The sequence below is a fragment of the Armigeres subalbatus genome, chromosome 1 (assembly GCF_024139115.2).
Source record: "Armigeres subalbatus isolate Guangzhou_Male chromosome 1, GZ_Asu_2, whole genome shotgun sequence".
In the NCBI taxonomy this organism is placed as follows: domain Eukaryota; kingdom Metazoa; phylum Arthropoda; class Insecta; order Diptera; family Culicidae; genus Armigeres; species Armigeres subalbatus.
In genome coordinates this window covers 188,036,374-188,108,462 of record NC_085139.1, presented here as the reverse complement: position 1 = coordinate 188,108,462, position 72,089 = coordinate 188,036,374, and the positions used below count along the sequence as shown (strand labels likewise).

At 41.1% G+C, this 72,089-nt stretch overlaps 2 protein-coding genes across 2 annotated transcripts in view; both read left to right on the top strand.

Annotated features, from left to right (window-relative positions):
- Positions 1 to 28,038: 28,038 nt before the first annotated feature.
- On the top strand, positions 28,039 to 51,208 carry LOC134206836 (uncharacterized). Its single transcript, XM_062682568.1, has 4 exons — positions 28,039 to 28,216; positions 28,273 to 28,843; positions 29,064 to 29,218; positions 50,549 to 51,208. Exons 1-4 carry the CDS (start codon positions 28,100 to 28,102, stop codon positions 51,206 to 51,208), a joined length of 1,503 nt encoding a protein of 500 aa, XP_062538552.1. The 5' UTR covers positions 28,039 to 28,099.
- Positions 51,209 to 64,624: 13,416 nt separating this feature from the next.
- The window catches only part of LOC134206835 (uncharacterized), a 50,993-nt gene continuing 43,528 nt past the window's right edge, over positions 64,625 to 72,089 (top strand). The window contains exons 1-4 of the mRNA XM_062682567.1: positions 64,625 to 64,870; positions 66,344 to 66,625; positions 66,738 to 66,972; positions 67,564 to 67,651. Of these exons, the coding sequence (XP_062538551.1) occupies positions 64,625 to 64,870; positions 66,344 to 66,625; positions 66,738 to 66,972; positions 67,564 to 67,651 (851 nt within the window). The remainder of the gene's footprint in view (positions 64,871 to 66,343; positions 66,626 to 66,737; positions 66,973 to 67,563; positions 67,652 to 72,089) is intronic.

Sequence of the window (72,089 nt, the reverse complement as noted above, 5' to 3'; positions counted from 1 at the left end):
GATTATCATTTAAAATAATATAAACCTAATTAATACCTATTTTATGTCAACAATGAAGTTCAATCGAATGTTTGGCATTGTTACCAATGCTTTTAATCGAATCGAACGATTCTTACTCTCCAGGGAGTTTTTATCAATTGGTAATTTGGATATGTGAACGCTTGAGAGTGTTGTTCATCCTCGATCATTTGAAAATTTTATTTTTATCTTCATTTTCAAATGTTGGTCCAAAAACTATATACATCACATCGAAAGCAGATTCAGGCTGTGCTTGAAAAACGCTTGCTTTGGTCTCATCGCACAGAATAGTCGAAAACCTGTAGATTACATACAGCTACGTAGTTCAACGTCACCTTTGCGTACAACCCGATTGGGCTGAACCTTTGAGTTTTTTGTTAGGCGCAATATTTTCCTCGTTGGCCGTCAGGGCGAAATCAATCACCTCTTCTGCCATAGTCGATGTTCCAAGGAAGGAGAAGGCCTCAGTCATGGCACCTTTGTCGACCTTCTCGCTTCTCCCGGGTGGCTGATAAAAGCGTCCTGTTCTTGTCTTACGACTCGAACACCAGCAGGTTCTGTTTCAGTTCATTAATGATGTTCTGCGTTTCAAAAATATTATCGAGTTACTCGACGACCACCCACATCCCGGGTAGTGGTATAAATATTGTATCCAAATCGGAAAGTAGTCTAGATTATAGACACTGTAGGTTCTATAGACGAGCTGAGGCGAAGACGAGGGTAGCCAAACGAACTCTCAACTAGTGTAGCTAAACGAGCATGACGCCACGATTGCAATCCAAGCAATGAAACGTGTGACGTCAAATTCGCGTGGTACACTTCTCCCTTCTCACTTCTCACATCTCCCATCTTTATCTCATTTTTTCACATTTTACATCTCACTTCTCACTTTTCATTTCTCGCCTCTCACTTCTCACTTCTCGATTTTCACTTCTCAGTTCTCAACTTTTTGCTGCTCACCTCTCACATCACACATCACACACCTCACTTCTCCCTTCTAACTTCTCTCTTGTCCCTTCTTACTTCTCGCATCTTACAAATTGCTTTTTATTTCTTACTCTTCACTTCTCATAACTCTTTTCTCACAACTCACTTCTCTCCATTCGCTTCTCGGCTTCCACTTATCACTTCACGTTTCTCACTTCTCACATCTTACATCTCACTTCTCGTATCAAATGTCTCACTTCTCACTTCTAAATCTCACTTCTCACTTGTAGCTTTTCATTTCTCAGCTCTCACTTATAACTTCTCACTTTTCACATATCACATCTTTATCTAATTTCTCACTTCTCACTATTCACTCCTCACCTCTCACTTTACACTTCTCGCTCCTCAATTCTCACTTCTCACTTCTTACTTCCCACTCCCCTAACTTCACCCTTCTTGCCTTCTTTTCTCACATCTTACTACTTTTCATTTCTCGCTCCTCACTTCTCGCTTCTCACTTCTCACATCTTACATCTCGTATTGAATTTCTCATTTGTCACCTCCAACCTATTTCTCGGCTCTCACTTCTCGTTTCTCACATCTTACATCGCACTCCTCGTATTGAATTTCTCACTTTTCAATTTCACTTCTCATTTGTCGCTTCCAACCCATTTCTCGGCTCTCACTTATCACTTCTCATTTCTTACTTCTCGCTTCTCACATCTTACACCTCACTTCTCGTATCTAATTTCTCACTTCTAAATCTCACTTCTCACTTATAGCTTTTCATTTTTCGGCTCTCACTTATCACTTCTCGTTTCTCACTTCTCATTTTTCAAATCTCACATATTTATCTCATTTCTCACTTCACACTATTCACTTCTCGCCTCTCACTTCTGACTTCCCGCGTCTCACTTTTCACTTCTCACTTCTCGCTCCCCACTTCTTACTTCTGTCTTCTCGCTTCTTACTTCTCACTTCCAATTTCTCATTTCTGCTTTCCCACTTCTCCCTTCTTGTTTCTCACTTCTTACATCTTACATATTACTTCTTACTTCTCCTTTCTCACTTCTGATTTCCCACATCTCACTTCTCACTATTTACTTCTCACTTTTTACTTTTCAAAAATCACTTTCCACTGCTCACGTTTTACTTCTCACTACTCGCATATCATTCCTTACTTCACACTTCCCAAATCTCACATTTCACTTCTCGGTACCGTTTTCTTACTTATCATTTCTCCCTTCCTATTTCTCACTTCTCACTTCGCACATCTCACTTCTCATTCACTTTTTACTTCTTCCTTCTCGCTTCTCATTTTTTGCTTCTCGGGTCACACCACTCGTTTCTTACTTCTTAGTTCTTACTTCTCACTATTCACTTCTTACTCCTCATTTCTCACTTTACACTACTTACTTCACACTTCTCATTTTTCACTACGTACTTTCTACTTCTCTCTTCTCACTTTTTCTATCTTAAATCTCACTTATCGTATCTAATCTCTCTTTTGTCACTTCTCACTTATCACTTCTCATTTTCCTCTTTTTACTTACCGCTTCTCGCTTCTCAGTTTCTCACATGTTTATCTCATTACTCACTTCTCACTATTCACTTCTCGGCTCTCACTATTCACTATTCACTTCTCGGCTCTCACTTGTCACTTCTCATTTCTTCCTTCTTATTTCTCACTTCTCGCTCTCTCACTTCACTTTCCTCACTTTTCCTTTCTTGCTTTTCACTTCTCATAAATTATTTCTCACTCCTCATTTCTCACATATCACTTCTCAATTCTCACTTGTCACTCGCTTCTCACTTATTACTTCTCACTTCTCACTTCCTCACTTCTCGCTTCTCACTTCACACTTCTCGCTTCTTACTTCTTACTTCTCCCTTCTCACTTCTGCCTTCTTGTTACTCACTTCTCACATCTCACATATTACACCTTTTTTGTCATTTCTCACTTCTCCCTTCTCACTTCTCATTTGACCTAACGGCTGTGGCCAAATGACCTTCGGGACTGACGGCCTTCGCTCTAATGACCCAGCATTGTACCTCCATTAAATATTCTAAGTGTTTTCCCTTGAAAAGGACTTAGAATATTTTTTTGAAAACCGCGTAAAATCCGAAATCCGCGTAAAAAACGACTTTTGAAAAAATCGATAAAAAATCAACTTTTTACAATTTTCACGTGATTTCAAGACATTTTCGAAAAATCGCATAAAAAAATAAAACCGCGTAAAAAAACCGCGTAAATCCCAAAATCCGCGTAAAAAAGTCACGTAAAAAACGACCCACGTAAAAAGAGACCCCAGTGTATTGTACTCTTGGCAGAGGTAAACGCAAAGCGACAATTTACCATGATCGATATTGGCGTGAATGGACAAATATCTTATGGAGGAGTCATGTTTTTTCGAAATTCGATGAACTTTTCGAATGTAACGAAATAAATTTGCCGCCAGCTACTTAGCTTCCGAACACGACAGAAAAATTTGCTTACGTTTTCATTAGAGACGAAGTGTTTGCACTCCATGAAAATATCATGAAGCCATAAGCTGATAAAGTTATCAACATAGAACGGCAGGAGTTCAATAGAAGAATATCCCAATCAAGATCTGTAGTAGATGCACGATTTGGTGCCTTTTTAAAACCAATGAGCTTGAAGCCTGAAAACGCCACAAAACTCGTGATGGCTTGTTGCTACCTGCATAACTATTTGTTGGAAGTAAATGAAAAAGCTTCCATGATGCTTGACCTGGAAAGATTGACAACAAAAGGTATTCACACTTGATCCCCCACAGTTTGGACACATTTGATCCCGATATTGCATATATTAAGGCGTTTGCTGAATTCCATTGAATTTCCATATTTTTGTATGACGTACAACAAATTAATCTGTTATAATTCTTTTCTGGTTTAAAAGTATAAATACATTTATTCACTTACTTCAATTTTATCATTCAAGCAATACACACGCAATTTGAATTTGCCAATAGCCTTATCTCATTACCTATAAAATGTGTAGTTAAACATACCTAACCTTTCCGTCCCTGACGTTTGTTTTTAAGGTTTTTAAGTTTTTTTTTTTCATTTCTTGACGGATTCTTTCGCAACAAGTTGCATTCTATCCGGATGGATCCCAATTTTCGATTTATACTAGTATCGAGTCTGTCCACAATACGGTTCCAGAATTATTCCAGAATCCGTTGGGGTCAGTTGTCCCCGGAATAAGTGGCCATGTACAAATTTAAGTCAAAACAGATCGTGCGACACAAAGCAATGATGAGAATAATATTTTTAGGGTTCCTGGCCCACTCGGATTGAATCCGGCCACCTCGGTCACAATCCGGGGACAATCCGGCCATTTTCACTGTCTTCCTCAAATAATTCCGGATCTTCTGTATCATTTTCTATATCGCACTCAACATAAACTGTATCCGTATCGACTATGCTATCACAGTCGTAATCTGAATCGGTATCCATCACGACGTTTATTACGATAAATGACCATGCACTTCCGTTATTATTATTTATTTATTTAGTTAACATCTAAACAGATAACACTGAATCAACAATTTGACGCCACAATACACGGTTCGAGGCCGCATCTCTCCATCCTCGGATACGCCCCACGCTCCCCAAGTCGTTCTGCACCTGGTCTGCCCATCTCGCTCGCTGCGCTCCACGCCGTCTCGTACCTGCCGGATCGGAAGCGAACACCATCTTTGCAGGGTTGCTGTCCGGCATTCTTGCAACATGTCCTGCCCATCGTACCCTTCCGGCTTTAGCTACCTTCTGGATACTGGGTTCGCCGTAGAGTTGGGCGAGCTCATGGTTCATTCTTCGCCGCCACACACCGTCTTCTTGTACACCGCCAAAGATGGTCCTAAGCACCCGTCTCTCGAATACTCCGAGTGCTTGCAAGTCCTCCTCGAGCATTGTCCATGTTTCGTGTCCGTAGAGGACAACCGGTCTTATAAGCGTCTTGTACATGACACATTTGGCGCGGTGGCGAATCTTTTTCGACCGCAGTTTCTTCTGGGGCCCGTAGTAGGCCCGACTTCCACAGATGATGCGCCTTCGTATTTCACGACTAACGTTGTTGTCAGCCGTTAGCAAGGATCCGAGGTAGACGAATTCCTCGACCACCTCGAAGGTATCCCCGTCTATCGTAACACTGCTTCCCAGGCGGGCCCTGTCGCGCTCGGTTCCGCCCACAAGCATGTACTTTGTCTTTGACGCATTCACCACCAGTCCAACTTTTGTTGCTTCACGTTTCAGGCGGGTGTACAGTTCTGCCACCTTTGCAAATGTTCGGCCGACAATGTCCATGTCATCCGCGAAGCAAATAAATTGACTGGATCTGTTGAAAATCGTACCCCGGCTGTTACACCCGGCTCTCCGCATGACACCTTCTAGCGCAATGTTGAACAACAGGCACGAAAGTCCATCACCTTGTCTTAGTCCCCGGCGCGATTCGAACGAACTGGAGTGTTCGCCCGAAATCTTCACACAGTTTTGCACACCATCCACCGTTGCTTTGATCAGTCTGGTAAGCTTCTCGGGAAGCTGTTCTCGTCCATAATTTTCCATAGCTCTACGCGGTCTATACTGTCGTATGCCGCTTTGAAATCAACGAACAGATGGTGCGTTGGGACCTGGTATTCACGGCATTTTTGAAGGATTTGCCGTACAGTAAAGATCTGGTCCGTTGTCGAGCGGCCGTCAACGAAGCCGGCTTGATAACTTCCCACGAACTCGTTCACTAATGGTGACAGACGACGGAAGATGATCTGGGATATCACTTTGTACGCGGCATTAAGGATGGTGATCGCTCGAAAGTTCTCACACTCCAGTTTGTCGCCTTTCTTGTAGATGGGGCATATAACCCCTTCCTTCCACTCCTCCGGTAGCTGTTCGGTTTCCCAGATTCTGACTATCAGTTTGTGCAGGCACGTGGCCATCTTTTCCGGGCCCATCTTGATGAGCTCAGCTCCGATACCATCCTTACCAGCTGCTTTATTGGTCTTTAGCTGTTGAATGGCATCCTTAACTTCCCTCAAGGTGGGGCTGGTTGGCTTCCATCGTCCGCTGAACTGACGAAGTCATCTCCTCCGCTGCCTTGACTTTCACTGCCTGTACTCTCAGCGCCATTCAGATGTTCCTCGTAGTGCTGCTTCTACCTTTCGATCACCACACGTTCGTCCGTCAAGATGCTCCCATCCTTATCCCGGCACATTTCGGCTCGCGGCACGAAGCCTTTGCGGGATGCGTTGAGCTTCTGATAGAACTTGCGTGTATCTTGAGAACGGCACAGCTGTTCCATCTCCTCGCACTCCGCTTCTTCCAGGCGGCGTTTCTTCTCCTGAAAAAGGCGGGTCTGCTGTCTCCGCTTCCGTCTATAACGTTCCACGTTCTGCCGGGTACCTTGCTGCAGCGCGACCGCCCGCGCTGCGTCCTAATCCTCCAGAATCTGTCTGCACTCTTCGTCGAACCAATCGTTCCGTCGACTTCGACCCATATACCCGACGTTGTTCTCCGCTGCGTCGTTAATGGCTGCTTTGACATTATTCCAGCAGTCCTCAAGAGGGGCCCCATCGAGCTCACCCTCTTCCGGCAACGCTGCCTCGAGATGCTGCGCGTATGCAGTGGCGACATCAGGTTGCTTCAGTCGCTCTAGGTCGTACCGCGGCGGTCGTCGGTACCGAACATTGTTGATGACGGATAGTTTTGGGCGCAGTTTAACCATCACCAGATAGTGGTCAGAGTCGATGTTAGCGCCACGATATGTCCTGACGTCGATAATGTCGGAGAAGTGCCGTCCATCAATCAGAACGTGGTCGATTTGTGATTCTGTCTGCAGTGGCGATCTCCAGGTGTACCGATACGGGAGGCTGTGTTGGAAGTAGGTGCTGCGAATGGCCATATTCTTGGAGGCGGCGAAATCAATTAGTCGTAAGCCGTTTTCGTTCGTCAGTCGGTGAGCGCTGAACTTTCCAATAGTCGGTCTAAACTCCTCCTCTTGGCCAACCTGAGCGTTCAAATCTCCTATGATGATTTTGACGTCGTGGCTTGGGCAGCTGTCGTACTCACGTTCCAGCTGCGCGTAGAATGCGTCCTTATCATCATCAGTGCTTCCGGAGTGTGGGCTATGGACGTTGATTATGCTGGAAGTTGAAGAACCGGCCTTTGATCCTTAACTTGCACATTCTTTCATTGATCGGCCACCACCCGATCACGCGCCTTTGCATATCGCCCATCACTATGAAAGCTGTTCCCATCTCGTGTGTGTTGCCGCAGCTCTGGTAGATGGTATGATTACCTCTAAACGTTCGCACCATTGATCCCTTCCAACAAACCTCCTGCAGCGCTACGATGCCGAATCCACGGTCCTTGAGCACATCGGCGAGTATGCGTGTGCTCCCGATGACGTTGAGAGATTTGCAGTTCCACGAACCGAGTTTCCAATCTCTAGTCCCTTTTCGTCGCAGTGGTCTTCGCCGATGGTTCCGGTCCGTACTCTCTTGTTGATTGTTCGTTGCTTAAGATTTTTTAAAGGCTGGCTGGCAGGGCCTGACACCAAACCCCCTAAATTTCCGGAGGACCATTCCTCCTTATTTCCGGTGGACCATGGTGCACAGTTTCACTTAGAGTCCCTCGCTGGCACTCGGACGATGATCAGCCGCCCCTAACATGGAGAACAGACGCTGTTGTGCGCCGATCCTGACATGGAGAACAGACGCTCAATAAGATTTGCACCTCCGAAAGGAGCAAACCCCCTTCCCTGTCAGCATACGACCATAGTTCCCACTGGGGTTGGTTACCCGATCTTCCCTAAGGTTGCTCGTATCCCGGCCAGCACCGCGGGGAGGTAGGGATAGGAGTTGCTGGGTAAGAGGCTAAGGACCGCGAGATGGGGTCTATTTTATTCCTTCAGGTACGCGAAGTACCAATGGTACGCTTTACCCAGCATTTGCCGTGCCGTGTTGTGGAAATAAAATTTATCATCTATCAACAAAACCATTGAAAAAACACACATTGTCATTCAAAATAAAACTAAATTCTCTAACATTCATAAATACACGCACACAAAACGAATTTCTATTGATATACATCGCTATAAACGTTATATGTGGCTGTCTTCAATGAAACATGGCATGAAGATATAAATACATGATTAAGAATTTGTGCCCGGACAAAAATTATTTATTTATTACCAGACTAAGGTCAAAGTGGCCTGTGCAGTACACAAAAGTCTTCTCCATTCAGCTCGATCAATGGATGCACGTCGCCAACCACGAAGTCTACGGAGGGTCTGCAAATCGTCCTCCACCTGATCATCCACCTTGCCCGCTCTGCACCTCACCTTCTGGTTCCCGTCGGATCGTTGTCGAGAACCATTTTCACCGGATTACTGTCCGACATTCTGACTACGTGCCCGGCCCACCACCGTCTTCCGATTTTCGCGGTTTGAACGATGGATGGTTCTCCAAACAGCTGATGCAACTTATTTATTTATTTATTATAGTATACATCAACAGGCTTGTTACTGCCCCAATGATATTCAGTATGTCTCATGAAAAAATGCGAAAGTTTTCAATCCGTACTTTTGGGTAGCTTTAAACATTTTTTACTGTTTTAATGCGTGTGTGTGATCATCTGACGGTATAATCTGAGACGATGTAAACAAAACAGTGGTTCGCGAGTAATAAAGTTAAGAAAAATGTACGTAAAGGAGGTTGTGACTAGTTTGCTGCTTGCCCAAAAGCCCGTAAAAGAAATTGCAACGATTGTGGGATGCCACCTGGCTACCGTTTACCGTATCCAACGTTCACTTCTTGATGGACCACGTCCACGGAAGCCGGGAAGTGGCCGTCCACGGTCCGCTCGCACACCGAAGGTCATCAAATCAGTGAGAGACAAAGTGAGGCGAAATCCTGTCAGATCGATCCGAAAATTGGCTAAGGAAGCCAATATTTCGAAAACTACTATGCATCGGTTGGTCCATGATGACTTAAAATGTTCGTCTAGAGCAAGAGTAAAGCGCCACCTTATAACGGACCGAATCAAACAACTACGGCTGGAGCGCTCGAAATGTTTGGTGTCAGTATTAAAAAAGAAGCATACCATCATCGTTTTCTCCGATGAGAAAATGTTCACTATCGATCCCGTATCTAACACACGTACAGACAGGTTTATTTCGCCGAAGAAGATTGAGGATGTTCCAGAGATGGTGAAATTCAAGTTCACAACCAAACATCCGGCCGGAGTCATGGTTTGCGGAGCAGTTGCGTCCAATCGCTTTTAAATGCCTCCAGTATTTATCAAAACTGGATTGAAAGTTAATACCTAGTTTTACATGAACATTTTGAAGAACCACGTTCTGCCATGGATGAAAGCCAACTTTGGAGCACACTAACATGTCATTTTCCAACAAGACGGAGCACCATGTCCTACCTCAAAAAGGACTCAAGCGTGGCTGAAGGAAAACATGGAATTTCGGCCAAAGGACATTTGGCCTCCTAGCAGCCCGGACTTGAATCCTTTGGATTACTCAATATGGGCATATGTTCAGGCTAAGGCCTGTGAACGTTCTCACCCCAGTGTTAGCGCCCTGAAAGCTTCCATTAACAAGGCATGGAGCTCGATGACTGACTCATACATTCATAAGGTATGCTCTCGATTCCTTCCCGTTTGGAGAAAGTAATCGAAAAAAATGGTGGACAGATTGAGTAATGTAATCATGAAAGGCATAAACGATTTCCCAAATAAAATTATGTTTTTTTTATTTTCTGTAAAAAAAACTTATTTGAAACTGAGGTATGGATTTTCGCATTTTTTTATGGGACATACTGTAATTTAAACGCAAAACAAGTAATTCAAGAACACAAACAAATCTCTCATAGTCAAGTGATTAACGTGAACAATGCAAAACAAAAATAGAAAAATAAAAAACAGCTATCACAAGTTCTGGGTGTTTAAAACAGAAGCGAATCTTCTTTTCAAAATTTCACGTGAGAGATGGAAGTAAAAAACTGATGCCATACAATTGACATTTCGTTGCAAGCAAATTATTGCGCTTGCCAGTCCATAATTTGTCCTACGATACGGTAGTCGTAACAAAATATTATTTCGCAGCATCTGTGGCCTGACATTCAGATCGATGAGTTGGAGAGTGGTCTCACAATCTGTTCTACCTTGGAGAACATAACATCAGCGATGGTCAAAGCTCTGGAAACAATTCTTCGCACTCTGAGGGTTTCAAGTTCAATCAAGCGATAGCGGCTCCCGTAGCTGGGTAATCGAAGGGGGTCTCTCCAAGGCAGCCTTTGGAGCGCAAAACGAAGAAACCGACGCTGTATCGATTCGATGCGTTCCTCGCCGTTATTATAAAACGAACTCCAAACTGCAGAGCAGTATTCTAATGTGACAATGAATGTCAGTGAATCTAGATGCCTTATTGACGATGTAAGCAATATTATGTTTATATCTCAACTGCTCGTCCAAAAGAAGTGCCAGGTCTTTCACATGATGAACACGCTCGATCTTCGTACCTTGCAGTGCATAATCGTAGATAATCGGCTGCCTCTTTCGCGAAAACATACAGTTTGAACTGAACCAGTTAACCACAGCATCTAGATGTTTTTGCAGAGTCATACAGTCCGCTATTGATCAAACCTTTAGGTACATTTTAAGGTCATCAGCGAATGATAGCTTTGGTGTTTCAATAGTAAAATGTAGGTATGATAAGTGGCTACCCTGAGGAATGCCGGATGTCGCATAGAAAGTAGATGACATACAATCACCTATGACAACTGTAATACTTGACACATATATGATACCAATATCACTGTACAGCATCAAATCATATGTCTGTCACCCAAAATCATGCTGGTATCCGTTGTATTGTACCGTTGTATTGTACGAAACAGAACATAATTTGTTGTTTCCATGGGTTTTAATTGGAATGAGGTCTAGGGATTGGAAAGGATGCGTGATGTATCAAATAGATACAACGGTGGAAAGAAAAGAAAAGATGTGTGCCATCTTGTCACTGTACGCGTACAGCGTGATACGAAAATCGTTGTGCGGAAATCATATACATATCTGTCGATAGTATAAGTTGGCGGTCAACTAAGTAGGAATGAAACCACTCGAGAAGATTGCCGCTGACACCCAGCCTGTCAAGTTTGGCGATAGTAATAGCATGCCCAAGTAACATTTTAAGATTTATCATGCTCTATACAAGGTTTTCATGACCAGTTGCTAATAAAACTAATAACTCCACCAAAACCTCTTCATAACATCATTAAGATAGCCTTCCGGCCTAATGGACCAATCTAGAAGAAGTTTTTAAAACCGTATTAAGAGTAGTAATAAAACAACAATAAAACATTGTATTGAATTTGTTGGTACTCTATAAGAGGTGTCGTGACCATCATAAGAGTAACAATAAAACTGTTTAAATTTCATATTATGGATTATATTTATTGTCATTCCATTGCCTTTGTTTTCATTTTCCCTACACTGAAAACCAAAACTACCAAAAAGTGGCTTGTTTGCACTCAAAGCCGTGGTTTGGGCCAATAACCCAAAATTGAGTAAAATGACTTTTCTAGCACTAGGTAGTTTGCCTTTAATCCCAGGTAAACAATTTACCCAAAGCTGAGTTTAATTTATTCAAAGCGGACCTTAATCAACCCAAAATAGAGAATATTGAATTTACACAAATTTGGCTTATTGGGCTGAGCAACCTCGGTGAGGTGTTTTCATCTTGCTCTAGTTTTGATAGCAATCATGGGAAAGAAAGGGAAAACTACCCAAATTTGGGTAAATTTTTTCTGCGATATTCTCATCAGTGCGTTTATTGAACTCAAAGTTTGGGTTGATTTATCTGTCCGTGTAGATAACAATGTCCCCTATGTAAAGCTGATGTGTGGAAAATAATGCTTCTGATTCTACTTATGGTTGATGTTGAAAATGAAGCATTATTTAAGTAGTTCATACAACAGAATGACATGCGCAACCAAATTTATCGTGAATATTGAGTTTGTAGAAGCTTAAAATCAACGCGCCTCGAAATTATCAAATAATCACATGAAAATAGGAAATTAAATAATTTTCCAAACTGCTCAAAATATTTCAATAAAGTAACCGTGGTTCCACAGACAAACAGACATAACACATTGTTACTCATCAAATTTATCGTCGTTCAGACACTAACGACATCTGTTGATTTCAGTTAGTTGGGCAAATCATGAACCAGATGGCGGTAGTGAGCAAATGTCAAACTCGAGCAAATCCGATGCGCGCGCCACAAGTGATCGATTGGCCAACTAACGATAATTTAAATTGACCAGTAAATCAGTGAACGATGGAAATTTGACGAGTGTTATGTCTGTTTGTCTGTGGTGGTTCTATCACAAAACCTCAGAAATAATTCTATTCCTCTAATGAATAGTCTATTATTAGTCTATTTGATCGTTGATCGGCTATGACGTTGATCATTGTTTCAACATGGCGACATTCCTTTTTATGAAAACAAAAAATATGGCGATAAATAGTGTAGGATATACAATGACTATGAACAATATATTGAGCTACGACAAATAGCTCAATGGCTTTTGTTAAAACCTTAATAATTCTCCTTGGTTATTTCATGACCGTTTTGAACTTGTTATAAAACTTTGTCATGATTACACTTCCCTACAACAGATGGCCTTCGGTTCGATAACATGCAGCCTAGTGGCAGAGGCGGGAAGCACTTTTTCATCCTACGGGCAAAGATGCCAAATCTGTGGAAATTAAAGCTCTCGGCGGATTTTCGGATCCGTACAAGAAATCTACGAATGCTAGTAATTTCCTGAATTTAGTGAACCTACGAATATATGGAATATTAAACATTCGTATCTTTGGTGTAATTCGTAGGAATCAAATATGTGTATACAGGGCCAAATTCTTTAACCAGGAGTGAAAAATGAAAACATTATTTCCTCCCTCACTTTTTTAGAAACCGGAAACTCGAAATCATTGTGAAATAAAATTATTCTTCATCGCATCGGCTTTTTATGAAAAGTCGCAATCCAATTAAGTGCATATATTTAACAGCATTTCATATTTATGTGTCTCATTTCCCACATCAAAATCAAAACTAACATAAGAACTACAGTTCAATAATTATCAAATAACGCTTCTCATAGAACATAATTACTATTGACAGAAATCTAATTGTTTTTGACAAACTTTTATTGGTGTTATTGGATAACACCGAAGATTCTTATGACCAGGGGATTTTTTACCTGTACCTTTTAAGCTATGTTTTTAAATTAGGGAAATGAGAAGCATCTTAAATTTATCAGAAACACATGGCACTCACATTATGTCGATATGAATATGCTAACCTCATTATGCGTCTTATTGCATGATGCACGTATAAGTTATACAGCAACACTGCTTTCCAAATTCAACATGGCGAATAGATCCAGTCACGGGAGTAGTTTTAACCCGTTTCGGTCTGACCTAGAAATCAAAATTGAAATAACCCGTGTAGGCTCATTTTTCGTCCGATTGCCATGAAATTTTCAGGGAAGAAGCGTCATCATGTCTATTTTTGGTACATGACTTGATTTGACCATGGTGCCAATCCGGCCGGATTTATTTGGGGGTCATGGGTCAGATGCAGTCAAAACCAGGTCATTTTTTAAAACCATTGATAAATGAACGAAAGTGACCAGAATGCTGATGCAAACGTGGTCAATCATCATTGACCAGCATCAGAAGTTAGTTTTGATACATTTGAATCACCAGGACATGGTTCCGGATGTTCCAGGAACCTGGTTCCCTGGGGTATCCCTGGGGTGGTGGACACTTTTCAAGTGAACACAACCCAGTCTTGCGACATATCAAACTTCATGGTTTTGGAAGAGAATCCTGAATGATGAGTTTTTGGGAGGTTTTGGACACATTGGCCACATCCGGAAGTGTTCCCGGGATCCTGGTTCCCTCAGGGAAGTGAACAAATTTTGATTTGCACCGAAATACATCTTGCGACTCATCAAACTCCATGATTTTGAAAGACAAGCTCAATAGATGAGTTTTGGGAGGTTTTGGACACATTGGCCACATCCGGAAGTGTTCCCGGGATCCTGGTTCCCTCAAGGAAGTGGACAAATTTCGATTAGCACCGAAACCCATCTTGCGACATATCAAACTCCATGATTTTGAAAGACAAGCTCAAGAGATGAGTTTTTGAGAGGTTTTGGACACATTGGCCACATCCGGAAGTGTTCCCGGGATCCTGGTTCCCTCAAGGAAGTGGACAAATTTCGATTAGCACCGAAACCCATCTTGCGACATATCAAACTCCATGATTTTGAAAGACAAGCTCAATAGATGAGTTTTTGAGAGGTTTTGGATACAGTGGCCACGTTCGGAAGTGTTCCTGGGAGCCTGGTTCCCTCAGGGAAGCGGAAAAATTTCGATTAGCACCGAAACCCATCTTGCGACATATCAAACTCCATGATTTTGAAAGACACGCACAACACATGATTTTTTGAGAGGTTCTGGACACATTGGCCTCGTCCGTAAGTGTTCCCGAGAGCCTGGTTCCCTCAGGGAAGCGGACAAATCTCGATTAGCACCGAAACCCATCTTGTGACATATCAAACTCCATGATTTTGAAATACAAGCACAATACATGATTTTTTGAGAGATTTTGGACACGTTGATCACGTCCGAAAGTGTTCCCGGGAGCCTGGTTCCCTCAGGGAAGCGGACAAATTTTGATTAGCACCGAAACCCATTTTGTGACTTATCAAACTCCATGATTTTGAAAGACAAGCTCAATAGATGAGTTTTTGAGAGGTTTTGGACACATGTACCACATCCGGAAGTGTTCCCAGGAGCCTGATTCCCTCAGGGGACCGGACAAACTTCGAATAGCATCGAAACCCATTTTGGGCATGTCCAACTCCATGATTTTGAAAGACAAGCACAATACATGAATTTTTGAGAGATTTTGGACACACTGGCCACGTCCGGGAGTGTTCCCGGGACCCTGGTTCTCTCTGCGAAGCGGTCAAATTTCGATTAGCTCCAAAACCCATCTTACGACATATCAAACTTCATTATTTTGCTTGACATTCAAAATCATGGAAGTTGTTACGTCACAAAATGAGTTTCGGTACTAATCTAAATTTGTTTACTTCCTTGAGGTAACCAGGTTCCCAAGAACACTTCCGGTCGTGGCCAATGTGTCCAAAATCTCAAGAAAAAATTCATGTATTCAATTTGTCTTTCAAAATCATGGAGTTTGATATGTCGCAAGATATGTTTCGGTGCTAATCGAAATTTGTCTGCTTCCCTGTGGGAACCAGGCTCCCGGGAACACTTACGGACGAGGCCAATGTGTCCAAAACCTCTCAAAGAATCATGTGTTGTGCGTGTCTTTCAAAATCATGGAGTTTGATATGTCGCAAGATGGGTTTCGGTGCTAATCAAAATTTGTCCACTTCTCTGGGGGAACCAGGTTCCCGGGAACACTTCCGGACATGGCCAATGTGTCCAAAACCTCTCAGAAACTCATTTATTGAGCTTGTCTTTCAAAGTTATGGAGTTTGGCATACCGCAAGATGGGTTCCGGCGCTAATCGAAATTTGTTCGCTTCCCTGAGGAAACCAGGCTCCCGGGAACACTTTCGGACGTGGCCAATGTGTCCAAAATCTCTCAAAAACCCATCTATTGAGGTTGGTTTTCAAAACCATGGAGTTTGATGTGTCGCAAGATGGGTTTCGGTGCTTATCGAAATTTGTTAGCTTCCCTGAGGGAACCAGGCTCTCGGGAACACTTACGGACGAGGCCAATGTGTCCAAAACCTCTCAAAAATTCATATATTTTGCTTGTCTTTTAAAATCATGGAGTTTGACATGCCGCAAGATTTCGGTGCTAATCGAACTTTGTCCGGTCCCCTGAAGAAATCAGGCGCCCAAGAACACTTCCGGACGTGGCCAATGTGCTCAAAACCTCTCAAAATTTCATCTATTGAGCTTGTTTTTCAAAATCATGGAGTTTGATGGGTCGCAAGATGGGTTTCGGTGCTAATCAAAATTTGTCCACTTCCCTGAGGGAACCAGGCTCCCGGGAACACTTTCGGACGTGATCAACGTGTCCAAAATCTCTCAAAAAATCATGTATTGTGCTTGTTTTTCAAAATCATGGAGTTTGATGTATCGCAAGATGGGTTTCGGTGCTAGGCAAGATTTGTCCACATTCTTGGGGGAACCAAATTCCCGGGAACACTTCCAGATGTGGCCAATGTGTCCAAAACCTCTCAAGAACTCATCTATTGAAATTGTCTTCCAAAATCATGGAGTTTGATATGTCGCAAGATGGGTTTCGGTGCTAATCGAAATTTGTCCGCTTCCTTGAGGGAACCAGGCTCTCGGGAACACTTACGGACGAGGCCAATGTGTCCAAAACCTCTCAAAAAATCATGTGTTGTGCGTGTCTTTCAAAATCAAGGAGTTTGATATGTCGCAAGATGGATTTCGGTGCTAAACGAGATTTGTCCACTTTCTTGAGGGAACTAGGATCCCGGGAACACTTCCGGATGTGGCCAATGTGTCCAAAACCTCTCAAAAACTCATCTATTGAGCTTGTCTTTCAAAATCATGGAGTTTGATATGTCGCAAGATGGGTTTCGGTGCTAATCGAAATTTGTCCACTTCCCTGAGGGAACCAGGCTCCCGGGAACACTTCCGAACGTGGCCAATGTGTCCAAAACCACTCAAAAACTCATCTCTTGAGCTTGTATTTCAAAATCTTGGAGTTTGATATGTCGCAAGATGGGTTTCGGTGCTAATCGAAATTTGTCCACTTCCTTGAGGGAACCAGGATCCCGGGAACACTTCCGGATGTGGCCAATGTGTCCAAAACCTCCCAAAAACTCATCTATTAGGATTCTCTTCCAAAACCATGAAGCTTGATATGTCGCAAGACTGGGTTGTGTTCACTTGAAAAGTGTCCACCACCCCAGGGATACCCCAGGGAACCAGGTTCCCGGAACATCCGGAACCATGTCCTGGTGATTCAAATGTATCAAAACTAACTTCTGATGCTGGTCAATGATGATTGACCACGTTTGCATCAGCATTCTGGTCACTTTCGTTCATTTATCAATGGTTTTAAAAAAATGACCCGTTTTTGACTGCATCTGACCCAGGACCCCCCCTTAATAAATCCGGCCGGATTGGCACCATGGTCAAATCAAGTCATGTACCAAAAATAGACATGATGACGCTTCTTCCCTGAAAATTTCATGGCAATCGGACGAAAAATGAGCCTACACGGGTTATTTCAATTTTGATTTCTAGGTCAGACCGAAACGGAGCAGTGACCCAAACTGGTTTTATGACGCATTTGAAAGCAATAATAAAACTATTTTTAAATCTTCAAAGTTAACAAAAAGTTCAGTTTTAAAACATGGTTTATAAGAGTTTTATGGATATCTCAAGAGTGATATAAAACCTTTGTTCGATAGCATTGTTTATGACCACCATAAAACAATAGGCTTTAATTATTCCCACAATAAAACCTTGATTAACTATATCGAAAGCAGCAGAAAGATCGGTATAAACAACGTCAGTTTGAGTCCGTTCAGTCATACTATCAGTAATGTACGATGTCAAGCACAGTAGATTTGTCGTCGTCGAGCGCCCAGCATAAAACTCATGTTGGTCCGAGCAATTGATCTGTTCACAGTACGAAACCATCGGATCCAACACCACCAGGTGAGAGAAGACTGTCGGAGTGTTTCTTGAGCAGCGACGAAGAAATTCCGTCAGGTCCTGGATTGAACGAGCCTTTTAATCGCGAAATGGCATCTGAAATTGTAGCTTCAGTTAGGTCGATGTTACTAATTGCTCGATTAGACAATGGGACATTTTCTGCAGCGAGTGATATACGGTCAGCAGATAATTCCTCGTCCGAAAACATACGGGCAAACTTGGAACTGAAGAAGTTGCAGATTTCTTGTTGTGACTCTCTGGTATCATTGGTAGCAGGATTTGCTCAAGCACTTGTATTCATGGTTTAGTTGAACGTAGTGCTGTTCCAACGTTAATGTACGAGATCTTTTAAATCTTTTGAAAGCCGCCCGTTTAGTAGTCTTTACCCAAGTAACACTTCTAGTCGTAAACGAGTTGTTTCAACTAAATTACAACTACTCTCATTTCCCGATTTTAGTCCTGAGATGCTATATACAACTTAATTACGACTAAAAAAGCGCAAGAGGTGGAGCGATTATAAAACATCTCGAACGTACTAAAACATTGGTTAACGGAACTTGATCGCAACCTATATGTGACCTAAACTTAAAACTGAAAAACACAGACCAGTTATAACTAGGTTAAAAAGAAATAGCAAAGACACAAAAAAAGAGTTTATTTTGTGTGTGTTCTCAATCTAATGCAGCTATTCAAATAATGTATAAACAAATTTAATTTGTGATGCAAAACATTATTGAAGGACTTTATAGACAAAGAAAATCAGAATTCTTCTGACAAAGAAAATCAGTGTATTTCACATATCGCCTCAAATTTTTGTGCGGCTTCAAATTTATGGTGAATATGATCGTTCTGCTTCGAAAAAAAACAAACGTCCATTAGAAATTCTTGAAATTAATGATAAACTTTTGACAATAATAAAACGAACTTTTTCTCCTTGTGCATAAAAGTACTTAGAAGAAGCCTCTGGTGATTTACACAATAAATCATAATTTCATTGAATATTCTTGATGAATAATTAAATATTTTTGGAATCCTAAGTTTCGATTTCTTAATTTTTCAAATTTTAAATTTTCAGCCATATTTAGCTTGGTAAAATCTTTACAGTAACTTCCAAAAGAGTTTCTACTTACTTGTCGTTTGTTTTTAAATTAGGCCTATATTAAAAGAAATTATGTCTCCCCTCTGATTTTTGGCCCAAAAATAAAAAAAAAATAGGAGGCAACAATAGAATTACCGGAAAATTATTAGAATTTTCGAAACATTCTAAACTTATCTAAGGAGTTTTTGAATTTTTCGTTTTAATATTCCTCTTTCAATATACTTTATATTATATTACTAAGCTTTATATTTATTTTATTATGCTAAATGAAAACCGTATAAAAAATATAGATCTCTATAGAAATATATACGAAAGCTGAACGATTATATCGATTGTGTCACAACACAAAGCCAGTTTGCCGGAATGCTAGTGCTGATGATATTCCGTCATGACGCTTCGGGACAACTGGTTGGATATATTTTCACTTATGCTGACCCTTTCACATCATGTACCTAGCTAAACATATTTCGTAAGCGCGGAAACACATAAAACGCAACAAACATATAAAATATGACTGTATTCTATCTTGCTAAACCAAAGAAAGTTATTAATTGTTGACCATACAAGAGTGATAACATAAACTTGCAATATGATTGAAAGATTAAGCCTGAAATAGATTACAATAGCTAAAATAAAAGCGATCAAAACAAAATTTATAAATAAATAAAGTTTAAAATAACTAAAGTGAAAATTAACAAATCTTAAGCATACCAGCTTTTTTTTATTTTTAACGTGACTGATTTTACTAAATTGATGTAAATTTGATTCGAGAGCCAATTTTTTTCAAATCATTGATAGTAACCAACACAGTTTTTGAATTTGCCAATATTTTTATTCGACACTGTTTGATTTGTGAATGCGACTTTGCAACATCAAAATAGTGTCAAAGATTATGTTTTGAAACCACAAATAATAGTGTTTCAATCATAAACATGTTGGTAACTAATGCAACATTTTGTTTCAGTAACAGTATAACAACATCAAAGCAATTACAAATATGGTCAACACAACTGCGTAGTCCATCAGGCGATTTAATTTTTCCAGCGCGATGCTAATTTATTTTGAGCTGTAGGTTAGCGAAAATACGAGTATTCCTCGCAGGGATGGCGTAGTTAATGAAAGTTATTTTGTTGCGCCAATACGTGACCATTACCAGCTAGTTAAAAAACTAGAATCCACAGTGGAATTGCTGTTTTATAGTGATTTTCTGAATGGCCTGGAATGAATATGTGTAATTCATTTCGATATATTTAATAATCTTTTTTTGCGTAGTATTGTCGAGTTGGTAGACAGAAAATGTTTATTTTATTTGTATTAAAAAATGACGATTTCTGTTGGTTTTCTCCCTCATCGACTGGCGAACAGTTTTGTTTTGACGCCATTTCTTCAACAAACTGGCCAAGTCACATTGAATATATATAGAACATCGTAACTCAGCCTTCTGAATTAGAGCTGCCATCAGATAAATGTCAGATTTCAAGCAAAATTACTGAATTATAACTTATTTTTTGACTTATTTGGCGACTTGAGTGTGTGACTTACGATACTTTTACGCAACTTGCTTATGATTTGGAGTTTCAGCAGAACCTACTTATAATTGATATACAACAAGTTTTGTTTATTTTTTATTTTGATGGATGTTGCAAGTGCTACTTGGGTAAGGATTTGAGCTCGTCATCCACGGTGCGCTAAGGGCAGCATGAGCAGTCTTCTTCGGTACGTGTCTGTCGATTACGTAAGATAACACGTGTGAGAACGTTTGTGCCCCAGCGTTGACGTCACCCACTAGAACTAGCTCCCAATCCAAATTAGAAAGTACGTCTGCAATTCCACGATGATCAGCCTTCCGGTAATTATATGAGACAGCAGTGGGAATAATAACAAAATCGTGATCCGCATTGCTCTCAATCGCAACGATCAGCGGAGTATGAGTAGTGCCAGTTTCACCAACGGTACAGGAGCAGCAGCGATATATGGAGCCAAATCACGGTCGCTGACGAAGCAAAGATCCAAAGATCGATTGTTCTCGTTCCTGGTGCCGTTAATCTGTTGCAGTGTAGCAATGCTGTAGCTATCGAGAAGCTTAATGGCTTCGGCATGAAGAGAAGAGATCGCATAGTCAGGGTGGAAGAAGCCACTGTGCGTTGGAATCCAAGCAATGCCCGCTAGGTTGAAATCACCAAAGAGCATAACATCGTCATATGGAGCAGCTGAGTCGGATACGGATGTAACCGAACGACAGTGTGATTCAATTAGCTGAATTACTCGAGTCCGATCCGGTGGAATGTAAACAGTACAGAGTTTCAATTGTCGGTATCCAAGCTCTATAGCTACCCAAACTTGTTCGACTGAATTCCAAGTGTCATCCTCGATGGCTTTCGATTTCAGCCTAGAACTCACTGCAATGAGGACACCACCTCCGGTTGTCTTCCTGCTGTTATTACCGTTACGATCACAACGGAATTCCTCGTAATCGTCACCGAATATGTAACTGGAGACAGTTCGACAGTCAAGCCAGGTTTCTCGTGGTTCATTCGCATCCTCCACGTACCGTTCGCCATCTGCACCCCACCATAGATGGCACTTTCCTTTTGAAAACTCCCAGTGCGCGTTGGTCCTCCACGAGCATCGTCCAGGTCTCGTATCCGTAGAGGACAACCAGCGTTTTGTAGATAGTCTGTTTGGTACGGCGGCAAACTCTATTCGATCGGAGCGTTTTGCGGAGTCCAAAGTACGTACGATTTCCTGCCATGATTTTTGTTAATTTAGTTTACATCTAAGCAGATAACACTGAATCAACAATTTGACGCCACAATACACGGTTCGAGGCCGCATCTCTCCATCCTTGAATGCGTTCCACGCTCACCAAGTCGTTTTGCACCTGGTCTGCGCACCTTTCTCACTGTGCTCCACGCCGTCTCGTACCTGCCGGATCGGAAGCAAACACCATCTTTGCAGTGTTGCTGTCCGGCATTTTGGCAACATGACCTGCCCATCGTACCCTTTTGGCTTTAGCTACCTTCTGGATACTGGAATCACCGTAGAGTTGGGCGAGCTCATGGTTCATTCTTCGCCGCCACACAACGTCTTCTTCCACACCGCCAAAGATGGTAAGCACCCGTCTCTCGAATACTCCGAGTGCTTGCAAGTCCTCCTCGAGCATTGTCCATGTTTCATGTCCGTAGAGGACAACCGGTCTTATAAGCGTCTTGTACATGACACATTTGGTGCGGTGGCGAATCTTTTTCGACCGCAGTTTCTTCTGGAGCCCGTAGTAGGCCCGACTTCCACAGATGATGCGCCTTCGTATTTCACGATTAACATTGTTATCAGACGTTAGCAAGGATCCAAAGTAGATGAATTACTCGACTACCTCGAAGGTATCCCCGTCTATCGTAACACTGCAAATGTTCGGCCGACAATGTCCATGTCAGCCGCGAAACAAATAACTTGACTAGATCTGTTGAAAATCGTACCCCGGTTGTAATACCCGTCTCTCCACATGACACATTCTAGCGCAATGTTGAACAACCAGCACGAAAGTCCATCACCTTGTCTTAGTCCTCGGCGCGATTCGAACGAACTGGAGTGTTCGCCCGAAATCTTCACACAGTTTTGCACACCATCCACCGTTGCTTTGATCAGTCAGGTATGCTGTTCTCGTCCATAATTTTCCATAACTCTAGGCGGTCCCCGACTAGGAAAGCATATCAAAAACGTAACAGAAAACTAACAAATTAAGATATTTATAACTTATTTTGTTAAAATTTTGTTTCAAGTTTTTTCACTCTAAAAAAGTTGTAATAAAAATATATCAAATTTTGTTAGAAAGGAGCGTCCTCACGTTTGTGTATATTTATAACCTAAATATAACAAAATTTGATATTTTTCCTTCCATCGTGTTTCATGTACAATTTATGACAAAGTATAATATGCACATGGCTCAGACTCTAAAACTTACTACTTTTATGAACTAAGCACTGATTGTTCCGGTTAACCTACGACAAGTTGCTGTTTGGTGGCTATACGGTTTAACATCCCCATACTCAGAATAGATCATATTGATTATTGCGTTCTGAGCAATGGCCAAACACTGTTTGAGTTGAGGGCAGTAAGTTTTCCCCTATTGATATCATGGTTTTTCTTTTATGCTTTTCAGCTATATATATATATAAATTCTTCTATAATATCAGGCTTAGAATTAACATTTTGCCGTAAACATATTTTGCTACAATATCAATCTAATCTATTTGCGTTTTCGGTTTACAAATCGAAATATAGTTTTTAGTTCGTCCTTGGTCTTTTTGATCTGGTATTTCAATATTCACACATAATCGGAGTGTATCATTGACGAGAGTTAATTTCAGATTATCAGAAATATCATATATGCACATGTTTTCAAATATTTTTGTAGTAAGTAAAACTGTACCCAACACATAAACATTACTATTAGAATCAATTAACAAACGACAAATATTTAAGAAATCCCCGGTAAGAAAAATTAATGAATCGTCATACTTAAAGTTCTCACAAATTTCTTTTGTGCAAATTTTAACTCCTTTGCAATAGTATTTTTCGATTTCACAAAACTGTACATTTCTCTCGTCGATATCTCTGTCAATATTCTCAGGCAATACAAAGCGATTGCTGTTACTAAATTCTGTGTTATGATGTGGAGCACTCCAAAACCTAGAGACCCAATTTTTCACCGATGATGAACTGTCATCTTCAGAGAAATGGCAAACTCTGTTCAATAAAAACTTTTGCGCTACCTGAAGAACAGGATGATTTTTCGAGGTTTGAAATCCTATTAACATTCCATTTCCGTTTTCATACGGATATAATGACGAGTTCCAAAGTGCTCCAAGGTTTTTAACGGTTTGCGTTAGATGAGAGGTTAAATAAACGTTGTAAACCATATTTTTTTGTCCATAATGTTTCTCGAAATCTTTGGCGAATAGATCTAACTGTTTCTCACAAGATGAAAGTGTGATTCTCGATACTTGTAATCCCAGGAGCTGAAAAATACTACTCAACAGCATTAAATGATTCATGTACTCGACTGGGAGCAAGTCGTTAAAGCATGGATAGATACAGTGAAAAAGTATTGTTTCCCATTCACTAGCTTTGTATTTGACATATTCGTTTATTTTTCTTATCGGTCTTGGAAAACTGCTTGGTAGTCGAATTGCCTGTAGCCTTCGTTCTATCAGATCTTTGTAGTTACCCAAGTGATATGGTTGGGATTTATTATCAGCGTCTCCTTCCAGAAGAATTTCCCATATTAACTTCATGAGACCCAAATTAACCATATGCATGTAATCTGGTGGCAGCCCTCTGATAATGTCAAAGTCTGGAATGCCAGTGAGAACACTTATGCCTTTTATTCCATAAGCTGATTCTTTTTCCTCAGAGTTGTGAACTTGCATCATAAGTTTCCTTGTGGACCAGTTCCCTCGAAGATTTGATTTCGTTTGTTGGTAAGGATAGCGGACCTGCTTATTTATCACTTGACCAGGGTGGAGACAGATGGTGCAACCAAATTTTCCGTTGAACTGCTTTGAGCACATAACTTCGCATCTACCTACTGAATCCATACAATCCTGGAGCACCAGTATTTTGTAGAGGTAGGAACCTATTTGAATTCCTCCACGAAGCTGTCTAGTTTGTTGAATGAAATTCCTGTGGAAAAGGGCCATGTCAGGTTTTCCCGTGTTGAGCCACAAAGCAGCAAGTATAAGATTGTTTTATCAAATCTTAATTGAGGAGGCAAATTATTAATTGTGAGGAAAAGTGGATACATCGGCTTTTTCGTAGTACTTTATACGGTGCAGCGCTATCCTCATTCGCAGAGAGAGTTATGAATTTCCCATCTTCACGTGACATTACTGTCTGTGCTCGGACTCCTCTGTTGATATCACACACATCGTTCTCAACAACGTACTTCTCATAATCTTTATCTGCTTGGAATACTTCAAAACAGTTTCTCGAATTTGATGCTCCAACGAAAACACCACAAAAAATATTTTTCCGAAGATTTGCAATCCTTTACAGGACAAACAGTTTCCGCATTAGGTGTGCCGCAATACCTAGAATACATTACGTTCAATGTAATATTTATCAGTATCGAATAGTATTTAATTGTCTTACCCATATTGACAGTTCTTGCAGAAATAAATGCGGTCCATTCCATAGTCCTTTGGGAACATCTGCTTGAACGAGTCAAATGTCTCCGGAAAACAGTTATTTGTTGATATTGTATTGAACATCCGCAATAAATGTTCTACGCTCTGTTGTGGTAGCTTATACTTGATATAAACATTCAGTATCATGAACAAGATTTCACTGATTCGAATATCTTCTCTGAAGTTTATATATTCATCATAAGCTGTGATATACTGCTGAAATGTTTTAGACAGAATTAGATTTAAATATAATGAGGTTTATGGAACTAAGGGATCCAAAGAAGAGCAATAATAGTATTAAAATTTTCAATTATAACAAAAATTGATACAGCTGAAATTAGGTAATTGTGTGTCTGAAACTTGATTATGCATATGTACAACATGTGATAGATTTAGTTCGGAAAAGGTATTGGAGGGTAACCGCCCCTTCGGTGGGGTTTGATCCCACGACCCCAGTTCGCATGACAGGTGCTTTCCCTACTAAGCTACGAAGGACCTCCGTCGTCCACCGCAGCTTAGCGGGTACTGATGAAACCAAATTCCCAGCACCAGGTACCAGCCGATCTCTCGCAATACATTTTCAGAACTAACTCTCTCAAATGTATTTTTGTACACATCATGTCAACCAAGTAGGATGAGTATTTAGTATTGTCCGGCTCCTACACACTTGCTTCATCAGCAACGGCGCTCAATGAAGTAGGGTTGTGTGAGGTTGTGCCAGTTTGGTCGTCAGATCCCAACACGACCACACAAGCGAAGTTTCAGACATAGTAATTAATTTCCACTCCGGGTGGCTTAATACCCGGCATATAGGCAATTAACTTTGAATGTACTAATTGTGTGTGATTCTTGGAATTAGGGAAGACCCATTAATTACGTAACGCAAAAATTGGCCATTTTCAACCCCCCTCCCAACTATATCACACTTTTTGTCAACCCCCTTCCCCCTCTGAGCGTTACGTAAGTTGTGGATGCTCTCTTATCGAGTCAAACCAATAAATCGAGTTTAATATATTTATCAACAACATCATCGTAATTTTGGCGTGTGTCTTGTGTATCGCCTATTTCTGAAGAAATTGCTGCTGATAAATTTGAATGATTGTAGCTTTCATTTAAAAAGCTATTTTCCGTCGTGTCAGAGTAAAAACTTTCAGTATCGGAAGATAAGTTTTCTGTATGATTATCCATTGTAGGAGTCATTAGATTAAATTCTGAAATATATAAAATAAAAACAGTATTAATGCTACATTGTTTGATAACATAGAAAAAATATTGAACCGGTAATTGTTTTGCTACTCGTTTTAGTAAACTACTTGATTGAACATTTCCAATGTTAAATGGAATTTCGTCACCTACTGCAGCATTTGGATTTTCAGAAGAATCACAACGGGTCGAATCTGTTATACGCTATAAAATAAAAATTGTAATTCATTTAAATTAATTTTTTTTATTGTACCTCACCTTTTTTATATATTTTTGATTATACCATGGTTCCATTAGCCAATAGTGATTTGGTCGTCGTTTCCCACTCATTTTAGCAGCTGTCCAGTAGATTGATAATAATCACTAGATAAACTATATCATAAATGACATAACCTTACAAGCTTCATATGACATTCCCCATATCAAAATTCCCTCGCATCTAAAAACAGTTAAAACATGTAAACACTACCCTTGTATGAGTAAGCGTGACGTCATATGTCTTTGTTCAAATCATATAAGTTGCAATGTTAACAGTTTTTTACTTGACTTTAAATACGTGGTTTATCATGAGGTCAATGTTTACAAATTTAATATAGAGGGTGAACTAGGGTACTTAACTATAAGTATGTGATTTTACCATGGTCTGACAGAACGAATGTGACGTCACTTAATGTTTACATTATTTTGAAGACCAATACAGGCTCAGAATAGTTTAGATCACACCTGTCTTGAACCATATCTCAACCCTAAAAACATTGTTCCCATATCAAATAGTTTAAAATCTTTTATTATTTTGTCTTTTGTCAAATAAAATGACATTGCAAACTTCACTGCATGTAGTAGGGCCCATTCACAAATTATATAACGCTTTAGAGGGTGGAAGGGAATCAGTTAGTGCGTTACGGCAGATTCAAATTTCAGAAATCATTCTAGCAAGCAACGTTTCGAGAGGGTGGGTAGGAGTTAAAATGATCAACATTGGCGTTATGTAATTTTTGTAATATTTGAGAATTAACCCTTAGTAAAGACTCTGATGATACATACCGTGGACCCCCAGTAATATAATCGTTTTTAATTGAAACCCCGTTTGCTTGAAAAACGCTCAAATTAAAAATGGTTCAAATGTCATTCAGCACTTGGGATTGAGAAAATAATAACGGAACGCAGAATCAAAACAAATCAGCATTTTTGACATTCCGTTTCCCTCGTGTTTCATGACGAAGGGAAAGAGAAATCAGAATGTCAGAGTATTAAGTGTAATTAACCTTTCACGTCAAAATAGTTATCTCCTTTTATTGTTTCAGTCCATTATTTGACAACTTTTCAGAAGAGCACATTATTTTTGGAGCTTAACCCATTTTGAAAATTGAAAAGAAAAAATATAAATAGGGCTGCAGTATAAACCAGCCAGTAGAATCGGGGTGATATTGTGTCGAGGCGAATATTGGACAAATATTCAATTGCAGCACTTTCTCTATTTTATATTTTAAATTAAAAAAAATATTTAAGTTGACAAAAACAAGGATTCCTGACAAAGTTTGTATGATCAATTGTTGAAGAATAGAGTAAGTGAGCTAAGACCGGAGAAATTTATTTTTCGTTTCTCTAATTTACTTATATATTTTGTGGCAGTACCTTCCTGGTCGAGGTGCCCGTTCATTAGAACATTCTTTACAAAAAGATAAAAAAGCAAACAATCAAATGAAAAACAGTAATTTTTTCTTCATGTTAAAAAAACAAAAAAACTTTCCGAAAAATAATAACCAAAATTGAATTCAAATAAATGGCAACCATGTTCTTGCCCTGTTGTCAAACGTCAAACCATTTTACCTTCCTATTAGTTTCAGCATGTGTCGGGATTTTTCGTGTTGCGGTTAAATAATAAAATGGGAAAAACGGCGAGAAAACCTACACAGAAACGAGCAGCCAAAAAATCCACGAACAAAAACGTCCGGAATGAAGCGAAAACTAAAAACTTGGAGTTTTTGTTGGATCCTGAACAGGTAATGTTTTTGTTGTTTTAGCCTAACCTCAAATAAAACAAACTCTTTCTTTATAGCCGAGACCATTGCAAATCCGGGCCGTGCCAATCCAAAAGTGGGCCGACGAAAAAGAAACATCTGTAGCACCAGTTCCAGCAACGATACAGCCGCCATCGGAAGCAAGAACACAACATGCAGAAAAATCCGCAGTCAGAGTCCCGTTGATCGATATGGACGATGATCACAACAAGCATCTGCTGGACATCCGATCTAACCTACTACGGGATTGGAATTCAGATACGGAAAGCGATGTAGATGACAGTAGCGTGAGCATTGAACTGACCGATTCTGCGAAAGTGGTAGGAAGGGCTAAAGGTAACTCATTGGCTCGTGTTGACAAAGAAGCTCCTATCATAAAAAGTTACACAGCAAGACCGGTTTCGAAAGGCGAACCAACGCGAACCACAGAGCCCAGTCAAAAGTCATTCCCTAAATACAAGAAAACTTATATTAGCAGCAGCGCAGCAATTTCGACGGTTGTACGTTCAGACATCGATATGTCCGATACGGATCATGATTTGATCAGCGAGTGCCCTTTTGAGATGAGAGCACCTTTACCAGCTTCTATGACAGAACAATCAGCCGGTGGTAAGTATTTCCTAATCCTAGCTTACGATTTCAAAAGGATGGAAGGATTTTTTGCAAGACAAGTCCACTCAATACTATCAATCTGTATTGGTGAACAGCTATAAAAATAGCTAATGCGACTATATTGAAGAATATTTTTTTAAAATTTTTACTTCGATCCTTTTAAAAGCTAAATAAAGATTTGATAATACATGCAATTCATTATCACTTCCATTTATAGTTTGTGTATGCGGGCAGCAGCCAAAAATAGATCGTTTGATCCAGCAAAACAGTATTCTGTTATCCCAAAACAAGAAACTCAAACGTTTGAACGAAGAAAGCAGCGTCCGTTGCATTTCGGTAACTGATCCGCGGGATGATGTTTTTACAGAAGAGGCAAGATTTCCCGATGAATGCAAATTGAAGAATTTGCTGGAGGAAGGAATTACATATTCATTCAATTACTGCTGCTGTAAATCTGCCCCGAAGAACTTTAGAACATGTCTGCACTGGTCGTATGTCGAATAATCTAAATGGTCGCAAGGGAAGCGATCAATCATGCCGAGAAATTGGAACTGCCGAGAAAATTTGTCTTGATTTGGAAAAAATGGAATATATTGAGAGTGAGTACATAAAAAATACATGTATTATAGAACTAAAGCATATTCTCTTCAAGTGCGTTTTGCCAAGCATCATCGTTACCAAGGAGATTCGCTGGAACAAAAATGAAGGATTGTCGTTCTCCAATGACTCGAGTTTTTTCATGTTACGGCAACAAGTGATTTGATCCCGTGCTCCCGTGATAAGCCAATTTTCAAAGAAATTTTTAATTTGTCAATCGTGACATTGTAGTCAGTGGCGTGATATGCTGATTTACTTTCATTCAATTCAAACGTTTTAATGATTTCGGACATTTGAACCTGTTTTAACGAATTAACGAATAAACTTCATAAAAACGAATATTATTAGTGTTATTTTTACAATCGAAAATATACCCAAAAGGTATTGCGTTAAATATCACATCCTGTTATAATTATGTTACAAAGTATGTCATTATTAATATCTTATTGAGTTATATTTGTGTTATGTTTTATAACAGATTGTGTTATAATCTAGTTATTTTGGAGCTGAGATACATAACATGATGTGTTATTTTTATAAATAATTGTAACAAAATATGCTATTTTTTGTTAGGTCATGAAAGAGTTTTGATATGAAATAAGTTATTTCTACAAAATCCTGCATCAAATTTATATAAAATTTTGTTAGAAGAATTTAGTATAACATCATAACAAAATCTGATAAAATTTTGATTGCTCTTCTAGTCGGGTCTATACTGTCGTATACCGCCTTGAAATCAACGAACAGATGGTGCGTTGGGACCTGGTATTTTTGAAGGATTTGCCGTACAGAAAAGATCTGGCCACGAACCTTTATAGATACACCCAACCGGCGATTGTTAGATTTTCTAACAATTCTGAATAAGAATCTAACAAAACTTGTATAAGAACTGGGCATATGCGAAATTGTTAGATTCTTATACAAACAATGTAAGCTATCAACCAAATATTGTTAGAAAAGCTTACAAAATTGATAGATTCTTATACAATCCTTGTATAAGAATCTAACAATTTCGCATATGCCCAATTCTTATACAGGTGTTGGTAGATTCTTATACAGAATTGTTAGAAAATCTAAGATCCGCTGGTTGGGTGTAGGAATTTAAAAGAACCGTTGCACATGCACGTTTTAAAGCTTTATCGCACACACTAATTCCACACACGTTTTACCTTTCTTGTTCGGCAGTGTTTGCACGCCTTCTCACTGCACGAAATATACTTTACGACTATCTACGATCTGGGAAAGGATTTTGTTAAAGCAAACTGATTGAACGAATTTAAATCACTTCTACCTCAAAATTCAAACCACGGCGCGAGGACAACTTCGGAATCACTGCTGCCTCTTCCACTAATCAGTTCAAAGTGATCGAGAAAAGACTTACCCCTTTTTCGCGATCTTCGGCACCGGATATCAAGAAAACAACAAAGTTGAATTTCCGTGATAAGCCGAGTTATTGAATCGTCCTCTCAACAGTTACACCTCTCGCTATTTTTTTTTCTCATTCTAGCTAACAGTCATAATCAGCCTGTTTACTACCCGCTCAGAAGTTTATGGATGGGAGGGATACGAGCAAAAGGTTAATAGACCCTGAACGGATTTTAGTGGGGTCGCTGCCCGCACGATTTTTGCATTGCTCGAGAGATCAACCGCCAAATCGAAATATGTAGGTGAACTATAGTCAGGCACTCAGTTGGAGACTCATTTACATTTTGTTATGTCAAGTGGTAGGGCTCTTGTTCACTCGCGTGTGATGCGCGGTGGGTTCTTTTTTTCTGTTGGGTGATTTTCACTGCGACCATTCTTTAGATCTATTGTGATATACCAACCGTTTAATATTTACCTGTTCAAGGTGATAAGTGCTATAAGAAGTGACTTTCAACACATGATTTTAGGTATTATCCCAGCATTGAAAGATGTGACGTATGAACCGCACCACCTTACATGGAGATAAAGACCATATTTCAGATGGCTGTAAGATACCCTTATCAAAGAACTTGATTCTTCTGTTGATAAGTGCAGCACAACTGCATAATAAATGCTCAGAGGTCTCACAGTCCTCATTACAAAAACGGCAAACATCATCTTCGGCCTTCTTCATTAGTTTTAAATGATATTTCGCCGAGAAATGTCCTGTTATTAAACCTATATAAGTACACAGATCTTTTTTGACAAAGCGAGAAGCTTTTGTGTGTTTAACGCATTTGGTGTTAAGAATCTTTTAGCTTGACGGGCTATTGTGGAATTATTCCAGTTCCTATTTATCATCATTTTTTCCCAGTTCCTGAGTTCCATTTTGAAAGAGCTTGAGGAGACTCCACAAAATGGCTCTGGTCCTAGAAATTGTTTAAATGATGCTGACCTGGCCAACTCATCTGCATTCTCATTTCCATCTATTCCACAGTGTCCAGGCACCCAGTACAGATTAACTGTATTTCTACTAGACAACTGTTGTAGTAAACTAATGCTGCTTGACTGTCTGAAAAAATACATATATTAGCATGCTTATAGTTTCTTGTTAAACAGACTGTAGTGCATTCCAAAATTGCTTGTACCTCAACCTGGAAAACGGTTGGCCATTTTCCCATTGAAACGGATATATTTATACCAGGACCTGTCACACCAGCTCCTACAAGATCGTTTTGTTTTGATCCATCGGTATAGAAATTAATGGATCCTGAGCGAATTTGTGGTCCTCCTGCGCTCCATATAGTGCGGTCTGGGGCTTCCACATTAAATAGTCGATTGAAGTTAAATTTTGTTTCCATCCAGTCATTATTGACTGTAACTAATGGAGTTATCGATATTTCTTTCAAAATCCGTAAATGCCCTTTTGCATTATCATCGTAAAAAGAAGTCGTTCGTTGAAGTCGTAGCGCTGCTTTCTCGGCCTCTAACTGAACGTACTGATGTAATGGGAGAAGGTTGAGCATTGCATCTACAGCGTTTGTAGGTGTACTACGTAGCGCACCAGTTGTGGATATAGTTGCTAGTCTTTGTAGTTTATCTAGCTTCTTCATCGCACACTTTTCTTTAGTTTTTGGCCACATATTGGAAGCATATGTATTTCTGGGTCTAATAATGGCCGTATATATCCAAAAGATCGTATTAGGTCTAAGGCCCCATTTATTACCATAAACTACTAATCCATAGAGCAGTTGTTGTTTTGCCTAGGGCTTGCTTTAGATGAGAATTCCATTTAAGTTTGCAGTCCAAGATGATTCCCAAATACAGTCAAACCTCCATGAGTCGATATTGAGGGACCATCGACTCATAGAAATATCGAGATGTAGAATGGAAAATTCTTGGAAAGCTCTTTGGAGGGACCATCACAGTAACCCAGAGAATATTTTTTAGTATGGAATAATTTGCTTCCATTAGTCGATATCGAGTCATAGAACATCGACTCATGGAGGTTTAACTGTATTTGACTTCAGATCGCGCGGTGGGTTTGATCGAATTCAATTTAAATAAAAACTAATATTTAGTTTAATAATTTTAATTTCTTCTTCTCTTATTGGCATTACATCCCCACACTGGGGGACAGAGCCGCCTCGCAGCTTAGTGTTCATTAAGCACTTCCACAGTTATTAACTGCGAGGTTTCTAAGCCAAGTTACCATTTTTGCATTCGTATATCATGAGGCTAACACGATGATACTTTTATGCCCAGGGAAGTCGAGACAATTTCCAATCCGAAAATTGCCTAGACCGGCACCGAATCGAACCCAGCCACCCTCAGCATGGTCTTGCTTTGTAGCCGCGCTTCTTACCGCACGGCTAAGGAGGGCCCCAAGTTATTTTAATTTCCGATTTTTATTCTAAAAGCTACTTGCTACAACGTCAAGAATGAGAAACCAACCAAAAAACGGATCCTGAAATAGCGAAGTGAATTTGTGGCTTGGTCCCTTTTTAAATTATCGATCGGCACCGATTCTAAACAAATGGCCAACATTTTTCAATAAATCAAAGCCTACGTTGATGAAAATTTTTAAATATTGTTTACCTCTTGATTGTAAAAAAGGAACTCGTCGGAACTCAAGAGGCCACCATTATCGAGTGCAAAATATTGAAGAGCCAGAGACATGAGCCTGCTACAAAAAAAAAACTGATTTTTGTGTGGTTGTGTACCTTTTACGAAATAAGTAATTCAATTCATACTAGGGATCCTATAATGAGAGATATGCAAACACTTGTCCAGATGATTTAGCAACGCTGTTACTTTTGATATTACGCATTGCAAGAAAAATTTGGAAGCCGGGAAATTTGAATGCGCCTCCAATGAATATTTTCCGGGCTAGTGATCAAAGCTGGCGGGTTCTAAATTTACGATGTTTTGTTTATATTTATATTCTTGCCATTTCTACATTTAATTCAATCTAAAAAACAAGGACATTAACATGACTGGACATTTACTCTCCTGGTCACTACGAGTTGTGAAACTAGCCTAGGATGTAGTGGAGCTTGATAGAGGAAGAAAACTTCTATGAAATGTTGCAGGTACTTCCAGCCACAGTGATCGTATGCCGCTCGAAGATTACTGACTACTCATGGTGTTGGGTGGGACTCTAAACAAACCCAACATGGTTGCCTCTCGATCTGGCTATGTTCAAAAAGACGCCGTAAATATCAATCACTACGAACAACTTGCCGCAGCGCAAAATATTGAAGTTTGTATATGACTTTGGAATTGACGACTATTTGGAATATGTTTGTCTATCCACTAAACGTGTTTAAGGTGACTTACGACAGAGTCCAAAAATGGCTGCCACAATGACCATGCCAGTCCCCACCTCGCGCTTTTGCTCGCACAATGCTTCTGCTAATTCTTCATCCCACACTCCCGACGTTGTTCTCCGCTGCGTCGTTAAAGGCTGCTTTGACTGTATTCCAGCAGTCCTCAAAAGGGGCCCCATCAAGCTCACCCTCTTCCGGCAACGCTGCCTTGAAATGCTGCGCGTATGCAGTGGCGACATCAGGTTGCTTCAGTCGCTCTAGGACGTACCGCGGTGGTCGTCATTGTTGATAACGGATAATTTTGGGCGCAGTTTAACCATCACCAGATAGTAGTGGTCAGAGTTGATGACGTCGATAATGTCGGAGAAGTGCCGTCCATCAATCAGAACGTGGTTGATTTGTTATTTTGTATGCAGTGGTGATCTCCAGGTGTACCGATACGGAAGGCTGTGTTGGAAGTAGGTGCTACGAATGGCCATATTATTGGAGGCGGCGAAATCAATTAGTCGTAGGCCGTTTTCGTACGTCAGCCGGTGAGCGCTGAACTTCTCAATAGTCGGTCTAAACTCCTCCTCTTGGTCAACCAGAGCGTTCTAATCTCTTATGATGATATTGACGTCGTGGCTTGGGCAGCTGTCGTACTCACGTGCCAGCTGCGCGTAGAATGCGTCTTTTCATCATCAGTGCTTCCGGAATGTGGACTATGGACGTTGATTATGCTGAAGTTGAAGATCCGGCTTTTGCACATTCTCTCATTGATCGGCCACCATCCGATCACACGCCTTTGCATATCGCCCATCACTATGAAAGCTGTTCCCAGCTCGTGTGAGTTGTAGCAGCTCTGGTAGGTGGTATGATTACTTCTAAACGTTCGCACCATTGATCCCTTCCAACAAACCTCCTGCAGCGCTACGATGCCGAATCTACGGTCCTTGAGAATATCGGCGAGTATGCGTGTGCTCCCGATGAAGTTGAGAGATTTGCAGTTCCACGAACCGAGTTTCCAATCGCTAGTCCCTTTTCGTCGCATTGGTCTTCGCCGATGGTTCCGGTCCGTACTCTCTTGTTGATTGTTCGTTGCTTATGATTTTTAAAGGCTGGCTTACAGGGCCTGACACCAAACCCTCTAAATTTTCGGAGGACCATTCCTCCTGATTCCCGATGGACCATAGTGCACAGTTTCACTTAGAGTCCCTCGCTGGCACTCGGATGATGAACAGCCGCCCCTAACATGGAGAACAAACGCTCAGTAATATTTGCTCCTCCGGAGAGGAGCAAACCTCCCCTTCCCTGTCAGCATACGACCATAGTTCCAACCGGGGTTGGTTACCCGATCTTCTCTAAGGTTGCTCGTATCCCGGCCGGGATAGGAGTTGCCGGGTAAGTGGCTAAGGACCGCGAGATGGGGTCTATTTTATTCCTTCAGGTACGCGAAGTACCAATGGTACGCTTTACGCAGCATTCGCCGTGCCCTGTGAAGGACATATTGATCTCAAATCTTTTTTGGCAACACTGTGCTTACGGCCAATGTCAGCTGCTCATTTCAAAAATTAAACACCAAAGCCGGTGACAGCGAGAAAGAAGCAGGTGAGTAAATTTTTCATTATTTTTTTCCCTGTTTGATTTTGGTTTCCATTGGATGGGTGCTGCTTATGTGTTCTCTTGATTTTGCCTGACTCACTGACTACCTTGATGGTGATAAACCACATCAAAAACCTTAGCTGTCATTCATTATTCTCTCTCGGTATGTGGGATTTCGAGTATTGTACAAAGGAAAGAACAGCGCATAGCTGAAGAAAAAACGTCTTGGCAAAAATGAGGTATTCCAGTAGTTACCTCAAACCTACAGCTAATTTGATCGCAACGAATTACATTCGACGAAGAGTTTTGTCCCATTATTCCTATTGAAAATTGGCCTGGTCAGAAGTAATGGCCAAATTACTTATGTTAAAACGTGTATAGTGTAAAAATGTGTAAAAATGGCACTTATACTCTAAATCGCAACAAGGTGCGATGGAGGGGGTTTCTTGGAATGAATATAATCAATTGTGAAAAAATGGGCCTATCCACCCAACGTTGATATTTTGGACTTAATTTTAGAAATACAGCTCACCTTTTATATCAAACGTGCTATGTGGATTAATCAGGTTTAATTTCAATCGAATTGATAATAGAATTAAGTTAAGATCTACTTTCATATTGTTTTATAGGTTCCAGGCGAACGTAATATTACACTTTTCTAATGTCAAACCATCACACCCTTACGGTGATGCACAAATCCATTAACGTTGTAATCGCATTCCAACGTGGTGAGACCCAGTCAGATACCCAATCGCTGCCAATTTCCGTTCTAATCGCTATATTTTATTGCCTCCGGTTGGGAAGCATCCGTCTAATGCTGTCAAAATTTGGCCCCCATCTACCGAATGTCCGGAACGGATGTCGGCGGTTGCTACCGTCTGAACAAATTACTGGGAACTGCGCAACCCCTTTACGCGAACCAGAATAGAGCAATTTTACAGCTCGTTAGATGTTTATCAATGTGATTCTCAGGTGACGGTATGAGAGAATTGGGGTTCTCCATTGGTTTTTCTTCAACCGACACGCTACTGAAGGTGGCAGTACCACGGGCGTAGTCAGAGTGATTCAAATTAGCAAGTCAGTAACTGAGTCGTGATAAATATTAGAGTATTACTTGACCATTCGTGTAACATTTAGGTATTTATGTTCAATTTGAAAAACTTAATTTGACTCAATGGTCTGGCATAACATTACTGCGTCTCCATGAGTCTCTGGGTCTGCTTCTGCTATGATGCCTTCAGTCTGTCAAATGTGTCCAATTCGCTCTAGTGCGTCTGTCACAGAAATGAGTAAGACTAATAATGTCGCCTCAAATGAATGAATTATGGATAATAATGCTGTAATCCAATACGAAGTAATGTCAGGTTCATTTAACCCACTGATTGATGTATTTCAATAGTGTTACATTGAAAATGAAGCTAAAATTAAATGTTTCAAATCCATCTGCACATGGTGTCATTCATGAAAATCCGATACCAGTAGTAAAAGAATATTTTAAGATAAATTGTCTAATACAAAACCTGGGTCCGTTAACAATTGGAAATCCTAGCAACATCATTGTGCGCAACATAGAGCCACTTTTTCTGTATTATAATTTCACTCATTCATTCGTCTTGGAAGGTGAAAATTTATCGCTGATAATTATCGCTCACATTCGCTTCCGTACTTGGCGGCTTCGTAGCACAAACAGGGAGAATTGTAAACGATTCTTAAATTTTCTTACTCTGCGAGTTTGGTTTATAACTATAGTTTTCAAAATCGAAATAGTTTAACGAACACCCACCAAAACAGAGCGAAGCGTTTCGCTCCAAGTATCAGCTTTTTAAGGATGGAAACAATCTACCGGTCGTTGGAAGGAAGATTCTGTAGTCCTCTTCCTTGAGAGGCGAGCCAGTCGCGATCGATAAGATAGCATATTTCTTATCTGGCTTGCCATGTCTTGTGCCTGGCGTAGAGTCACTGCAACTCGGTACGCTACGTTGGCTTGGTGCTAGATATATTTTCAACCTAAAGAATACCTGCGGTGGATCGAACAAAAGTCTAGCAGTGTGCTCAGGGCGGGCTGTGCAACGCTTGCCGAACGGTAAAGAACCACCAAGCCGTCCACACACTGACTGTGCTGGTTGAGCAAAGGATGTAAAGACGATGACGACGGTGGAGCCCCGTTTATCTTTGCTTCGTACGGAATAGATAGAGAAGTGCTGCACCTTGCTGGAACAGGAACTAAGGGAAAAGGCTCTTAAGGAATTAGGGAAATGGGGAAAGTTTTCGCTTAGCTCCGTTCTTATTGTGTTACTCGGAGCCACGGGCAATCGGAGTGTATCATGAACTGTGATTAAAACTGCAAAATTAAAACTAGGCATAATTTATGATTCGTCGTTAGGGCCATTGACTTGCGTACGGAAGATTCACATACATATATTACAAATTGTATTTTATGGGTTATACTGTTGAAGGGCTAATAATTTTCTGACTTCCACGATAAGTATGCTTGAACTGTTGTAGAAGAATGTAGCATGCCAATAAACTTATGGCTTCACGAGTTCCACTTGACCACAAAGCATCTTCCAAAATGATTGAACACATAATTGAACGTTAGTTTGTTAATAATATATTTATTCGTATATTTATTCTGATGATTTGAGTATGTCAACGGTGATTTGTATATATATATATATATATATATATATATAAATATATATATATATATATATATATATATATATATATATATATATATATATATATGTATATATGAAACGTAATATTCCGAGTGTTATTTTGGAAGAAACATTCTCCACAAAGGTTATTAGCCCAGTAGCATCCAGTGGTTAACTGGTAGTCAAGGTACCGTGTGATTAACAGGTAGCACCATTCCGTGATACTGCCATCTTCCAAACGGAATGTTGGTTCTAAACCGTTGACGGACAATTGGACTTGAGGAAGGGAGCTGAGCGCTTTGCCGATGACCATTTCACCTAGAAATCGATCGAAAACTTCTTCGATGGATAAAATGCGCGTCTCGGACTTGGAAGTGGTGTACTGAGCATCGGTGGCTAAACTGAAGTAGTTCCACATGCTCGTGAGAACCCTCGCCGAAAAACGTTCTTCACTTCTGTCACTGGTGCTAGCACAGAGCAAAAGAAGATGCGAAAGGAGACGGATTATTTATTTTTTATTACCAGACTAAGGCCGGAGTGGCCTTTGCTGTACATAAAAGTCTTCTCCATTCAGCTCGGTCCATGGCTGCACGTCGCCAACCACGTAGTCTACGAAGGGTCCGCGAAATGTCCTCCACCTGATCGATCCACCTTGCCCACTGTGCACCTCGTCTTCTTGTTCCCGTCGGATCGTTGTCGAGAACCATTTTCACCGGATTACTTTCCGACATTCTGGCTATACGTGCCCGGCCCACCGCAGTCTACCGATTTTCGCGGTGTGAACGATGGATGGTTCTCCCAACAGCTGATGCAACTCGTGGTTCATTCGCCTCCTCCACGTACCGTCCGCCATCTGCACCCCACCATAGATGGTACGCAGCACTTTCCTTTCAAAAGCTCCAGTGGGCGATGGTCCTCCACGAGCATCGTCCAGGTCTCGTGCACGTAGAGAACTACCGGTCTTATAAGCGTTTTGTAGATAGTCAGTTTGGTACGGCGGCGATCAGAGCGTCTTGCGGAGTCCAAAGTACGTACGATTTCCAGCCACTATGCGCCTCCGAATTTCTCTGCTGGTATCGTTATCGGCGGTCACCAGTGAGCCCAAGTACACGAATTCTTCAACCACCTCGATTTCGTCACCACCGATAGAGACTCTTGGTGGGTGGCTTACATTGACCTCTCTTGAGCCTCTTCCTATCATGTACTTCGTCTTCGACGTATTGATGTCTAGTTACGTGCCATTATATCAATGTCGTCGGCGAAACCAAATAACTGGACGGGCTTCGAGAAAATCGTACCACTCGTATCATTTCGTGCCCTTCGTATTACTCCCTCCAACGCGCTGTTGAATAGCAGACACGAAAGACCATCACCTTGCCGTACCCCTCTACGCGTTTCGAATGGACTCGAGAAGGCCCCTGAAACTCGAACTACGCACATCCCCCGATCCATCGTCGCCTTGATCAACCGTATCAGTTTATGCGGAAATCCGTTTTCGTGCATTAGCTGCCATAGCTGGTCCCGATCGATTGTATCATATGCGGCTTTGAAGTCGATAAATAGATGATGTGTGGGCACGTTGTATTCGCGGCATTTCTGCAATACCTGACGTATGGCGAACACCTGGTCTGTGGTAGAGCGGTCGCCCATAAATCCCGCCTGGTACTGCCCCACGAACTCTCTTGCAATTGGTGTTAGTCGGCGGCATAAAATTTGGGAGAGTACCTTGTAGGCGGCGTTCAGCAATGTGATTGCGCGGTAGTTGTTACAATCCAGCTTATCGTCCTTTTTGTAGATGGGACACACGACACCTTCCATCCACTCCTGCGGCAGAACCTCATCCTCCCAAACCTTGGTAATCACCCAGTGCAGCGCTCTAGCCAGTGCCTCACCACCGTGTTTAAACAGCTCTCCTGGTAGCTCTCTCCAACTCCAGGGGCTTTGTTGTTTTTCAGCCAGCCGATCTCCTCCTGGATTTCTTGAAGATTCGGAGCCGGAAGTCGCATGTCCTGCGCGCGTGCTCCTAGGTTCATTAACATACCACCACCGTTGTCTGCCACATCGTCATTCAGGTGTTCTTCGTAGTGCTGCCACCATCTTTGGGTCACCTCACGCTCGTTTGTAAGCAGGTTCCCGTTTATGTCCTTACACATATCAGACAGTGGCACGTTGCCCTTACGTGAACGGCTCAACTTTTATCATAGAACTTTCGTGTGTCATTAGCGCGGTACAGTTGCTCCGTCTCTTCACGGTCACGATCTTCCTGCTGGTGCCTTTTCCTTCGAAAAATCGAGTTTTGTCTGTTCCACGCCCGTTTGTATCGTGCCTCCTTCGCCCTCGTGCGGTGTTGCAGCAATCTCGCCCATGCTGCATTCTTTTCCTCAACTAACTGCTCACATTCGCCGTCATACCAGTCGTTTCTCTGATCCGGAGCCACCGTGCCTAGTGCAGCGGTTGCGGTGCTTCCAATGGCGGATCGAATATCTCTCCAGCCATCTTCAAGAGATGCTGCGCCTAGCTGCTTTTCCATTGGAATGTGCCGCTTCCAGCTGCTGCGCGTAGTCTTGGGCTAGTCTACCAATGTTCTGCCGCGACGAACGACTCCGACGCGTGTTGATCACCGTCGAGAGTTTTGAGCGCAGGCATACTGCAACGAGGTAGTGGTCGGATTCAATATTCGCACTCGTGATGTCGGAGAAGTCGATTAGAACGTGGTCGATTTGGTTTTCCGTTACTTGATTAGGTGATTTCCATGTGGCCTTGTGGATATTCTTGCGGGGGAAGAAAGTGCTTCGGACTACCATTCCGCGGGAGGCTGCAAAGTTTATGCATCGTTGGCCGTTGTCGTTCGATACGGTATGCAGACTATCCGGTCCGATGACCGGTCTATACATTTCCTCCCTTCCTACCTGAGCGTTCATGTCACCGATGACGATTTTGACGTCCCGCAGTGGGCATCCATCGTATGTCTGCTCCAGCTGCGCATAGAACGCTTCTTTCTCGTCATCGGATCTCCCTTCGTGTGGGCAGTGCACGTTGATGATGCTATAGTTGAAGAAACGGCCTTTTATCCTCAGCTTGCACATTCTTGCGTTGATTGGCTGCCACCCTATCACGCGTTGGTGCATCTTGCCCAGCACTATGAAGCTAGTTCCCAGCTCGTTGATGGAGCCACAGCTTTGGTAGAAGGTATCCGCTCGATGCCCGCTTTTCCACACTTTCTGTCCTGTCCAGCAGATTTCCTGCAGCGCTACGACGTTGAAGTTGCGGGGATGTAATTAATCGTAGATTATCCTGTCGCAACCTGCAAAGCCTAACGACTTGCAGTTCCATGTTCCAGCTTCCAATCGTGATCCTTTATTCGTCGCCTAGGTCTTTGCCGATTGTATCGAGTCGTATTAATAATTATCTTCTATGTCGTTCGTAATGGTTGTTTTTAAAGGCGGCTTATTGGGCCTGCGCAAACCTCCTGTCTCGTCGGAGGGCCGTCGTTTCAGGGCTGTTTAGCGTCCCAGGACTTGGGCTTGTGCGCTTTGAGTGGCACACGGTCGCTTTGGCGGAGCCTACTTGCGGATTCATGCAGCTTTTTATAGAGGTTTAACAGGGCCCACTGTCAAACCCCACCACATCCTAGGCAGGCGCCACAACTCGCAGATGGCCTGGGGAGGGATCGTCAAGCACTCGGACATAGTCCCTGCTGCCCCCAAAGGAGACGGGATGAAGATGACGTTGCTTTTGATGAGATCGTCATGCTCGACAACAACGAAGTACTCAACAAGTTTATCGGTGTGGAGTCTGTCAAAAAGGCTGTAGACGTCTTAGTCAAGGCCTACTAACTTGTGTGAGAGGATGTCCTCTAATAAATTTCGGCACCAAGACTCGCTTTGAAAGATTTTCGACGAGTATGACATCAGAATAAGGGAGCTCGAACGGATGCTTTCTGCCATAACGCAGGAGGAGAAGATCTATGCGTTGTTTAGTGTTTATCTCGAGCGGTTTAAACATGTGAATAGAGCGCTGCTAGTACTATCCAATGAGGAAATTTACCAAAGATCGGTCACGGATGTTCTTCGATGCCGAATCCGAGAAAGAACAATAGAAGGAATCAAAAGGAACAAAGGAAGGAATGTCGCACTAGCTACGAAAAAGTAGACCACGTTTTTTATATGCAATTAGGTCGACCACGCTAAGAAGAAGTGCCCATTAATGAAAAAAATCTAAAGAAAAGGAAAAGTAGGGTAAAATGACCTACTATAGGGGAGTTGAGAATTGCGTCAAAAAAAATTGATTTATTTTTTTTTTAATTAACTGTTTATCCTTTTACACATTGCAGTAGTAGAATACTCAAGTAACCATAATGCATTTTAAACCTACTTTAATTTTGCTTTAAATTTCTATAAACTGATAATAAATAATTAAAGCCTCACAGCTTTGAAAACATTCATTCATTTCATTTCATTCATTTATTTAGTTAACATCTAAACAGATAACACTGAATCAACAATTTGACGCCACAATGCACGGTTCGAGGCCGCATCTCTCCATCCTCGAATACGTCCCACGCTCGCCAAGTCGTTTTGCACCTGGTTTGCCCATCTCGCTCGCTGCGCTCCACTTCGTTTCGTACCTGCCGGATCGGATGTGAACACCATCTTTGCAGGGTTGCTGTTCGGTATTCTTGCAACATGTCCTGCCCATCGAACCCTTCCGGCTTTGGCTACCTTCTGGATACTGGGTTCGCCGTAGAGTTGGGCGAGCTGATGGTTCATTCTTCGCCGCCACACACCGTCGTCTTGAACACCGCCAAAGATGGTCCTAAGCACCCGTCTCTCGAATACTCCGAGTGCATGCAAGTCCTCCTCGAGCATTGTCCATGTTTCATGTCCGTAGAGGACAACCGGTCTCATAAGCGTCTTGTACATGACACATTTGGTGCGGTGGCGAATCTTTTTCGACCGCAGTTTCTTCTGGAGCCCGTAGTAGGCCCGACTTCCACAGATGATGCGCCTTCGTATTTCACGACTAACATTGTTATCAGCCGTTAGCAAGGATCCGAGGTAGATGAATTCCTCGACCACCTCGAAGGTATCCCCGTCTATCGTAACACTGCTTCCCAGGCGGGCCCTGTCGCGCTCGGTTCCGCCCACAAGCATGTACTTTGTCTTTGACGCATTTACCACCAGTCCAACTTTTATTGCTTCACGTTCAGGCGGGTGTACAGTTCTGCCACCTTTGCAAATGTTCGGCCGACAATGTCCATGTCATCCGCGAAGCAAATAAATTGGCTGGATCTGTTGAAAATCGTACCCCGGCTGTTACACCCGGCTCTCCGCATGACACCTTCTAGCGCAATGTTGAACAACAGGCACGAAAGTCCATCACCTTGTCTTAGTCCCCCGCGCGATTCGAACGAACTGGAGTGCTCGCCCGAAATCTTCACACAGTTTTGCACACCATCCACCGTTGCTTTGATCAGTCTGGTAAGCTTCCCAGGGAAGCTGTTCTCGTCCATAATTATCCATAGCTCTACGCGGTCTATACTGTCGTATGCCGCCTTGAAATCAACGAACAGATGGTGCGTTGGGACCTGGTATTCACGGCATTTTTGAAGGATTTGCCGTACAGTAAAGATCTGGTTCGTTGTCGAGCGGCCGTCAACGAAGCCGGCTTGATAACTTCCCACGAACTCGTTCACTAATGGTGACAGACAACTAAAGATGATCTGGGATATCACTTTGTAGGCGGCATTAAGGATGGTGATCGCTCGAAAGTTCTCACACTCCAGTTTGTCGCCTTTCTTGTAGATGGGGCATATAACCCCTTCCTTCCACTCCTGCGGTAGCTGTTCGGTTTCCCAGATTCTGACTATCAGTTTGTGCAGGCAAGTGGCCAGCTTTTCCGGGCCCATCTTGATGAGCTCAGCTCCGATACCATCCTTACCAGCTGCTTTATTGGTCTTTAGCTGTTGAATGGCATCCTTAACTTCCCTCAAGGTGAGGGCTGCTTAGCTTCCATCGTCCGCTGAACTGAGGTGGTCATCTCCTCCACTGCCTTTGACTTTCACTGCCTTTACTCTCAGCGCCATTCAAATGTTCCTCGTTGTGCTGCTTCCACCTTTCAATTACCACACGTTCGTCCGTCAAGATGCTCCCATCCTTATCCCTGCACATTTCGGCTCGCGGCACGAAGCCTTTGCGGGATGCGTTGAGCTTCTGATAGAACTTGCGTGTTTCTTGAGAACGGCACAGCTGTTCCATCTCCTCGCACTCCGCTTCTTCCAGGCGGCGTTTCTTCTCCTGAAAAAGGCGGGTCTGCTGTCTCCGCTTCCGTCTATAACGTTCCACGTTCTGCCGGGTACCTTGCTGCAGCGCGACCGCCCGCGCTGCGTCCTTCTCCTCCAGATCTGTCTGCACTCTTCGTCGAACCAATCGCTCCGTCGACTTCGACCCATATACCCAACGTTGTTCTCCGCTGCGTCGTTAATGGCTGCTTTGACTGTATTCCAGCAGTCCTAAAGAGGGCCTCATCGAGCTCACCCTCTTCTGGCAACGCTGCTTCGAGATACTACGCGTATACAGTGGCGACATCAGGTTGCTTCAGTCGCTCTAGGTCGTACCGCGGCGGTCGTCGGTACCGAACATTGTTGATGACGGATAGTTTTGGGCGCAGTTTTACCATCACTAGATAGTTGTCAGAGTCGATGTTAGCGCCACGATATATCCTGACGTCGATAATGTCGGAAAAGTGCCGTCCTTCAATCAGAACGTGGTCGATTTGTGATTCTGTCTTCAGTGGTGATCTCCAGGTGTACCGATACGGAAGGCTGTGTTGGAAATAGGTGCTGCGAATGGCCATATTCTTAGAGGCAGCGAAATCAATTAGTCGTAGGCCGTTTTCGTTCTTCAGCCGGTGAGCGCTGAATTTCCCAATAGTCGGTCTAAACTCTGAAACAATAATTCAAATAATTTCATACTGTTTCCCATAATTTTTAAGAATAACAATATTCCGTGGAAATTCCGCAGAATTGCCAGTAAACATTCCTGAGAATTTCACGAAAAATCTTCGAACTTCTTGTGTAAATTCCATAAAATGCTTGTGAAAATTGTGAAAATTTCAAAGAGTTTCTCAAGGAATTCCACCAGAAATTTATACAGAAATAATACCGAAAATGAAATCAACAATGGAATTTTCGGAGGAATTTCTAGAGTAATTCGCAATGAAATCCTGAAAGAATTCCGGTGGAAACTTCAAGATTTCCACTGGTAGATCCTCCAGGAGTTTCTCCGAAAATTCCTCCTGGAATTCTTCCCGGAGTTCCACCGGCATTTCGACCAAGAATTTCCTTCGACCTAGGATTTCCTTCGAGAATAATTCCGGTAGTTCTATCGACAGTTCCTCTGAAAATTCTTCCGAGAATTTTGGCAAAATTGGAATTTATTTAGGCTTCTTCAGGAACTTATATAAATTTTCCACCAGAAGCTCCTCCGAGAATTTCTCTGCGAGCTCCTCAGGGAATTCTCCGGGAGGTCCTCTGCTGATGATGATGGTCCAGCTACAAACCCCAAAAAAGGTTTCAGCTAGACGAGATTTGTCTATAAGATGAATTCTCTTGTTTCCGAGAATGCTTCTGGTAGTTTCCTCGGGATTCCTTTGAAAGTTCTCCCGGGAGTTTCTTCAGAAATTCTTCCAGAAAATTCCTTCGAGAGTTCCTCCGGGAAACCCACCAGCAATTCATCAGGGAGTTTCTCCGGAAATTACTCCGGGAGTTCCACCAGAAGCTATTCCAGGAAATCATTTAGGCTTTCTTCAGAAATGAAGCTGAAAATTCCTCCCGAAGTACTTACGATAGTTTCTCTGGGAGCTCATCCGGGAGGTCCTCTAGGAATTCTTCTAGGAGTTCCTACTGAAATTCCTCCGGGAGTTCTTACGGGAGTTCCTCCGGCAGTTCCTTCGGGAATTCCTCCGGGAGATCCACCAGCAGTTTCTACGAGAATCCCTCCGGGAGTTTCACCGGCAGTTTCTCCGGGTGTTTCTCTGAAAAGGAACTCCCAGAGTAATTTCCGGAGGAACTCCCGGGGAAGTTTCTATAGTAAATTCCGGAGAAATTATCAGAAGAATTCTCGGAGGAACTGCCGGTGGAACTTTTGGAGGAATTTATTGAAGAACTACAGGAAGGAGAAACTCTCATAAGAATTCTAGGATGAATTCCCAAAGGAACTTCTGTAAGAATTCCAGGAGGAACTCCTGGAAGAATTCTTGAAAGAACCTCCCGGAGGAATTCCCGTAAGAACTCCCAGAGAAATTCTCCGAGGAACTTCTGGAGGAATTTGTAGATAAATGCCTAAATAAATGCTAAATGAATTCCTGGAAGAAAGCCTGAATGAATTCCCGAAGGAACTACTGGTGGAATTTCAGAGGAACATCCGGTGAAATACCCTAGAGGAAGAGAAAAAATATTTCTGAAGGAACTTCCGAAATCCCAGTTCCCGTGAAATTCCTGCCAAATATCGTCCAGGAATTGCCTGTGAAGTTCCTGGAGGTATTAGCGGAGAATTTCTTGGAAAAACTCCTGGAAGAACTCACGGAGGAACTCCCACAAGCACTTCCGGAGGAATTCCCACATGGAAGTCCTGAAATAATTCGTAGAGAAGTTCCTAAAGGAATTTCCGAAATAATATCTGAAGGAATTCCCAGAAAAATACCAGGAGGAATTAATGCAGAAATTCCCAGATGAAATCCTGAAAGTATTCCCAGATGAATTGCTGAAGAAAATCCCTGCGGATTCTTCCGAAGGAATTTCTGGAAGAACTCTTGGCAGATATCCGAGTAAATTCTGAGTGAAGTCCGGAAGGAATTCTAGTACACTTCCGTGTAAATCTCCCGGAGCAATTCCTGAAGGAATTCCTTGAGAAGTACCTGTAAGAATTTCTGGGGAAATACTTGGACGAATTCCAGGAGAAATTCATGAAGATATTTCTAGAGGATTTCTCAAAGGATATTCTGAAGTAATTGCGAAAAGAATTCCAGATTGGAATGCTAGATGGTTTCGCTATTGAATGTTTGGAGCTATTCCCGGAAAATTTCCTGGAAGTAATCCCGGAGGAATTAAAGGAAGAGTTCCGAGAGGAATGCCTGGAGAATTTCCTAGAAGAATTTCCGAAGGAATTTCTTATACATTTACAAGTAAAATTATGGAGCTAAATCGGAGGATTTCCTTCATAAATTTTTGAAGAAACTTTTAGTAGAATTTTGGGAAGAAATTCCGTATGTATTCTTGACGGAACTCTCGAATGCATTCCTGAAGGAAATGCCGGATTCTTCCTGAAGAGAGAATAGCCGAAGAAATATCTAGAAGTAAATCTTGGAGAGAAGAAAAGAAATCTTCAAGGAATTTTCTCGTGAATTTCCTAAAAAATATATAGTGGGGGGTTCTAAATAAGGAGGAATTACAATTACATGAGAAGGATTTTCGAACGATTTTCAGAAGAATTTGTGGATAACTTTCCGGAGGAATTCAAAAGTTCCCAGGGGAGGATTTCAAGGAGAATTTTTGAGCCTGAAATGTTTCGAGTTGTTTTGAACTTTCATATACAGCTATACCTCGATTATATGGACTTTTTCGATGCAAAAAAGTCCATATAATCGAATTTTCCATATAATCGAAGCAAATTTTTTTTCTCAAAATTTATGTTATACGATGAAAATAAGTCTTAATACACTAAAAAATATCCATTTATTTTCCTGCAGTCCAATTCGCATGTTTTGACCTGTTTATGACAACTCAGCACATGATGAGCTTTTGTAAGAACGTAACCTTTTTCCAGTCGCAAACTTGCACACCATTCTAAGATTACGTTAGTGATGGAGAGTTTGCCAAGCTTAAAATGTACACAATAATATACTTTTGTAGGAATTCTAACTACAGTGCCTACCTGTTTTAGCAACAAAGCAAACACTGAGTGTACGAGAAAGTTATATACCTATTCGCATAGAAAAACAAAATTTATACAAAAGTACTGACACCCCAGCCAACACAAAGTCGCATATACTTGCGAATAAGTATACATGGTGGAGGCGATATAGGCGCATTCCTCCATTTGACTGCATGCAATATGTGCGTATATGGCCTCCACTTTGTACACATATTCGCTATGATATACGATCTTGTGTTTGCTGGGACTTGTTCTCAATCGATTTGATAGCAGCAAATTGATTTGGATGAAAAATTTTATACCATTGTCTACTATTGAAAATTGACTGGATTGAACTATGGGCTCAAAAGATATGGCCAAAATACATTATTGAATATGTACAAGAACGCTTAGAATCAGCCTCTTTTTCTGACACTTATCTTTAACCGATCTGCTTGCAACTTGCAAGTTGCGTTTGATAGGGATTAATTTTTATGAATGTAAATAAGGGATCCTATCCATCTACCAGTGCCAATTGACCCTTCCTGTCAAAAATTGTGGTTCGTTTTATTATCTCATTTTATTCTTTGACTCGTTCAAGGTCAACTTTCCTACAAAACCCATATTTTTTTGAACCTGAAACGACTGAAGAAAAATTGACCTAATTCCAATTCTAAATCGGGTGTATGTTAGGCCAAGTGATCCTGCATGAGCGTTTAAGGATCACTCGCTTGCTGAACGGTTAAACAGCAACACTCACATTCCGGATATTCAGTTTCTTTTCCTGCCCTTAAGCATCAATATAATCCGCAAGCTTGTGGTGAACAAATATGAATGCGGCCGAGGAATATACGACAACACTTATTTAAATATAAAGACTTCTTGTAGATTTTTCAGTTTTTTACAGTTCATTTTACAGTTTACAGTTCAATAATCATAATCAAGTTCATACAGAAAAAAAAATTAGCACACATTGAAATAAACTCTTCCAGTTTCCTGGACATACTGCTAACAAAATCCGTGGGTCGAATTTGTTGGATGTTAATGCGTCATCTGCCCTTCTACTCGTAATTCCATGCACCAAAAGCAGAAAAAGGTTTAAAGCAAAGATCGAACAGTTAAATACGGCAACCTTATTTCATCACTTGCTTCTCATACTGTCAGACTGACAATTCACTTCTCGTTTCCATATAGCAGAGATTTGTAAGGACGTGGTCGAGGTGCTGTTGATTAATGCAATATATAAGTACAACGACATTTCCAACGTGAAAATGGTGAATTAATCCAGTCAGCCGAACATATGATTCAATGTGGGATTTCATATAGGGGAACTGTACCGGTTTTGGCCATGTTCCTAATTTGGCCAATTTTGCAAATAACTCCAAAAATAAAGCAATTCGCAATGGTTTTATTAGTTCCAACAAGAGATATATCCCTCACGCTGTAACCAGTGGTTCCAAATTGAACTTGCAGCTTCCGCCGCAAGGTATATTTTGGTCACTTGCAAAACCACCGTGTACTCCGACACCCGGTAACTCACGTTACAGCGGTTTGAGCGTGGGCAAAATATGAGAGCCCACCCTAGTTCTCTCACTTGCCAGTAGATGGAACCGGAAGTGTTGCCAAAATGAGTGGTAGCTTCGGCAATGATCGTTACCCTCGTCGTAATTTCTCGATCTGCTGAGCTCAGCTATTAGCCAAGGGAGATTATTCGGTCCGTGACTACAAGCGGGAGTAGTAGTGCGCGCCGTGTTTTTCCCCAATATTTCATAAAAGTTAGTGACGTTTAAAGTCACATGTGGTGTATAAACTATAAGTTGTGCTTGTTCTTTTCAGGAAAGATAAAAAACTAAAGTCATTAGCTAAAAGGCTTAGTTAATAGTAGTAGCAAATAGTGGTGGCACGAAATTAGTACGGAATAGATTGTGAGTACGGTGATCTTTGTTAGAAAAATCCTACGTCAAAAGTGTAGTAAAACTATTGTTCGGTTTTTTCGTATTGTTGATAGAGATAGGAGTGTTTAAGCAGAACAAAAACCCAGTGTATTTGAATTATATACACTCAACAAAAAGGTAATTAGTCTTTAGACAATCGAATATTTAATAGGAGAGCCAAGAAAGTGACGTCACATGGGGTCTAATCACGTGGGCAGGTCCTAGTGGGCCTTTTTCTGCTCTTCTATTCCTTGGCGTATACAGGTGGTGATTTGGCATTCCCCAGGGCGAAAGTTGGACCGATTCCCTAACCAACGCACGCAAATTCCCGCCGCATACGATAGTTCCGGACCGAATTGGGGTCATTCCAACATCGCCGGCGTTCCGATCGAGCCACGTGGATAGGTTCCGCCATTGTGAAACGGGCCGGACCGCACCTTTGTTCCGAGCCGTCGGCCATTGCTTTCGCCAAGCGTTTACCGTCGTCGAACCCCACGCCAGCTCGCAGTCCGGAAACAGTCAGCGTACACCACAAGCCAGGGTGCTTCGTCCAAGATCAAGCCGGGGACCGTCGCCAACGCCACAAGCCAGCCTGTACCACCAGGAAGTCAATTCGGGAATCGTCGCCGAACACGGCCAGCCAGCTTGTTCCGTCAAAATTCGAGCGTGCCCGCCGCCGACGAAGAAGTCCCGCTCGTACCAGCCGAAATCGAGCCTAAACCGTCACCGAGCATCGGAATTTCGCCCACCGTCAAGCCCTAGCGCCTCTGCCAAGCCGAAGCCTCTTCGTACCGTCCAACATCGAGTCGAACCCGTCACCGAGCATCGGAATTTCGCCCACCGTCAAGCCCTAGCGCCTCTGCCAAGCCGAAGCCTCTTCGTACCGTCCAACATCGAGTCGAACCCGTCACCGAGCATCGGAATTTCGCCCACCGTCAAGCCCTAGCGCCTCTGCCAGGCCGAAGCCTCTTCGTAACGTCCAACATCGAGTTGAACCCGTCACCAAGCATCGGAATTTCGCCCACCGTCAAGCCCTAGCGCCTCTGCCAAGCCGAAGCCTCCTCGTACCGTCCAACATCGAGTCGAACCCGTCACCGAGCATCGGAATTTCGCCCACCGTCAAGCCCTAGCGCCTCTGCCAAGCCGAAGCCTCCTCGTACCGTCCAACATCGAATCGAACCCGTCGTCGAACATCGGAATTTCGTCATATAATCGAAGTCCATATAATCGAGGGTCCATATAATCGAGGTATACCTGTATTATGGATCCTGGATGCCCTAATAAGTTTTGGGAATCTTTTGAATTTCAACCACCTATTTCTGTATATGATTGGATCGTAAAGTGCACATGTTTGAGGGAATTCATTTCAGTACCCGTTCAATGTTTCCTCAATTTAGGGGGGGCGACGGCCCCTCCCTACCCGCCTCTGGCTACGACCTTGGGTTTATAGTGGTCATCTAGAGAGGGCCACTTGGCCATATCTTAATCTTATAGTGATCATCAGATGGTTGTCATGTAATAATGAGTTTTATTGTTAGTTCTTATAATTGATCGTGAGAACCATTCCAAGAGTGGAATAAAACTTGAAATGTTACTTCCCAAGTATTAGGACAAGAGCGACCATCCTTTATCCCTGCAGAAGGTCCCCAATCCGGACCGAAACGTCGGAACAACAACATTGTAGTTCGTTCGATTGAATAATAAGACTACTAAGGCAAGAACACAACACCTATGGAGTTAAAACGATTCTGTGTTCATTTCGTGCATGGTCTCCTGATGGGTTCGGTACAGAGACATCATGCAACAATGCGGCAAATTATATGATTCAGGTGTAGCCGGTTCATTGTGGTTTAAAAGCATTAAGTTGAACAAGTGTAGATTGCTCCAATGGACACTGATTACAGTAGCTATTGGCTGGTAAGGTTCAAAAGTGTAGAGCGAATTAATTTGTCTTCAAACATTATTTTCCTCTTCACGAATATTTTAATATTCTTCAACAGGTTTCGATCACCGCTTACTTAATCTTTCGAACTTGAATTGGTTTTTCTCGGTGAAAAATTTCAGGCGTCTCTCTTCTTACTTTATGCAGTGAGAACTGATAAATGAGGGGTGAGAAGTGAGACGTCTCACTTCTCATCTCATATTTCTCATTGTGAAAGGTGAGTAGTAAGACGTCATACATCTTACTTCGCATTACTCACTTATTACAGTGAGAAGTGAGAGATGAGGTGTGAAAAGTGAGTCGTGATACGTCTCACTTCGCCCTTCTCACTTTTTACAGTGAGAAGTGAGAACTTCTCACTACTCATTTCTCACTTCTCTCTGTGGAAAGTGAGAAGTGAGTAGTAAAACGATTCACTACTCACTTCTCACTCATCATTTCTCATTTCTTACTGCAAAAAGTGAGAAGCGCGAAGTGACAGTGAAAAATCTCACTGCTCACTTCTCCCCGAAGTGAGAAATAAGAAAAAAGAGTTAGACATCTCACTGAGAAGAGAAGTCGTCTCAATTCTCACTTCTCACTTCGCACTACTCACTTTTCTCAGTGGGAAGTGGAAAATACTTAAGTACAGTCAAATCTGCATGAGTCGATATTGTAGGGACCATCGCATGTGGAATAGAAAATCTTTGAAAAGCTCACAGTAACCCAGAAAATATTTTTTATCGTGACGTAATATGCTTCCATGAGTCAAAATCGAGTCAAGGAACATCGACTAATGGAGGTTTGACTGTAGGGAGAAGCGAAACGTCTTACTTCTTACACCTCATTTCTCACTTTTCAAATGACCTATTTGGTCAAATGACCTTTATATAGCTATATATGTAGACGAAAAATTAGAAGGAACAAATTTTGACAGTTACGCCCTGTTCGAATGTTGGACTAGAAATATGCTCAACCACACCATATTGAGCTTATATTGGAGCCATATACCCTACATATCTTTAATGCATGTTGAACAATGATCGTTCTAACGTTTTATAAACAGTTGATTAAATATTGCCTGCAATTTTCTCCCTATATACATTTGGGAATGACTCTTCCAGCCTTCTTATTTTTTATGAAACTACTGAAGGCATGAGTAGAGCTGTCAGTACGAAAATAAATGTACAAATCTATACCCTACACACGCGCTTCTTCATACTGTCTGACGTTCCCAGTGGGATGCTGTGAACCTGAACATCTACCTGGTACCGTTCTTGCATCCTTCCATCCGCAACGGCGAACATATTTGATCAGAGATGATTTCTTTTGGGACTGACAGCGTAGCCACTTTTTGGACGGCTTCTAATAATCTTAACATTGTTTGTTTCGCTGCTGCTGCTACGTGTTTGTTGGGTTGCCACGTTACCCTCCAATTGTTGACCATCACTGGATTATTTATTTATCGATTCATTGATTTATATCGTTCGTGTGACTGAAGATTGAGCAGATGAATTATTGATAACAGCATCGGTTGTGTCGTAATCCATGCGTGCTGGAAATAACAACAACAGTATGTTCACCCCAGCGGTAGCTCGATGATTATGTGATACGGCGAGATGATGTCGATATTACTGTGAGGTATTCAGATTGCAGTGAGATAATATCCTTTAATGTTTTCATCTTTTCCTTCCCGCGCGTGAGTACCTGATTATCATCGTTCGATGTCTATAATAAGTTTCTAAGAGAAATAATGTGTACCATTCATGCATTTTATATTATGAAACCATTAACCCATTAACTGTCTGATATTTGTGATCAATTCAGAGGGTGTCAGGCTATTCGGTCGAATACCATTGGGCCGAATAGTTCAAAAATTTGACATCAGGTTACGAGTAGTGAAAAATGAGAAATGATTAGTGATAATTGCAAAGTGTGAAGTGAAAAGTTGGGAATGAAACTTCACACAAGAAATAAGAAGTATGAAGTCGGAAGAGATTATTGAGGAAAGAGAGGTAAAAAGTGGGATGTGAGAACAGAAAAGTGAATAGTAAGAAGTAAGAGGTGAAAAGTGAGGAATGAGAAGTGAGCAGTGTGAAACGGGAAGTGAGTAGTGAAAAGTGAGAAGTGAGAACTGAGAGCGGTGAACTAAGAAAGTGAGTGAAATGAGCAGTGATAAGTGGGATGTGAAACTAGAGAAGCGAGAAATGAGGGATAAATATTGAAAAGTGAAAAATTTACCCATTATTTTTTTTCTTCATGCTTCTTCTTGTTTATTCCATATCTCATTTTACTTCTTCCTTCTTCCTTATATTTTCTTCCATCTTCCTTCTTGCTTCTTCCTTATTATATCTTTTTCCGTCTGTCGTTTTCTTTCTTCCTTTAACATTCTCTCTATTTCTCCTTTCTCTGTAAAAGCTGAAACTTTATTAAATTTACGCGTTGTTTCATATCACTTAAGCGAGCCGGGTGCACTAGTTCAAGTTTAATTTGTACTTACATTTATTTTCCATTCAACAACCTTTAGCGGAAATCTAATCCTTCGCTATTTTAATCACCAATTGTCACGCCAATTGTACACTTCACTGGTTAGGCTATTAACCGCTTGTACCCATCCATAATTAGCCCCATAGTACCGCGAGGCTCAGTTTAATTTATCATCTTGGCACCGTACTGCGAATTGCACATCACGACTGCAAACTTCTATCTTTCATTCTGAATCGGCCCTGGAGGTTGGGGTGTGCAGCTTGTTCGCAGTGGGTATTCACATGGTCCGCTTCCCAGCGCAAGACAGTTTCGAAACCACATGTGCGCCAGTGGAAAATTAATCAGACAAATTGCATCGTGAAAAATATTGGCCCTCCAGAGTGTCGGTCCGGTGTTGGAGAAATAATTACCAAAATGTTGTGCTACATTTACAACTTTTGTGCATAGTAGTTTATTTCATTTGCTCACGAGATTCCCATTACGAGATGTGAATGTTGCGCAAAGTTGAAAAAGTCCACGTACCATTAAGGCCGCCACTTGCGATCCATTAATAGTTGAAGTGAAATGTTTCGTTTCCCAAAGTCACGTTTATTTGTTTCGTTGAATTACTACGTGATTAAAATGATTTGGAAAATTGGAATTTAATCGTTCATAATAGACCATCGTTTGAGTCTGTTAAGAGCACCGATAGCAATTGCTTATGCATTAAGGTTGTAAGGCAAACAATTTCCTTATAGGGAGCATACGTATTAGAAGCAAACATCGGAATCATTTGATCACCTAAGGTCTTGCTCACAAATTGAGATGCGCCGTAGAGAGATGAAATCTCGCGTTGACTACTGTTTACGGTCTTACATTTAATTCAAATACTTTATATAAACCAGGGATTACAAGATAGGGATTGCCAAATTTTGTGAAGCGCTGTCAAATAAATCGGTTGATGTTTCACGGCGTTATGATCATTTGAATATTGATGACATTTTACCTGCTGTATTTATGAAGAACCATTTTGATTTTTCATCTTAGAACCAAAACTAAGCCCGACATTTTGCAAAAAAAATACATCTCTAACTCTGACCAGTCCATGGGAAAACAAAAAAATGATCAAAAGTATCACTACCTTCCCTTAAGCACACGCCGGCAATTTCAAACTAAGAAAAAGACAGCCGGTGTTGGAATTTTTTTTTAAGTTTTGATTGACTAATGCGCAATAGCTACTTTCCAAGTTTTCACTCTGACCATAAAACAAAACATGAGTTAGGATACAAGTTGCGATAGTCGTGGGTGTTGCGTTAGTTTTGTTTTTACACAATCTATGTACATATAAAACGCAGTAACGCAGTCCTGTCACAACCTACACCAATAAAAGAAAACTGGTTGAGATTTGCATCAAAATTGGTACAGTAATATCTCGATTTTATCACCAACTTAATGAATTTTAGAATATTAAAATGGGAAATGTGACAAAATCGGATTTTTTTTTATTTTCAATTTTTTAATTCATTTCACAAATGAGGCATTCCACGGGGCATGTCAGTCGATCCTGAGCGACCAGTTCGAAAATATTTGAAACTCTGCACAGTTTTTCAATTTCATCTAAATCGTCATTTTTCGATATCAAATCTTCATGTTGAGTCCCGACTAACTTTTCAAAAGGGTGTATGTGAAAAGGGTTCAAAATATTTAAAAAAGCTGCACAGCAAAACGGAATGTTCGATTGTTATGATTTTTTCAGCAAAGTTAGACAACTAAATGGTGATTCTTAAGAAAATGTGCTCAGTAAAAAAAAATTTTTTGCCTTTAAAAATATCATTTTTGTCACAAAACTCAAATATCTCAAAACCCTATCTTTTTCGAACGTAATGTTTTTAGGGAAAACGGTCCATTATATTAGCTATCCACCATAAAAATTTGGTGATGGTAAACTAATAAACAAAAAAGTTATGACATTTCAAACATTTCACAATTTTCACATTTAGTAAAAAAAATTTTTTTCTGTGTAAGTTATTTCGAGAATTGCAGTTTGATGCAGATTTTATTGTTAAAGGACGTGATTTAAACAAGTTGTTTTCATGATATTTTGATTTAATTATTCATAGCATCTATAAGAAACTTAGACACGATCCAGTGTTGTGATCAAAAGTATTGATAGTGTCATAATTTTCATTGCACGTGACTGGCGAAAAATTCTTTTAATAGTGTTGAAACCTGTTGATAATAACGTTGATAGAAACATATCAGAAATGTTATTTTTAAGACAAAAGCTGCAAAATAAAAATAATCCACTATACGTCTATAGTTTACCTGCAAAAAAATTACCTCTTAGAGAAGAGACTTTGAGATCGGGAGTAAGCGGGTAACTTCAACAACAACAAATGCATGGTAATGACAATGACTATGACAATGCTCATGAAAAAGCAAAAAAATACTATAACTATGGTTGTTAAAGATCTTATAGTAATTTTTTTTGTTCAGTCAAGCAAACGACACCAAACTAGTCAGTAAAATCTTGAAAGGCATGTTGTTTGTGGAAATATTTCGAACAACATGAGTAGCCGCTTTCTCAAACGATGTAGGCCGTTTGATGGAAAAAGTGTTCAAAAGAGTTACGAAATCTCACCGAAAGCACCATAGATAAACTGAAAGCGACTGGTTATGCTCCAATGTCCACATTGAATACAAATTTACGCATTTGCACGTCCTGCCGTCTAAACGTTGACAAAAGAGCAATCTGTATATCATCGGTTGAGCAGAGCGCAGGAAGTTCGACAACGACAGCAACTGAGGAATTGCCAGATGTATCGACAACAACTGAGGAATTACCAGAAGTATTAAGTGATGAGAGCCTTGCCACCGTACCATCAGCGAAATCTGTTTCAACAAATCAATCGGAAGATGAGTGTATCCAAAAGGTCAACATCGAACGCTTTAACGAGGGCATAGCTGGGATAAAAGTGACTCTGATTAAATGGAGTAAGATGGACTACGTTTATTACCCGGAGAAAAATACCGTGAAATAAACGAAGCTGTACGAAGAAACCTCTTCAAATTAGGACCTGATGATGTGGAAAATACAGACTACGATGAGGTAATTATAAATATGAAGGAAAGGTTCTCGAATGCAGCCACGACAAGGAAAGAAAAATTATTGATTTTGTCGATGCTGCCAAGTTCGTGGTCTATTCAGGATGCCATTGATGAGTTCAAAACCAATAGAAATACAGTAAAAGAGGCAAAACAATTGAAGAATAACTGTCTTTCAACCAAAAATACTAGGTCTAGTACTGCATTAACAGATGAGACAAAAGAAATAGTAGTTCAATATTTTGAAGATGATGAAGTAAGTCGAGCTATGCCTGGTCAAAAAGATTATGTATCAGTAAAAAAGATGGAAAGCGTCAAGCAATCCAAAAACGATTAATGATGACGACTTTGAAAGAAGCGTACACACGCTTCAAGGAAATTCACGATAATATTAAAATAGGTTTTTCCTCATTTGCAAGCCTTCGGCCAAGGCAATGTAAGCTTCTTTCCAATTCAGGAACACATAATGTGTGTGTGCACAACCCATGAGAATATTAATCTTATTTTACATAGTTTGAAAAGAATCAATTTAACAAAGGATATTAAAATGTTAACTGGTAGTCTTTTGTGTGAAAATACAACATCAAATTGCTATCTACGATCTTGTTCGGATTGTCCAGATTCTTCATCATTGGAAAATACTTTATTCGCTGAGTTTGAAGAAAAATATATTGATCAGTTATCATTTGAGCAATGGGTGACCACGGATAGGTGTGACATAGAAACTATTGTAAAACCTGTAGATGAGTTTGTGTCATATTTTTGCTTTAAATTAGAAAGTTTAATCCCTCACGATTAAACTCCAGACTCAATCTCAAACTCCAGAACAATCCAGCTTTTTAAAAATACGAAAAATAGATTACTGAATGGTTAATTTTTAGTGATTTGTGATTTTCTGAAAATTACAGCTTTGTATTGCAAGATGAAGTGCAGTCCCATCACTGGAACGTACAACAAGCTACAATTCATCCATTCGTTATTTATTTTAATGGAAGTACGCAAATTGAACACTTAAGTTTTATTATAATTTCCGAAGATTTAAGACACGATTCAGTATCCGTAAACTTGTTCATTGAAAAAATGATTAACTTTTTACGCGTTGATAAGCATAAAGAAGTCAAAAGATATATTTCATGTCTGATGGAGCAGCGTCGCAGTACAAAATCGTAAGAATTTTTCGAGCCTATGTCAATTTAAATCAATGTACGGAATTGATGCAGAATGGCATTTTTTGCTACATCACATGGCAAAGGTCCTTGTGATGCTATTGGAGGAACAATAAAGCGCATGGCCACAAGAGCAAGTTTAGCCAAAGAACGTGAGCATCCAATTAAAACTGCGAAAGAACTTTTGATTGAGCAAATCGTAGAAAAGAAAAGATTTAACCAAATTATCATTTTGTTTTACTACTACTGAAGAGTACGAAATAAAGGCTTCAGAGCTCAGCGAGCAATTTAATAACGCGAAAACGATCCAAGGAACCCAAAAATTTCACTGTTTCATTCCATTGTCGGAAAATAAAATTAAAGCAAAACTATACTCAAACTGTGCTGATAATAATTCAAAAGTGTTCGATGTTTTAAAAAATTTGAATAAAAATAAATAAAAAATAAGTATTAATAAACTGTTTTCATGATATCATAACCCATACCAAAATTCAAACCCAAAACTCTTAGAGTTTCTATAACAACATTGTGTAACTGCCACATTTAATTTAATACTAAGGATAATATTAATTCATTTTTATTTATTTATACATATAATATTTATACATATAATATACATAATATCGATGAATACATAAATATGGAATATCATACAAACAACTTGTTTAACTCACGCAAGGCCCTTAACAATAAAATCAGCATTAAACTGCGATTCTTGAAAAAAAAAATACACGGAAATTTTTTTTTGTTTACTATATGTGAAAATTGTGAAATGTTTGAAATGTCATAACTTTTTTGTTTATTAGTTTACCATCACCAAATTTTTATGGTAGATAGCTAATATAATGGACCGTTTTCCCTAAAAAAATTACGTTCGAAAAAAGATAGGGTTTTGAGATATTTGAGTTTTTGTGACAAAAATGATATTTTTAAAGGCAAAAAAATTTTTTTTTACTGTGCACATTTTCCTAAGAATCACCATTTAGTTGTCTAACTTTGCTGAAAAATCATAACAATCGAACATTCCGTTTTTGCTGTGCAGCTTTTTAAATATTTTTGAACCATTTTCACATACACCCTTTTGAAAAGTTAGTCGTGACTCAATATGAAGATTTGATATCGAAAAATGACGATTTAGATGAAATTGAAAAACTGTGCAAAGTTTCAACTCAATAGAAAATCATGAATTAAAAATTTTCTTAAATTTTGATGCTGTTGCTTGGAATTGCTCAAATATGGATAAGTTTATGCCTTGGAAAGGTAAAATGCGTGAATTGCACCCGTTATTTCTTGTCGAAAAGGCTTAAAAAAATCCTCGACAGGTACTCAGAAATGATTTATAATAAACCACAGGCGGTGAAAGTTATTTAATAAAAATCATTGTTGTTTGCGGTATTATTTACAAAAATAAAAAGAACGACAGAAATTTTCAAAAAAATTTGGGGTGACAAAATCGGGTCGAAAACGTGACCAAATCGGGACGTGATAAAATCAGGTCAAAAACGTGATAAAATCGGGGGTACACAAAATCGGGGAGTGACAAAATCTGGTTGGAACTATATTACTAAAATACCTTGCTTTGCACTAATAGTTGCGGTAGTGTTCCTATAGTTGCGAGTCACGTGTTGATACAGTGTGGGATTCGCAACGATAGGAATACAAATTAAAAAATACCGCAACTATAGGAACACTGTACCAAAAATTGGAGGTATGTTGGATTCTACTAAGATTTGGCTTAACGAATTGAGGTGATGTCTGTATGTGTGTATGTGCGTATGTATGTATGTGGGGCGTCATTGTCAATTTTTCAAATCAATGGTTTTACGAAGCCATTCTGGGTCCTAAACAAATGTGCAGAATTTGAGCTCGATTGGTTGTTTCCTCGCTTTCCGCATCGCGTTTGAAGTTTGTATGGAAATTAGTAAGGGAGAACGTAAATTTTTGCATTTTTACTTCTAGAGGTTTCGGTTCAACGTAAACCAAGCGGCACATTGCGTTAAAGTATAACCCAAAGTATGCCGAAAAACTTTGCCGAAGAAGGTACGTTTCTGTAACGTACACGAAAAAATTATAACGCTTCGGCGATTGAGTGTTCAAACCATATGCAAAAAATCATTTATTCTGCCACACCGCCGATAATTTAACTGAGTGGTGTTCCAAAACTATTGATTTTATAAGTCTTTGGAGCTAATGGGAGATATTCGGAATGATTTCACAAAGTAAAAATTCCGACTTTAAGGAAAATGGTTTTTGCCCTCTGCCCTCTGTCGTACTACGTAGACCAACAATTTAACTGAGTGTTACTTCAAAATAATTGATCTTCTAGGGCTATTGAGCTAATGGGAGCTATCCAGAATTATTTCACAAAGAAAAAAAATCCGACAAGAAGGAAGATGAGTGTTGCCCTTCTATAACCATAGGTTTTCCGGTAGTGCTAGCAGAGACATTGATTTCTTGCATATGGTTTGAACAATCAACTTTCGAAGCGTAATAACATGCTTTGTAGATTTTATAGCTACGTACCTTTTTCGGCAAAGTCTTTCAGCATCTATCAGACTATAAGCTAACATATTGAGTCACGTGATTGGCGATAAATTAAAGCCGCTAAGCGCAAAAATGTAAAAAGGTTCGTTTTCCGATACTAATCTATCTATATATTAAAAATGAAATGGTCTGTGTTCGTATCCGCATAACTCGAAAACGGCTGGATGGATTTTCTTTAATCCTTCAGTAGATATGTCCGTTATCGTTTCCGACGGGTTTATATGATATTTCCTCATGCAAAAATCACGAGTAAGGGTGAAAAACTAAAATTATGATATTTCGCATGGGCAGATCAGAACGCGCATTTTCGCCTACTATGCAGGACAACGTCTGCCGGGTCGACTAGTTTAGGAATGCTGTTTAGGAATGCATCAAAAAGCTCCCCACCCCCTTTTGAGATCGGTCACTGACTACGTAACGGGCGAAGGGACGAAACAGCAGCACGAACATCCGAGAAATCCACCATCATTAGTTTAGTTGTATAAGGATCGCAATACCGAATAGCCAAACTCTAAATGTCTAGTCTGTAAGAATGTGATAAATGTTAAGAGTTAAATGTCTAAAATGTGTAGTGTAATAGAGAAGAATAAATGTGGTGTATTGTGAGCAAATAAATGTAATTTTGGCAGTGTAAAAGTACGTTCGGATCATTTGGCAAAGGCGAGAAAACCAAAGAAGGACAAACCATCCAAGGAACCCAAAACCCCACCAACCGAAACATCAAAATCAACTGGAACCAGTGCCAATCGAAGGTAACGGCCCAACATCCCTACATTTAGTCCATCGAACCGGGTGTCTGGCAGAGTGTAAAATAATCGAAATTTTTTGGTGACATCCACCTCTCTTCACTTGTCAGCTCATTTCCAGACACATTCATAGTCGGCTCTGGACTGTCAATATTCGATTGAATATTAGTAATTGAATATTTATGTACGTTCTACTTTACTTACTTGCTTACGGATCCTGTACACCTCCGGTGGTGCAAAGGGCCGACTTGAAAGATCTCCATCCTGAGCGTTGCCCGGCTATCGCTTTAACCTGTTGCCAGGTTAGATTTCGGTCGACTTCTTTTATTTCTTTATTGAGGCTTCGCCGCCATGAGCCTCTGGGTCTGCCTCTGCTGCGATGTCCCGCTGGGTTCCAGTCTAATGCTTGTTTACAGATTTCGTTTCCGCCCTACGTAGAGTGTGGCCGACGCAGCCCCACTTCCGATCCTGAATTTCTGTTGCTATCGGCCTCTGGTGACAACGACGATGGAGCTCATTGTTTGAGATCCAGTTGTGAGGCCACCAGGCCTGAATTATATACCGCAGGCATCTATTAATGAACACCTGCAGCCGTTGAGTGTTCTCCACTGATACACACCATGTTTCGCTAGAGTATAATAGCACAGATTTTACGTTAGAGTTGAAAATTCGTATTTTGGTGCGTTCATTTATCTGCCTGTTTTTCCAGATATTTCTTAAACTCCTAAGGCAGCCCTTGCTTTCTTGATCCGTGCGTTTATGTCGATCTTGGTACCGCCGTCTGACGCCATTTGGCTACCAAGATATTGGAAGCTTTCAACATTCTCCACTGGTTGCCCGGCTACTGTGAAACTGGAAGGAGTCGCCGTGTTTACATCCAACGATTTGGTTTTGTTGACGTTGATGACTAAACCTGCCGAAGAGGAGCGCTCGGCAAGGTCGTTGAGCTTACTCTGCATATCAGAGCGCCGTTGCGCGAGGAGTGCAACGTCATCAGCCAATTCGAAGTCGTTTAGGTGCTCCATGGTTATAGGCTGCCATAACAGCCCGCGGTTTGGTTCACGGTCAATCGCATCTACCAGAATCTCATCGATTACGATGAGATACAGTAACGGTGATAGGTGATGTACGTCCTACAAATCGATAAATTATCTGAAATCTGAATAAGTTTTAAATAAGTAAAGTAGTTTATCACATAGAACTGAATCCGATTTTCATCCACGAGGCACTTTCAACGGTAAACATCAATAAAAACAATGCTAATTATGTTTTTTTCTGCACAAAGTAAGCACATTCAGTGACAGCCGAATGAATGAGTTGGTGGAGTAGTCGTCTGACTATGTCATTCTATGTTTTGAATAATCATGCGATGTTTGTCAAAATTCGGACTGGAATTGCTTCATGAAGATGAATATTTGCTCTGATTGAGGCTTCGCCGCCAAGAGCCTCTGGGTCTGCATCTGCTGCGATGTCTCGCTGGGTTCCAGTCTAATGCTTGTTTACAGATTTCATTTCCGCCCCTACGTAGAGTGTGGCCGGCCCAGCCCCACTTTCGATCCCGAATTTCTGTTGCTATCGGCTTCTGGTGACATCGACGATGGAGCTCGTTGTTTGAGATCCAGTTGTGAGGCCACCTGGCCCGAATTATATACCGCAGGCATTTGTTGACGAACAGCTGCAGTTGTTGAGTGTTCTCCACTGATAGGGGAAGGGGGGAATATGCCCTAGCTAAGCAAACACTGTTTTATTGTCTTATTTGTAACGTTATTCATGGGTATTTTTACATTATGCAACAGATAAACAAGATAGCTAGTTGATGTCATTCAAAAATTGTCAAAAATCTCAATCATATTGATAATATTCACATTAAAAAAAAGTGGTGATATTCTGTTGCCGGAAAACTCATGAGGCAAAACGCCTTTTAGCTGGCAGCTCCTAGGGAACAAAGCACCACGCGTCGGCGAATCAGCATTCTAGTATGGATAGTTCGTGGAGACGCAAGTACATTGTAGGTTAGTGCCACTAGGTCGTTTTGCCTCGCCAAAATGTAAGATGTTTCTCCAAAATGTGGAAATTTTCGGTTTTTCCGACCTTCTCATACACTATTTTGAAACTTTTTTCGCCTAACCTACATAATTTTGGATCTAGTTTTGTTACGGCCATCTTAATGACGGTAAATATCAGGGAAACCACAAAAGGCGTTTTGCCTCGGGGAGGGGGGGCGTTTTGGGGCCTCTTTCCCTACACATACGGTCGCTATTGGAACCACAATATTTCGCGGACCTTCGTCACCAACCAATGAGCGAGGTGCCCTGGTCTGCCCAGGTAAATATACCCGAATAGAATATGTCCTGCCGAAGCTAATATTCTAGATAGCTACTATAAATAATCCCATTTCACACGCGAAATACACGATGATCAACTTGCCCGGCGAACGTAGACAAACATCGATCCCATCACCTGTGGGTGCGAAACGAATGGACATGCACACAACCGAGACACTACACTGGCATCCATCCCGAACCGACTACACATCACTGGTTCCTGGTCATCAATCACCGAAGCACAATCGCATTAACCTATCAACATTACCAAATCACTTCACCCGTACAACACCACTTCCCGGAAGAGTGCAGCCGTACGAGATTCCTTTTTCAAAGGTAAATAATTATACATATTGCACTGCACTCAGTATTATGTTCTTGCCGAAGCAAGGATCGACAGTTTTTTACACCTATTGTTTTGTTTCTGAATCTCTGTTATGAACGGGCACGACTGACTGGCAAAATGTACCTACGACGTCTTTCGAAATTTTGTGGAACATATGTGCGAGGGGGTAGCCGGTGTAAAACGCACTCTACGCACATTTTGAAAAAGTTTAATCTTTTTTTATTATTGCCGTTTTTGAATATTTTGAAGCAAATAATAGTTTCGTGCGGTTAGTGAGAACTGGTATATGTCCAGCTGAAGCTGGACTCAGCCGTTGATACTACATTGAAGTTTTTCTCTCGAATTATCGATCTGGCATTGCAAATTTGGGCGAAAATTTTGGGAATTGAGTTGAGGTTGGATTAGTCAACCGATACTAAAGTTGATTAAGGACGATTTGATTGATATCAGCATTCATTCGACATAGCTGTAGAGCAGCGCACCGAATTGTTTCCGAAGGCAAATAAAACGGTTTATGTCCAGTCGAAGTTAGGACGAATCGCAGTTATTACACCGAAATCTTTATTTCTTTGTGTCTGTGGTGCTAGTGACATCCGTGACCATGCTTAAGCTGCCGTCGATGGAAATCTTGTTAACCAAAGCGAAATCTCATCAGTGTCTCTTCAACGAAATCTGCACTTTCGTTGATCAAATCTATGCAGAAACCACAGCGAATCAACTGAGTGTCACCTGTCATAAGACGAGTTTAAACAATCCCATTGAATTCACCACTTATTGTATCCTGACAGATGCTGATTTCGACCTCAACAGTAAGGCCGTCTTCAGTGTCTCGTACGTGACTCGACTTACTTACGACTTAGACGGCCTTACTGTTGAGGTCGAAATACGTATCTGTCAGATACAATTAAGTGGTGGAATCTCAATGGGATTGTTTAAACTCGTCTTATGACAGGTGAAAACATTCATTCCACTAAAAAGCTCAAAATAATTTTCTTATCAACTGAGTGTTCGAATGGAGAATTTCGACGGGCTCTGGGATAATATCAACGAGGCGCTGAATGCAATCGAAACCCACACACTTAATTTTTTTTACCGGGATCTCAGCAAAATGTTGAACTTTTACCGTGAATCGCACAGCCGTGCCCCAGCAAACAAGTTTTTTGCCGAGATTTCTGTCAAAATTGCTGATAATCAGCAATCAAATAATTTGCCGAAAATCAGCTAACAAACGCTATTTTTGCCGGAATATCAGTTATTTATTTTGCTGGCGCACGGCTGTGCGGATTTTTGCCGAGCTGCAGAAATAAAAACTGAGTGTACATGATGATCATCCCGAGGGAGACGAAAGCTGTAGCAAGGAGCGTGCAGAGTATGGTAACCGCTATTACGACTACAATGCGAGGATTTTGGATTGACTGAAGCAGCTAGAGCAACCTAAACAGTTCACCTCCGATCGAGCACAGGGCTCTGGGATGCACGATGTGACGGAACACGTGCATTTACCGCACATTAAGCTGCAAACATTCGATGGAAACATCGACGAATGGCTAAGATTTCGTGACCTGTACACTTTGTTGAAAGCGAAGTTACCTGATGTCGAAAAGTTCCATTATCTGAAGGGCTGCTTGGCGGGGGAAGCTAAATCGTTGATAGATCCACTGGCCATCACCAATATGAACTACCAAGTAGCATGGAAGACGCTTATGAACCGGTATAACGACAGCAAGTTGCTGAAAAGACGTCAGGTGCAAACCTTATTCAAACTACCGTCTCTTGGGAAGGAGTCTGCATCCGAACTTTAAGCGTTACTCGGAGAAGTTCGAACATGAAATCCAAACTTGGGATCAAATCGTCCAGCCAGCGTATTACAAGGACTTGCTGTTTGGTGGTAATCATGTGTTCCAGATTGGACCCAACCACAAGGCGCTGTTGGGTGGAGAATTCTGCTACAAAGGATTATTATTCGATCCACTTGGTTTGATCGGAGCGGTCATCTTACGAGCGAAGCTGTTCATGCAACTACTGTGGACGCAAGAAGAAGAGGATGGAAAACAACTAGGCTGGGATCAGCCATTATCCCCGAAGCTGCTGGGTGAATGGCAAAATTTTCAACATCAGCTAACCTGACTGAACGAGTTGATCATTCAGCGTTGCGTTGGTTTACCAGAAGCACCTAAGGTTCATTTGCATATCTTTTCTGATGCCTCAGAGCGTGCATATGAAACCTGTGCGTACATCCGGAGCGAGAATCACAAAGGAGAAGTTTGGGCTGCTTTATTGACGTCAAAATCCAAGGTGGCACCGTTGAGGCGCCAATCAATTCACCGGCTGTAGCTATGTGGAGCATTGCTTTCCGCGCAGTTGGCAGAGAAAATCCTAGAGTCGATCCAGGTTCCAATGGAGGTGTTCTTCTGGTCCGACTCAACTTGCGCCCTCCAATGGATTAAGGGAATCCTTCAATGTGGACAACATTCGTTGGCAATCGTGTTGCCAAGATCCAACGAATAACCGAAAAATGTTCCTGGAACCATGTTGCCGGAGTGGACAATCCGGCGAATTTTATATCCCGAGGTATTGGACCCGATCAAATCCATACCTGTACACTATGGTGAGAAGGCCCACCATGGCTCAAGACGATGAAAGGGAAGAACACAAGAAGTTGAAGCATTGTTTCGTTTTACAGCACATTGTGCTAATGAGCAGCCCGAAGGTTTTGTGGGCTGGTGCATTTCCAAGATCCCATCGTACACAGATGTGCTGAGGCGAACAGCGTTTGATTCGAATACTGCGGAAGGAGGATCCGAAGCCGACCGGTTTTCTAACGGAGTTAGATGAAGCCGAAATCACTATTGCATGCCAACTTCAACAGGAAGAATTCTCGAGCGAATGGAAATCTCTTTCTCTGAAGAAAACAATATCATTGTCAAGGGACAAGATAATCCGAGTCTGTGGGAGATTGAGTCACTCACAGGAGTTGGATAACGCCAAAAACCCTATGGTCCTACCTGCTCGTCATCAGTTCACCAGAATGCTAATCCAACATTATCACCAGCGCTTGCTCCACGCAGGGCCTCAATTGCTACTGGCAACAATCCGGCAGAAATACTGGCCTCTAGGGGGGCGCAGTGTGGCAAGGAATGTTGGAAATAATTGCCAACGCCGATTTAGAGTAGAGCCAACCGTGGTGCAGCACTGCCGTAATCTGGCAAAGTGACGTATACGCCATTAGCATTAGCATTAGCAATTCGCACAAATTCGTAGGTGGTACAAGCCAAGACTATTGTATGAGAGTAGCATTACTTTCATCCGTTACCTCAGATATTGATTTGGGACTAATCACTATCTCTTAGATGGAAGCATTGCACTCTCCAATAGTCGAGATCTGTCCTGGCCACGTCCTTGCAAATGCTGAGGAAGGGGAAGGATGGTTTGTTGGACACCTACTTAAGAAAGATGTAGAGAACTCTACGACCTCTCATAGGTGCCACGGGATGTTTTGGGATTGTGTGGAAGATTTTAACAGTAGGAATCGTTTTGGTAGAACGTGAAACACAGAAAGAACTAAGATAGAAATACAAAGTAGGAAAGGGACGAGCCTGGAATTGAACCCACGACCTCCTGCTTATAAGGCAGAAGCGGTAGCCACTAGACCACCGAGCTCGACGGCAAAGTGACGTATACGCCATTTTCCAAAAATGGTGTTAACGAGTAGTATTCATCGCACTCTTTAACAGAAGAATAGAAAACATGCATGTTGTAAAATGGCGCATACGTCACTTTTTCAGATTACGACAGGGCAATTCATGGGAGAGTTTCCTGCGGCAAGAGTCATAGTCGCAAGGCCATTTTCCAAGTCCGGTGTCGATTATTTCGGCCCCGTCCATATCCGCCCAGGACCCCGGAGACCCGCAGTGAAAGGATATGTTGCACTCTTCGTCTGCATGTGCACAAAAGCGGTTCACCTCGAATTAGTATCCGACCTTTCCACCAATGGTTTCATCCAGGCATTCCGAAGATTCATTGGAAGAAGAGGCTATTGTTCTGATGTGTATTCAGACAATGGCACAAATTTAGTTGGGAAAAGAAATTAATTGCAGCAGCTGTTCGATCTACTTCGCAGTAAGCATCACGAGGACAGGGTCACCCAAGACAGTGCTCAGGATGGCATACATTGGGACTTCAATCCTCCCCATTTTGGAGGCCTATGGGACGCAGCAGTGCGATCAGCAAAAATCCACATCCTGAAAGTTATCAGTGATAATCCTGCGACGATCGAGGACTTCAACACTTCTTCTGGTGCAGGTGGAGGCATGTCTGAATTCCAGGCCTATTACGGAGAAACTTGGGTGAATAATGGAAGTACATCCATGCAGCGATGGAGTTGTTAGGGTGGTGTCCGTCAAAACCGCCACTGGATTCCTAAAACGTCCAGTGGAGAAAGTGTGCCTATTAACACCAGCTAATCAAACGACATACGAAGAAAACTAAAGTTGAGTTGCATTGCGTTGCCATGTTGCCCACCCGTGTTCCGAGAGGTTCTTTTTTTTCTATTCAGAAATTCTACAAATTTCAGGGTGGAGGAGAATGTTTAGGAATGCAACAATAAGTTCCCCACCCCTTTTTGAGATCGGTCACTGACTACGTAACTGGCGAAGGGACGAAACAGCAGCACGAACATCCGAGAAATCCACCATCATTAGTTTAGTTGTATAAGGATCGCCATAGCAAATAGCCAAACTCTAAATGTCTAGTCTTTAAGAATGTAATAAATGTTAAGTGTTAAATGTCTAAAATGTGTAGTGTAATAAAAAAGCATAAATGTGGTGTATTGTGAGCAAATAAATGTAGTTTTGGCAGTGTAAAACTGCGTTCGGATCATTTGGCAAAGGCGAGAAAACCGAAGAAGGAACCCCAAACCATCCAAGGAACCCAAAACCCCACCAACCGAAACACCAAAATCAACAAGAACCAGTGCCAATCGAAGGTAACGGCACAACATCCTTACATTAACATTGTAGGTATAAAGTTTCAAAACAGATCTGTTCAAAAGAACAGATTTATTTTTTATAATGCACATTTCCAATCACTTGCTGCAACAAATCCAGAGCTAGCAGCATGAGAGAAAATTTCTAGACCAACATTTGAAAAGGGCGTAACAGCCAAAATTTATTCTTTCTGATTCTTTGTCCACATTTATAGCTATATATGTAGACGAAGAATCAGAAGGAATAAATTTTGGCTGTTACGCCCTTTTCAAATGTTGGTCTAGATTTGACGCCAACGACAGCCACTTGATAGTTTGCACCTAAAACGCTGAAACGTTGATGTGCAGCCATGGATAGAGCGGAGTGCAGAAATCTTTTGTGTAATGGGTAGGGGAAGGGGAACAATATGCCCTAGTTAAGAAAGGACTGCTTTAATGTCTTAGCTGTAATGATATTCACGAATATTTTTGCCTCATGCAACAGTTAGACAATATAGCTAGCTGATGACATCTTAAAATTGTAAAAAATCTCAATCATATTGGTAATATTAACATTTCCAAAAAGTGTTAATATTTTGTTGCCGGAAAACTCATGCGACAAAACGCTCTTAGAGATCAACGTACCACGCGTCGGCGAATCAGAATTATTGTATGGAAAGGACGTGGAGACGCGTAGTACGTTGTAGGTTAGACACAGTAGGGAATTTTGCCAAAATGTTAGATGTTTCATCAAAATGTGGAAAGTTTAGGTTTTTCCCTACTTTCCTATCGATTATTTTGACACTTTCGCCTAACGATTCGTTACGAACATTTCAAAACACGCTAAATATGATAAACACTTTTTATGAGTTTTTTTTTGTTTTGCCCAAAATACGAAAACATATTGTATACCATACAGCAAAAGAATTCTTGCATGACTCAATTACGATGATTTTCTTATACCAACGATAAAATTACTAGTTTTTAAATTTCTTAATACCATTAGCACTAGATGGATTGATCAGATTTGCTACCCCTTTCATTATGAGGGATATTTCAACGTTTTAATGCCCCATTACATTTCACTTTGTTTTTCCGGCTGCTGCCTGGTGGGCAAGTTTTTCTTGTCTCCCAAAACACCCACTGCCAACCGCCTGGAAGCACCTTCACTTTTACCTCTTCCATAATCCATATATGAACCATGTGGACTGTGGGTACAGTATTTGTTCTCCGGGTGGCACATTCTGCATAACTGACACTACTTGCCGCGAGCAGCTCGGAACGCGTGGGCGAATCTTAGGAGGGGCTTACATTTTTAATTCAGTACGTAATAAGTGTAAAAGTACTGCGGATGAAACCGACAGTGAATCTAATCTGCAAATCAAAGCTTTTAGCAAACTTTTTTTTTAAACTTATGGTTTCTTGCATTTGTAGTCACTCTGTACCTACCTCGTGGTAATGGTTGTCCAGCCCAAGATGAATGTAGTACTAGGTGCTCCAATCCGCCAAGTTTGTGGATGAGAAGAAGGCAAGGGTGAAAAAATCATTTTCAGTGCAATACGAAAACAAACCGGCTGGCTCTCCCATACTAAAATCAAAGATGGCTGAATCGTGAATTTGGCAGATTGGAACACCTATTGGTGTATTCATCTTGGTCCAAGATGGCGAGTTTGATTTACGATGGCAAAAATTTGGAGATTGTCACGAACATATGATAGACTTTGAACGTAAATATCTCAGCCTTTTCTCGATGGTTTTTGAATGTTTTTGAACCATTCGATCAGGCAAGAATCAACGCTTATTTGTATCATCAGGAAAAGACAGTTTTTTTTTAACTATTTACTCTTGGTAATTGGTAAAGAGCTAAGAGATAGGTAAACCAACCAATCCCATACATGCATCGCGAGCACAGACGTTGAAATCAAGCAACTTGGGAGTTTGGACCTAATCCACAGTTCAAACAAGATTAAGGGTATGCGATAACACACTTTTCCCCAACGAAACGAAACGAGACGAAATTTAAAATGTCTATGTTGATTCGGATCGAATCGAAACGAAATATGAATTTACTTTCGAAACTTCGAAACGAAACGAAATCAAGGTTCATTTGATTCGAAATTTTTCGAAACGAAACGAAATTTTAATTTTTTTTCCGCGGAATTTTGATTAAATTGGTTTTACGTACGCAATTCGGATTTCACTTTTTCAAAGTCAAATAACTGTTTTACCATATACAGACGTGGTCG

Excerpts from the sequence above, each read along its gene's own strand:
- LOC134206836 (XM_062682568.1), top strand. The coding sequence starts at position 28,100 with ATGGGAAAAACGGCGAGAAAACCTACACAGAAACGAGCAGCCAAAAAA. Across the intron at positions 28,217-28,272 it reads TTTTGTTGGATCCTGAACAG|CCGAGACCATTGCAAATCCG; the intron begins GTAATGTTTTTG and ends CTTTCTTTATAG. Across the intron at positions 28,844-29,063 it reads GACAGAACAATCAGCCGGTG|TTTGTGTATGCGGGCAGCAG; the intron begins GTAAGTATTTCC and ends TTCCATTTATAG.